Genomic DNA, 72,089 nt, shown 5'->3' on the forward strand with positions numbered 1-72,089 from the left:
GACCATCTTCTGCTCATTTTCCAGGACATTAACAGGGAGCTGGTTCAGAAGTGGAGCAGGTGGGACTCAAACCACTACCCATATAGGATGCCAGCATTGCAGGCTATGGCTCAATGCTGTGTCACAACACTGGCTTCATAATATTATCATTTTTTTAAAAAAGATTTATTTATTGATTTGAAAGTCCGAGTTACACAGAGAGAGAAGGAAAGGCAGAGAGAGAGAGAGGTCTTCCATCTGCTGGTTCACTCCCTAGATGGCCGCAATGGCCGGAGCAGCACCCATCCGAAGCCAGGAGCCAGGAGCGTCTTCCAGGTCTCCCATGCAAGTGCAGGGGCCCAAGGACTTGGACCATCTTCTACTGCTTTCCCAGGCTGTAGCAGAGAGCTGGGTTGGAAGTGGAGCAGCCAGGTCTTGAACCGGCACACATATGGGATGCCGGCACTTCAGGCCAGGGCGATAACCTGCTGTGACACAGCGCCGGCCCCATAAAAATATTATCATCTTAAGAGGAAAAAAATAAAATATCTGTCCTGATTCTATAAAACAATTCATACTTAGTTTTTAAAATTAAGCATTACAGAAAACTAAATAAAAAGAAATAAAAGTCACCATTATTAGTATTTTCATGAAATTCTTTCCAAACATCTCTTCATAAATACATATTCACATATATATATATATACATTGTATAATAAATGAAATTATAACCTACATGTAGTTTTGTAATTTTTTTCTAGTCAGTGTTGTCTAGTACTAATCTGTCTATGTCTCTCATTTTGCCTTTCTGTGTTAACCACAAAATTAAAATTTTCTGTGTTCTATACAAGCCTAGGGAATTATGGCAACCTCTGATAGATCTTTGATACATTGACAGATATTTCTCACAGGGTGTCTGAAAACTCATTTTCATTTTGTAGCATAGTCTTGGAATGATGCATAGATCAGTAGTGTTTTGCTTCACTCAATTATAAATGTAGTAGCTTTATTGCTTTATTAGTAATATTTCCTATAGGTTAAGTGTTAGATAGTATATTTAAGGAAGAAAAATTAAAATCACTAGTAACCTCATTACCCAGAGGTCTGCTAAGATTTTGGCTGATTTCTTTGTCAGATTTCTACCTTAACAATTACAATTCAGTAGATCTTTCATTTATAAGAATTGGAGATTTCCACTGCTGGATTCAGTGAACAGTGGTAATCTGATGGGGTTATTAGTCTGTTCCTTAGTGTTAATGTTGTTTGCTGCTCTGTGGGAGATAGGGAATGTCATCTCTCTTTGACTGAAGCATGTAATCACTGGCCATCTTTTTTCATTTTGTAAATAATGCATGCTTTGTGGACTGATTACATATAATTGTGCTTGCCAGCACCGCGGCTCAATAGGCTAATCCTCCGCCTGCGGCGCCGGCACACCAGGTTCTAGTCCCGGTTGGGGCGCCGGATTCTGTCCCGGTTGCCCCTCTTCCAGGCCAGCTCTCTGCTGTGGCCCAGGAGTACAGTGGAGGATGGCCCAAGTGCTTGGGCCCTGCACCCCATGGGAGACCAGGATAAGCACTTGGCTCCTGCCTTCGGATCAGCGCAGTGCGCCAGCTGCAGCACATCAGCCGCAGCGGCCATTGGAGGGTGAACCAATGGCAAATGGAAGACCTTTCTCTCTGTCTCTCTCTCTTGCTGTCCACTCTGCCTGTCAAAAAAAAAAAAATTGTGCTTATGTGATAGAGCATTTAAAACAGAAATTGCATGAGAATGTATTTTCTCCCCAAAGGGAATAAAGGTAACTGCTAGTAAGTTTGCATTCTTATATGTTTACTTAGATGAAATGTATGTAAGCAATTGGTTTTCACAATGAAACATGAATACAAAATTGAGTCTATGCAATTGCTTTTCTGTACATGATGTTTAAGCTTTGTTCCATTTTGCTGTGTAGGAACCCAAGCCAGACCGTCTCCTTGTGTTGAAGGTTTTGTGGAATGACTTCTTGACATGCTACTCCTCTCGCCCTTTGCTCTGCTGGTCTGTGTGGTGGGCCCTTTCCACTTGTGGCTATTTCCAAGTTGTGAACTACACACAGGGTCTGTGGGAAAAAGTGATGCCTTCTCGCCATGCTGCTATCTATAATGGTGGTGTGGAGGCTGTTTCCACTTTACTGGGTAAGTAGTACAGGGTGGTGGAGGGGTGGGTGTTGAGATTCCTTTGGTAGTTAAGCCAGTCATAATCAGATTTACTTTTCCCAAACTTGAGGTAGCCTTAAAGAAGGATTTACTCATAATGAGCTCTGATTTTATAATTTGGAAGGACAAACTAGAGGTACTCGTGGTAGAGGACTGCGATGGACAAACTTGAATTCTTCATAAATTTTGGGAGAACTGAATAAGATAATTTTCAAAATAGTTTTCTTTGCTTATCCAGGTTTCCAATGTCCATTTTACTAGTTGTGTTTTTCACCTGATATGAAGTTTCAAATAGCAATTTATAATAGTTTATAATAGTAATAGCTAATATCTTTTGAATGTTATATACTAGGTGTCATTTTAAGAACTTTATATTAATTCAGCCTTCAAGAAATTCTTGCAATTATTATCCTCATCTCACACTGGAAATGTGGTAAAGTAGGGTTTAAAACCTGCCCAAGGTCATCAGGCAGAGTGACTTCATTTTATTTGGAAATGTTTATACTAGAACAGTGAAACTAAAGTTTAGAGATAATAGGGTATATTATGTTAAACAGCATTAGTTTATTACAAAAAGAGACATGGAAATTATTTACATGATGAAAGATTTTAGAACTTCAGTGGAATGGGCAGCTTCATGTGATACCATTTCAGTAGAGATTTTGGTGTACGTGTTTTTCAAGAATGTCACCATCTCTAAACAACAAAATGTCCTTGTTGTTTAGAACTACTCTGATGCACCCATATTCTGGAAGAACTTTATCTTCAACTTTCACACTGATTGAATCACTCCACCCATTCTTTTAGAGCCTAAACCAACAACCACTACTGTTGCTTGCAATACTTTTCCTTGGAGCATAATGCTCCTTTGGTTACAGATTCCACAGCACTCCTTTCAACCAATACTCAGAGTGGAAGAAACCTCCTAAATGCTTGTCCTGCTATGGCTCTCTCACTGTAGCTCCTGTTCTGCTCTCCAGTGCCAGTGTCCTTAGCCATTTACTCTGTTTATCCCTGTTTGTTGAGTTACCTCATGTAACCTCATGTTGTCGGAAGGCTTTTATATATCTGTAAAATTTATGATCTGTGCCCGGCACTCAGAGCACTCCATACACCTTAGCTATCATTACTGTTGTGCTTACTTTACTGGAAGACACGGAAACCCTTTGGCCATGTACTGGACTCCTCCTTGGTTTGATGGAAAGCTGATTAATCCTACCCTGTTACCAAACTGAAGCTGTAGTTCTTTTTGACTCTTGCCGCTGCTTAAGCCCCAGTAGTTTTGTCCTTAGCAATGTCTCTATGTCTCTATTCTCCTTTTCTATCTCATTGCCTCCTGACATAATTCAGTCTCTCATAATTTCTTATGTTCCATACTATTTATTCTGTTAAGTCCAAAATTCTCTACCAGGATTTCAGGCCCCCTATAACCTTAAACTATCCTATTTTTAAGTTGAAATATTTTAAGGTGCAAGTGTTTGACATAGCAGTTGAGTTGCTGCTTGGAGCACCCACATCCGATATGACAGTGCCTTGATTTGAGTCCAGTCTCCTCTGTTTCCAATACAGCTCTCTCCTGATGTGTGCCCTGATAGGCAGCAAATGATAACTCAAGTCCTTGGGTCCCTGCCACCCACCTGGGAGGCCTAGATTGAGTTTGGGGCTTTGGGAGTTGAACCAGTAGGTGGAATATCTCTCTGTCTCTCTCCCTCTCATGAAAATCAAGATTTTTTTAAAAATATTTTAAAATTTAATAATCTAAGCTGAATTTTTAATTTATTGAAACAATTTTTGCTTAGCAAAGTAACTAGATTTTTGTTTTGTTTTGTAGGTGCTGTTGCTGTGTTTGCCGTTGGTTATATAAAAATATCCTGGTCAACCTGGGGAGAAATGACATTATCTCTCTTTTCCCTCCTGATTGCTGCTGCGGTATACATCATGGACACTGTGGGTGACATTTGGGTGTGCTATGCATCCTATGTTGTCTTCAGAATCATCTACATGTTACTCATCACAATAGCAACGTATGTATTTGGTCTCAAAAGAATATTAGGAAAACTTACGATAAACTGGTTTTCATTACAAATCAAGTTAAGTTTTCTAGTTAAAAGAGGCAAATAAGGGGAGGTATAGTATTATGTATGCATTATCAGTTTTTCTCCTGAAAAAACATTAAGGCAAAATATATTTATTCCTTTGTTTATATGTTCCTACTGCATGCATATATATGCATGAGACATCATTTAGCAACAAAAAGTTTTTCACATGATTGGGAAGGGAATTAAGGAAGAAAGAAAGGACTATTCATAATTAAAGTAAAAAGTGTAACCACTAAGGAAATAATTCTTGTATATTCAGCTTAACTTTTTTTTTTTTTTTTAAGGTTTCAAATTGCTGCAAACCTCAGCATGGAACGCTATGCTTTAGTGTTTGGTGTAAATACCTTCATTGCCTTGGCACTACAGACTTTGCTCACTCTAATTGTGGTAGATGCCAGCGGCCTTGGCTTGGAAATTACCACTCAGGTGAGATCTCTGAGTGCTGAACATAGTATGATCAGGGTGGTAGAAGTGGATCATGCTTTTCAAAAACAAATTCAAATAATACAAGCAGATTTAAAGTAAAAAGTGAAGGTGTTCCCTCCTTCTTTGGTCATCCCTCTCCTCCATCCTTAGTTCTTTTCTGCCAGGAGGATGTTGGGATCATCTTTCTTTTGATGAGTCCCTAGAGCATTCCTGAGTATAACTAACCAGCCTAATGGGGCTATTTTAGCTGAAAGACAACACTGATTCGTTCTAGGCCAACCCTTTCTGCTTCCTCATCCATTCTTTCCTTCCATGCTTAATTCTATGCCTGGAATTCTGTACCCAATCTTTTGAGATGCTCTTCTTTATCTCACAACTCTGTCTCCTCCCTTCTTTATTTAAAACACCCCTTACCCAGATACCAAGGTAATGACTTGCTGTGGATAAATAGCATTGTGATTCATAACATATGACCTACTAGGAAAACACCTGCACAAACAACAGAGTGAACAGTTGTATTCACTTGGGAATATAGTTATTTATATATATATATATGCCTTCGTCCGTTGTGAGTTTATGCATTGGGCTTGCTCTGTGCTTTGGTAAAATGGGCAACTTCATCAAGAGGTGCCAGCTTTACCTCCATCCCAGCTCAAATCATTCCTGCTCCGTATTCCCCCCATACACACTACCTAATATTCCAAACTTAAGTATTAGTTTTCTTAGAATACAAACCCCAACATGTTAGCAATAATTAACTTTGTTTTTATTTAAAAGATTGATAAAAGAAATAATATGTAATGTGCATGGAGTGCCTTCTGTCTACCAAGCATCAAATGTGGAATTTGTAGTAGTGTTGCCAACATTAGACATAAAGAAAAATCGGAGACATGTTAGGTAGAGCTAGGATCTAAACATCTGTCTAAACCTGAAACCTACTTTGGGATGGAGAGTAGGGGAGAAATTATTCTGCTGTTTGGTAAAGAAGGGTCCTGGACTATCACAGTTGAGGGAAACTTGGCTGACATTTGAAGTGCAAATTTGACAGCACATTCTTGCAGAAACAGTGATTTAAAGATGTGGAATAAAAGGATCTTATGGGCTTTGCAGGAACCCTAACTGCCATGATGATTAACTGGCTTTCTATAGATAGGTTTCCAAATGTGAAAGAACCTGGCTCAGATGTAAGGATATATTCTTATTGTACCTTTAAACCAGTAATACGTATTCAGTAAGTTATTTTAAGAGGAAGCAGATGAAGATATTGAAAAACTACATAGACACGTTTTAAAATGTCTTAGTAATGGAAGTAATCGAAGATGGTTGATTTTCTTCTGCACGCTTCTGGGGAAGAAAAGAAGTGCTTGATCTTCGGAGCTTGGTCGGTTAGTCATGCTCACCTGTCAGTTTGAGCGGGGAGACCACGAATCAGTTATAACAATAATGACAGCAACAGTAAAACAGAAGCATTGCTAATAAGCATTTTCATGCATATTCTTGACCCCTCCCGATACTCCTTCTTAAAGAACTCCATTTTGTGAATAAAGAAGTTGCGGCTCAGAGATTAAGCATTATAGTCAGTGATTCATAACTGGTAAGGAATGAAGTCTGGATTCACACTCAGGCTCTCAGTTTCAGCACCATCGTGCTGTGCTACTGCTTTGTGTCTTTAGTACCTAGTATGTAGTGTAAACCTTCTATGCCTTTTGAAGTTTTATTGCGAAACTCTAAATAATTAGAGAATGTTCACATATATGTAATAAAACAACTCATCTTCTAATGGATAATTTGATAATCACCACTTTTCTTCCTTTTAGTTCCTGATTTATGCCAGTTATTTTGCATTCATTGCTGTGGTTTTCCTGGTGAATGGTGCAGTCAGTATTATGAAGAAATACAGGAAGCAGGAAGATCCAGAATCAAGTTCTCAAGTAATCACTTCATAATACACTGCTGAAGGACTTCTTATAGCAAGGACTCTGCACATAAATTGCCTGGATATATTTAATTTTTTAATGTTTAGACATGTATTTATGAATGTGCATTTCAGTGGCTTCAAAGCAGCCACTCAGCTAACACTTTGTGTTCCTGAAGTAACAATGATACTGTTCAGAGGAGCCAGAAAGTGAAATTTATTTCATGCATTATTTATGAGATCTAATTTAAGGGAGATTGTTTTCTGATTCATAAGTGAACTTGAATTTGAAAAATCAAGTAATCAAGAGCAATCAAGAATATGCAGTGTTGTATACTTGATAAGCAAATGAATTTGATGTTTTATAGGTCACACACATCTGTATTGGCTTTGCCAGGTACTCGGCCTGGTGGGATCAGGGCTCCGCAGAGGCCATAAGATCTTATAAGTTATGATGGAAGTATGTTCTGTTGGCAACTGCCTCTGTTCAACTTAAATATTTCTATGTTACCCATGTGCATTTGTGTTTTTACAGATGAAAGATAACTGGCAATATTTGCTCTGATTTAATGTTTTTCCTATAGGGAGTAAATGTCATTTCTAATTTTATTTTTAAAAATTCATTCTATGAATGTTCTTGGTTCCCATCTTGACCATTATGTATTTGTGTAGATTTTTTTCTTTTTTAGTTTTAAAGATTTATTTATTTCTTAGGCAGAATTATAGAGATACAGAGAGAGAGAAAGATCTTTCTGTTTGCTGGTTGACTCCCCAAATGACCAGAACAGCCAGGGCTGGGTCAGGCTGAATCTAGAAGCCTGGAGCTTTATCCAGGTCTCCCACATGGGTACATGGCCCAAGCACTTGGGCCATCTTCTGCTGCTTTCCCAGGTGCATTAGCAGGGAGCCAGATCAGAAATGGAGCAGCTGGGACTCGAACCTGTGCCCATTTGTGATGCCAGTGTCACAGGTGGCAGCTTAACCTGCTGTACCGCAACACTGGCCCCATGTAGATTTTCTTTAGAAGTACATTTTTGCATTATTCATATGCTTCCCAGAGAAGCTCATTTAGTTAGGAAAAAGGCAAGTTTTGAAGCCTGCTAATAATCTAAATGAAGATTGAATCAGAAAATTTAAGGTAGGATTGGTTTTCTTTAAATCTTCAGTATGAAGAACTATTAATTCCATGATGAAAAATTCATATACGGGCTAAACAACCTGCCCATTTTGTATCTGCATTCCCTTTTGTTTCCAAAATAAAGTGAAAAAGTCTTTTTTAAAATAACTTCATTCCCACTTATAGCTTTTATATTATTTTGTCTTTCTTATCCAAGATAAAGATATCAGTTGGAGTTGGATTACTCTAAGGTCTTTTTCATAAACTGAGCCTCTTTTTAATTATTTCGTAGAACAGGAACTAGGATAGATTTGATTCCTGCATTTTGTACCTTAAATCTGCCTTTATTTCTAAGGGTAGATCATCTTCAAATTTTGCTTAAAATAGAAATTGCTTGTGATTCCATTTCCAAGTTATTTGAAAAAATATTCTTTATGCATACAACTCTGAATCAGTCTACCAAGGGAAAGTGAGACTTGAAAACTATTTTAAAGCCAACTTTGTTGCCTTACCTTGAAAAGAACCTAGATAGGTGCTTTTAACCTTCTTGAGAATGACAAAGCTAACAGTATTAATGATAGTGTCAAAACTGCAAAATTGACATATTCATTTGATTTAAGCAGGAATCCTGGAAGCAAACAGATGGGGATAAGAATAAGTCATTTTTCTGTTCACTTTCCTTTACAATTAAGGGAAAGGAAGATAATACTACCTAAAGAAGAGAAGGGGGAGTGATGTCATAAAAGTAGTAATCCCCATTTTATATTTTGCCTTTTTAAAAAACTTTATTTTACTATATAGGTAATTGTTTTCTCAGAGACAAGCAAAAAGTCACCTTTGAGGGATTTTATTTAATCTTTTTTTAAAAGATTTTTTAAAATTTAAAAATAAATTGACGGTAGTACAATCAGATTGTTCGTGTTACCAAAGCAATGTTTCCCTGGAATTTAATTCAACATTTGTGGTACACAACGTGAGCCTTTACTTCTTTAAGAATATGGTCACATCTTGGTATGTAGCCATATCTATAGAATGCTGAACCCAGCATGCAAGTTGTACTATATGCAATTTTGCAAAGAAGTGAAAATCATTTGTTGTACTTTTTATTCAATTCTGTGTAGATTATAAAATTATTTTACTAAATAAATATTTTATGGTATGTTTTCCCTTCTTAATTAAAATTATTTTAAGTTTCTTTTGCTACAGTAGGAGCTTTACATTACATCTTCAAATCTTTCAGCAATTTCTCCTAGGGCAGAGTTCATATTAAGCCTTCCCTTCATTTACTTCTGAATTACCTTTAGTCATTCCATCAAATCTTCCATTGTTGTGTGATTTCTCCCATTGACTCTCTTCATTTCTATTGTTTTCACATTTTTTTTTTCTGATTCCATATTACACTTGATTTTTCTTGGTCTTCATCTTATCACCTCTCATACTTCTTTTTAAATAATTCTTTCCTCTAGAAACCAAAAAGAGTTGTTCTCCCTTTGATATAACCAAATTTTTCAAATAAAGAAAATTAAAGGAAGGGCAGAAAGTCCCATCTCATTTTGAAACTTCATAGCCTCTTCATTCTACCCTAAAATATTCTGGCAACCCAGGACCTTTTTTCCATCAGGTGAGACTCATGTGTTCTTTATATCCCTGAAATTGAGTAGATTTTTTAAATTAAAAAAAAAATTTAAAAATAGGGACAGAGATTTTCCATCCACTGGTTCACTCCCAGATGGCCAGAGGGCCAGGGCTGGGCCAGGCAGAGTTCAGGAACTCCATTCTGGTCTCCTACATGAGAGGCAGGGGCCCAAGTACTTGGGCCATCTACTGCTGCTTCCCCAAATGCATTTGCTGGGAGCCAGATCTGAAGAAGTGGAGCAGCCAGAACTACCATGTCTCAGATATGGGATATTGTTGTTGCAAAAGGCAACTTAACACACTGTACCACAACACTGGTCCCTCAAGTAAAGTCTTTTCTTGAAGTATATAAATTCATGCTTTTCCTTTACTATCCCATTCCAAAACTTACTTAAGTAAGGCATTTCATTGATTATCAGTAAAGACTTGGACATTTTTCATGCAAAAAAAATTTTTAAACATGGTTTTTCTGCCCCTATAATTCTCTGGTTACCTTTCAGATTATAAAGCTTCTAACCATTTGTTGCAAAACACATCCTACTGCCATATAGAATATTGAATTATGTAACTAGTATGTGATAGATTCAACATAGCCACAGGCGAATACAATACCTAAATGCACATAATTTTTTAAAAATACATCAACATGAAAATTTAAGATTAAAATGGCTATTCATGTCTAGTCCACTGGATGTCTTATTCAGCCATCAAGCTTGAATAATAGAAATTGGATGCCACCTACTTGTTTTACTTATTATAGGGTATTACAATTAATATATTTAACATATTGTGCTTTGGGAAGGGCATTTGTGAAATCTCCTTTAAGATGATGATGGAAAGGATCTTGAAAAAGATCTTGTAGTGGTAGTAATTCCTATTTTTTTTTTTTTAATTTTTTGACAGGCAGAGTGGACAGTGAGAGAGAGAGAGAGAGAGAAAGGTCTTCCTTTGCTGTTGGTTCACCCTCCAATGGCCGCCACGGCTGGCGCGCTGCGGCTGGCGCACCGCGCTGATCTGATGGCAGGAGCCAGGTGCTTTATCCTGGTCTCCCATGGGGTGCAGGGCCCAAGCACTTGGGCCATCCTCCACTGCACTCCCTGGCCACAGCAGACAGCTGGCCTGGAAGAGGGGCAACCGGGACAGAATCCGGTGCCCCGACCGGGACTAGAACCTGGTGTGCCGGCGCCGCAAGGTGGAGGATTAGCCTAGTGAGCCGCGGCGCTGGCCATAATTCCTATTTTTTTTGAGTAATGTTTAACAGGGAATTCAAGATATTAGGTTTGCCACTCAAAGCTGGGATATATTAGGGAAATCACTCTTGAGGTTTAATAGTCTCATCTGTAAATGGGATGATATAGGATAGTTGTGAAGAAATGAGAGAATATATACGAAAGCACCTATTATAGGCACTAAGATTGAGAAATGAATTCCAATTCCCTTTGCTCTCCATTTACAATTTGTAGCTATCAATTTCAAAAGTGTGCTCTCAGGAAAAAAAAAAAAAAACTTTGTTTATGTCACAGGTTTCTAAAATCTCCCCTCCTTATTTTTGAATTCTGTTTTGGAAGGCACCTCTAGAAATAGAAAGATAAAAAAGCCATGGTTCCTGCCCTCTGGGAATTTTTTTATAGTAGTGTGTTTTTTTTATTTTGTTTTAAAGATTTATTTATTTTAAAGTCAGAGTTATACAGAGAGAGAGAGAGGTCTTCCATCCGATGGTTCACTCCCCAATTGGCCGCAACGGCTGGAGCTGCAGCTAGGAGCCAGGAGCTTCTTCCGGGTCTCACACGTGGGTGCAGGGACCCAAGGACTTGGGCCATCTTCTATTGCTTTCCCAGGCCATAGCAGAGAGCTGGATCAGAAGTGGAGCAGCCGGGTCTTGAACCGTCGCCCATATGGGATGCCGGTGCTTCAGGCCAGGGCATTAACCTGCTGCGCCACAGCGCCATCCCCCCTCCAGAAATTTATAATGTGTGATTGGAAAGGGTAAGTATAAAGGAAAGTAGGAATGCATGACTGCAATACAAGGCAATGTGTCAGGTACCATAAAAATTAAAAGATGCAAGGATATTGGGAAAATCAGAAGTAACTTCCTCAGGGAGGAAGGCTGGATAGGATTTTAACAGAAATTTGGAAAGGGAAATAGTGGTGGAGAAAAGACCATATGAAAATATGAGGGCCTGATGATATGGCATAGTGGGTGAAGCCTGTGGCCTGTGATGCTGGTATCCCATGTGGGTGCTGGTTCGAGTCCTGGCTGCTCTGCTTCCGATCCAGCTCCCTGCTAACTGCCTGTGAAAAGCAGCAGAGGATGGCGCTTGTCGCCCACGTGTGAGACAGGGATGAAGCTCTTCACTTCTGTTTGGCCAAGCCCTAGCCACTTAGGCCATCTGGAGGGTAAACCAGTTGATGGAAGAGCTAGGTACCCCTCCCTTTGTAACTGTATAAAATAAACAAATCTCAAGGAAAGAAGGGTACAAAGTGGTGGTGGAGGTGATTTTATAAGTAAAGCCTAAAATGAGATGAAGTTGGAAAAGGCAGCTTGGAGTAATCTTAAAAGTTTTATTAACTGGAGATGGGTACGGATGGTAATCATTAAAATAAGTTTTGCTTTTAAGAAAACTGGCAAGAGTGGATAAGATGGATTTTATGAGTGTTAGTGAAACCGATGACATATCTGAGGAGCCATCTTGGGCTTTGGCCAAGTCGCCATCTTATACGATAAGTTTCAGCCTCTCCAAAATCCAGCCTGGCTTCCTATAAGTTAGGTGACCAAATGGCCCAACCACAAGCGTCAACTTCACCCCCACCCTAACGGGATTTACTGCTCCCACTTCCTTATGCATGCAAGGCCATAACAAGACCTGCCTTCCCAGACTCTCTCGCTCCCTCCCTCCCTTCCTCCCTCCCAATAGCCTGTTGCGCTCCAACCCCCCCCCCCCCCCTAAACTTTTAACTCTGGTGTTTGGTGTGTTTTGTGGTGGCCTTTCAATGGGAAGACAGCTAAAATTTCTAGTGGAAGTGCCGCTACGTTGAGGCAGGCCGCTACGGCTTCGGCCTGTGGAAGTAAATGGAGGCAAGGCTGATTTGAGGCTGCTACATTAACATTCTAGAACGTCTGCCCCTATTTCAAAAGGCAGAGCAAATAACCGGCTCCAGCTCACACATCTGTGGAGTAGAAAGGCTGGCGTTCTGATCCCACCCTAACCCCCGCATTGAGGGTCACTTCCGCCCCTGTTCTCCTAAGTGCGCAAAGCCAGGACTAGGATGGCGGTGGGGCGAGAAAAGACCATATGAGTAGCAGCCTCACCTCCCAGAGGAGGGACGGCTCCGGGTGAGCTAGAAGTCGGACGGAGCGGTGAAGTGGCACAGGAGAGAGGCGCCTCAGGGTCTAATGCGTGGAAAGTCAGGTGGATGCGGGAAAACCAGAGCCCAAGCTTCCCGCCCAGCCCCCCGGAGGGCCGCTGAGACCGGAAGCGCCCTGCGGGCCTGGGCCCTGGCCTGGCCTGGCCTGGCCTGGCCTGGCCTGGCCTGGCCTGCCCTGCCCTGGCCTGCCCTGCCCTGGCCTGGCCTGGCCTGGCCTGCCCTGCCCTGCCCTGCGCTGCCCTGCGCTGGCCGACGGCCGCGGACGGGGGATTGTGTTCACGTTTCCAGGCGCGGGGCTGGCAAGCCCACTCAGCGCCGGAGAGGGGAGTCGCTCTGGGGAGCCTGTTTTAGAGCCCGAGGTGCGTGCTTGGGCTGACCACTTTTGAAACCAAAACCCGCCCCAAGCGCCGGTGTGAAAGAGACCCTCGGTGAAAGTCAGATGTTGGGAAAGGCGTCGGCTGCGTCCCCGATGACGACGACGTCTTGGGGCAACTGTGTGGACCTTAGGAAAAACCGTCTGAGATCATCCCTTATTGCCACATGGTCCTCCCCTACAACAAGTCAAAGGCAGCAACGTTGGACCTTCCATCATAGTCACAGATCAAACAAGCGGGCAGACACAGCTACTTGGAAATCCAAGCCTTTGACCATAAAATGCGTCCAAACTGTGAAATTATCTGAGTAACCGACAACAGCCATAAAGATCTGTTTTTGTTGCAGTTCCTGCTCTTGTACTTAACTCCTAGGTTTTTTCATCCTCTCCTCTCCTCTCCGCCCTCATACTTGCCTTTGCCTGAGACATTTTATACTTAACCAAAGTCATGCCTAAAGGAGAAAGGGTTCTGGCATCAAACCAGGGTTCTGACAGAGCTGAGGTGGACCCAAGTAGGCAGAAACCCTGCTCTGGCTTCTAGCAGAGCAATATGATTCAAAATCATCTCAAGAGAAAAGTATTCTTTTTTGAGACTCTACACTGATCAAATTATGCAGTGTGGAGTAGAAGAGCAGAGGACACACCTTTGTCTTCAGTAACTATGCTCCCAGGAAGGGACTTAAAATCCTGTTTCCTAATGTGCATAAAATTTTACTAATTGAGCAAAATTAGTGTGTGCCAAATATTCTGAGTCCGTGGTTTTATTAATATACAGTTTTGAAAACATTTTTTGTTCATGTTAGGAAATTTGGAATAACAAAGTATACGGACTAATGATTATGCTTGCTGTTGGCCAATTCTGAGACCATATATCCATATTTATTTTCCTGCAACTCCCAGAAAATTGAAATAGAGCATAGCTAATAGGACACTTGATGGACGATCACTCTCAGATCAAATAAATGAGTATATAAAATCTTCACTTAAGAATTAAGAAGTTAGTAGAAATCAAGTGCATTATTTAAAAAGCACCAAAGACAGAAACAAGTGACCACAAGTGAGGATAGAAATAGCAAACAACAGATCAAGCCTTAATGATGTTTGATATTAGAATTATGAAAGAGTACAAAGTAAATGTGTGAACTTTATTTATTTATTTCTAAAGATTTATTTATTTGAAAGAGTTAGTGAGAGAGAGAGAGACAGAGAGAGCTTTTCCATCTGCTGGTGCATTCCTCAAATGGCTGCAACGGCCAGGGATGGGCCAGACAAAAGCCAGGAGCCAGGAGCCAGGAGCTTCTTCCAGATCTCCCATGTGGGATCAGGAGTCCAATCACTTGGGCCAGCTTCTGCTGCTTGCCCAGGCAAATTGGCAGGGAGCTGGATCAGATGGGGAGCAGCCAGCACTCGAACCAGCGCCCACATGGGATGCTGGCATTACAGACTTTACCCTCTATGCCATAGCACTGACCTGAACTTTTATTTATTTTTTAAGTATTTATTTATGTATTTATTTATTTTTATCTACTTGAAAGGCAATGATAGGGAGAGAATCTTCTATCATTGATTGAAGGAATAAGTTTCTAGTGTTACACAGCATAGTGAGATGACTGTAGTTCACAATAACCTAGTAGATATTTTATGAAGAAATAGAAGAAAGGATCGCCAAGACTCTGATCTTGAAGTCACATCAAAGAACAGAAAATATTGATTACCCTGATTTGATTAGTACACATTATAGACATGTATTGATATGTCACACTGAAGCTCATAAATACGTACAATCATTGTTGATTAAATTAAGAAATCCACGCCTAGGCACATAGTAGTAAATTTGCAATTAAGATAGGACAAACAGGGCCGGCGCCGCGGCTCAATAGGCTAATCCTCCGCCTTGCAGCGCTGGCACACTGGGTTCTAGTCCCGGTTGGGGCGCCAGATTCTGTCCCAGTTGCCCCTCTTCCAGGCCAGCTCTCTGCTGTGGCCAGGGAGTGCAGTGGAGCATGGCCCAAGTCCTTGGGCCCTGCACCCCATGGGAGACCAGGATAAGCACCTGGCTCCTGGCTTTGGATCTGCACGGTGCGCTGGCCGCAGCGGGCCAGCCGCAGTGGCCATTGGAGGGTGAACCAACAGCAAAGGAAGATCTTTCTCTCTGTCTCTCTCTCTCTCACTGTCCACTCTGCCTGTCAAAAAAAAAAAAAAAATAGGACAAATAGAAAGTTACAAATGGAGCCAGAGAAAAGAATACAGATCACCTATACAAGAGCAACAGTTAAAAGCTGACAGCCAGTTTCTCAGAGCAATAATGGAAGCCAGAAGAAAATGCTACATAGCCTTCAAATCACTGACATAAAGTAACTTTTTACCTACAGTTGTGTACCCAGTTCAGTGATCATTTATAAACTGGAGTAAAGTAAAAGCATTCACAGTTTAAAAAAAGAGGAGGAGGAACAGAAGGGAAAATGTCTATGGCAACAATACATTATATCAGGAGAAAGCATGTGGGCCTAATAGTCTGGTATATGAGAAGCTAGGATGATTATAAAGAAACTAAAAAGTGGTGGACAATTGGCACAGAGGTTAAGACCCTGTGTGGGACATCCATATCCCTTTGGAATGACTGGTTCAAGTGGATGCTTTGCTTTTTTTTTTTTTTGACAGGCAGAGTGGACAGTGAGAGAGAGACAGAGAGAAAGCTCTTCCTTTTGCCGTTGGTTCACCCTCCAATGGCCGCCACGGTAGGCGCACCATGCCGATCTGAAGCCAGGAGCCAGGTGCTTCTCCTGGTCTCCCATGGGGTGCAGGGCCCAAGGACTTGGGCCATCCTCCACTGCACTCCCTGGCCACAGCAGAGAGCTGGCCTGGAAGAGGGGCAACCGGGACAGGATCGGTGCCCCAACCGGGACTAGAACCCAGTGTGCTGGCGCCGCAAGGTGGAGGATTAGCCTAGTGAGCCGCGGCGCCGGCCGATGCTCTGCTTCTAATTCAAGTATCCTGCTAATGCATACCCTGGAAGACAGTGGTGATGGCCCAAGTACTTGGGTCCCTGCCACCCATATGAGAGACCTGGATTGGATTCCTGACTCCCGGCTTCAGGCCAGTCCAGCCTTAGCTGTTGCAGGCATTTTGAGAGTAAACCAGCTGAGGGAAAATCTGTCTTTTGTCTCTGTCTCTCTCTGTCTCTTGTGTCTCTGTCTCTCTCTGCCTTTAATTTAAAACAAAAACAAAAAGCATTTAGATAAGCCTAAGTAAACATTAACTTTATCAATAATGGTTATCTATTTTGTGGCTTATATTTTAGAATAAAATATCGTACAGGAAAAGTATATCAGTGGAGAGTGGGGGTTTTGAAAGATGCCATGCAACCTGACTTTGTAAAGGGTCACACAGGGCCCATTGTCACCCCGGCACCTGCACTCCCTGCCACAAACCACTGCCGAGAAACACAAGGTGAAGGTCAGTTAGTTGGCGTTACAGTAGAGGCAGAACCCTACAGGAGACTGGCGAGGTTCCAGCCAGCTCCTGCAAAGGGTGAAACTAAAAGAAAAATGAAGAAAGGATAAATCTTTTGCCAAAACAATGGCAATGGAAAAAGAGCAAAAGACAAACAGGTTGAAATGACTACCCATGGAACTAGAGACAACCTTCCTGTAAAAAGTGAAGAAACTGAAAATGAGGAGACTCCAGCTTCTACATAAGCAGAAAATCAAATCTGGTCAGTACAGTTTAATAGCTCTTAGTGGTTCCTGTTTACAGAAAACTTCCTTATTACAATATGGGGGGACATTTCATCACCTAGTTTATAAATTCAAGGTTTTCAATGGAAGTTAAAACAGAATTTTTAGAAAGAAGGACTACCACTTCATCCCATGGAATATACACATGTATTTGTGTAAAAATACTTAAAAAAAAAGAAATCATATATGGGTTTGCATTTTTCTGTCCAGTCAGAAAATGAGTAGAAATCAACATATGGGGGTCTTTAACAGTCTTGAGTGTCAGCTGTGTTAATCTACCATTATATTGGCTTGGGGCTGTTTTCATATCCTATAATACGAATTTGATTTTACATGGTAATTTGATGTCAAGTCGATCACCTAATATGTGTTATTTAAATTACTTAATATCTACCTCCACATCATTTCTGCTGCTGCTGCTTCCTCCTCCTCCTCTTCTCCTCCCTCTCCTTCTCTTCCTCCTCCTCCTCCCTCTTCTTCTTTCTTTCTTCTTCTTCTTACTAGAACTACTCCTAAAGAAAACTCCTAAACCTTGGCTCTCCATATTAGAATTGCTAATATTCTGTTAAAGATTGGAAATTGGGAATGTAGTGTATAATTCTAAATTCTGAATTAGTTGGTCTTTAAGCTTATCAGTTTATCAACATTTAAAGTTATTTATGTTTTCTGTCTTTTTTATAAAATATTTATGTATTTATTTGAAAGGCAGAGTTAGAAAGAGAGAGAGACAGAGACAGAAAGAGAGAGATCTTTCAGCCATCAGTTCACTCCACACAGGGCTGCAATGGCCAGGCCTGAAGCCGGAAATCTGGAACTCCATCTAGGTTTCCCATGTGGGTGGCAGGGGCCCAGGTACTTGAGTTATCTCCTGCTTTCCCAAGTGCATTATAGGGGACTGGATTGGAAGTGGAACAGCCAGGACACAAACTGATGCCCATATGGAATGCTAGTGTCCTAGGTGGCAATAGGTGGCAGCTTAACCTGCTATTTGACAATACCAGCCTCTATGCCTTATATGTTAAGGACAATTTGCCTCTAAATTTTAAGCTGATAGTCACTAGTCTGTTTAACAAAAAATGGAGTAATTCTTTAGAAAAATTAAATTGACTTATTTGCAAATTGCCTATAAAGTCTACAGATGATCAAATAAGATTTTAATTATGAAAGAAATATATGTATTATAAATAAAATGGAAAACATACAAACCATGAAATAACTCAAATGTTCATTGACAGAATGAATAGAAAAATTTTGGTATAATAATGGAATGTTGCATAAGGGCGCTTCAACAAGCTTGTGAAACAATGAGATGAAAATATATATTTATTTTGCCACAAACACTTTGAAATACATGGATAATTTTTTTTGACAGGCAGATAGACAGTGAGAGAGAGAGAGAGAGAGAGAGACAGAGAGAAAGGTCTTCCTTCCGTTGGTTCACCCCCAAAATGGCCACTAAGGCCGGCGCACTGCGCGGATCTAAAGCCAGGAGCCAGGTGCTTCCTCTTGGTCTCCCATGCGGGTGCAGGGCCCAAACACTTGGGCCATCCTCCACTGCCTTCTCGGGCCACAGCAGAGAGCTGGACTGGAAGAGGAGCAACTGGGACAGAACCGGCACCCCAACCGGGACTAGAACCCAGGGTGCCGGCGCCGCAGGCGGAGGATTAGCCTAGTGAGCTGCAGCGCCTGCCTACATGGATAATTTTTCACTAGTGAACATTTTCCATGAACTTTTTAAAGATTCCAAGTACAAGGGCAAAAATAAACAAATAAATTGGCATGCAACAACATATACATTTTAGAAAACAATTATATTATTGAATGAGAAAAAGAAGCAGCTGACATACATATGCTGCATTATACCACTTTAAAAATAAAAGTTGTGGAGCAGCCAGGACTTGAACCTGCATCCACATGAGAAGTTGGCATTGCAGACTTTAATGTATTGGTTAAGGAAAATATGTAGAAGTGATAAGGTTTTTTCTTTAACAGTAATAACACCCAGAATTTGTGATAGTGGTTACTTTTTTTGGTAGGATAGGCAGACAGAATGGGCAGTTCAAGAATATTGGTAATATTTTTGTTAGGTGAATTTTCTTTTTCTTCCTTTGTGTGTGTGTATACTATGTATATATATGTACAAATATTTTTGAAATATGACATTTTTAAAAGAGTGAAGCATTGTGAAGTTACTGTGGATTTTGATAGTATTTTATGGTCCTTCTGCTCTGCTTGCCCAGAATTTGGCCAATTATCATTGAGACTGTGAAGAAACCATTTTTTGTTGAGTAAGAACACTCTATTAGTTGCCTTCCTTTATTGCAAGTTTTTAATGTCTCTAATGTCTGATTAACCCTCAAATATAAACCCCAATTACTGGAGCAGATCTGAAGAATATAGGAACAAACACAGAAATATTAAATTTTTTTACAGTATCTCTTTGGAGTGGGCAAATATTGGTGTGTGGAATTGTTGACAAAGAGTGTCACCTTAATTAAAGAGGCTAAATGAATGAAGGTGTTTTCATTGTATGAAGTAGTGGAGATAAAAAAATCGTTCCTCCTGTGCTATCAATATTGTATTTCGATAGTTGACGTGCAGGTTTTATAGTTTCCTGATTATGAAGTAAAAATACACAGATTAAAGAAGGAGGTTATGTTTTTGTCTGACTACTGAAAGAATGGTTTTATTTTACCAGGAGAACGATGAAAAGATTCTGAAAATGGAAAAAAGTCAGCTGTAGGTTTGAAATTGTTTCAAGAGTGCATCTCTTGGGTTGTAGAAAAGGATACTCAGGCAACAACTTTGAGTGAAGTTTATTGAGATCCACATGCATCATGCAGTTGGTAGAGTCTGCTGTGGCTTTGAAAAAGCAACCCAGCGCTCAAGGTCATGGTGATCTCTGAATTAGTTTAAACTGGGATTCTGCGCTATGCGGATGTCTTACACTCCTGAAGCCCTTGTGGCAGTTGTGATTCCAGGAGCACATTCCTCACTGGTGCCCACTTGCAGCGAGGGGCATTCCCTTTTATGCTGTTTCAAGTGTCTGCTGTTAGTGCTAAAATGGGGGTGGGGGTGGGGATGGGGGTGCACATAAGGAATGAAAAGTGAGAATGTGGAGGGTACATGGGGATGATTAAAGGCAAAGCCCAAAATGAAAGGGGAGAAGTTTGGATGGGGGGCAGGGTGCCATGTTTCTAAGATGAGAAGCCCTGATTTGTGTCTGTAGTCATGGTGTCCTTGCTGGATTGTGACACAAACAACAAAAACATGTCCTTCCCATATAGGGACAGATTCTGCATTGCTCACCTTCTTTTTATTTATTTTATTTTTAAAATTTTATTTTTGGAGCTGGCGCTGTAGCTCAGCAGATTAATTTGTTCACTGCAGTGCTAGCAACTCTGATGGGCAATGGCTGCTTCACTTCTGATCCAGCTCCCTGCTGATGCACCTGGGAAAGCAGCAGAAGATGGCCTAAGTTCTTGGGGTCCCTGTACCCATGAGGGAGACCTAAATGAAGCTCCTGGCTCCTGGCTTCAGCCTGGCCCAGCCCTGGCTGATGTAACCATCTGGGGAGTAAGCTAGCAGATGGAAGATTTCTGTGTGTGTGTGTCTGTCTGTCTGTCTCTCTTTCTTTCCCTCTGTCTTTGTAGCTCTGCCCTTCAAAAAATGTCTTATTTTTAAAATTATTTTTATTCATTCGAAAAGCAGAGTGTCACACAGAGAGAGCAGCCACTAGCCACTGCTTCCCTGGGTGTATTAGCAAGGGTTGCTCACATTTTTTTAGGAGAGACTGAATGATCATGTGTCTGTGTACTAGACAGGGAAAGGGTTGTATGAAAGCAAGCAGAAGCTTCACATTTATTAATATTTAATATAAATCAAGATGTAGCCAGGGATTGGTGTTATGGCACAGTGGATTAAGATGATGCTGGCATCCTGTATCAGAGCACTGCTCTGAGTCCCAACTGCTCTGCTTCCTATCCAGCTTCCTGCTTCTGTGCCTGAGGAGGCAGCAGAAGATGGCCCAAATACTGGGTCCCTGTCACCCACATGAGAGACATGAATGGAATTCCAGGTTCCTGATTTCAGCCTATCCCAGCCCTGGCTGTTGTTACTTGGAGGAGTGAACCAGCAGATGGAAGATCTGAATGTGTGTGTGTGTGTGATTGTGTGTGTGTGTGTGTGTGTGTGAGAGAGAGAGAGAGAGAGAGAGAGAGAGAGACTCTGCTTTTAAAATAAATCTTTTTTTAAAAAGCAATGTAGTTAAATTGTACTGTTCAGACAGTACCATAGTGTTTAATAGAAATACTGGTTTGCTACTGAGTATTTCAAATTAATATTTTAAAAGTTTTTTTTGTTTATATGAAAGGCAAGGTGACAGAGAAGAGGGGAGATAGGGAAAGATCAATCTTGTATCCACTGGTTGGCTCTCCAGATTCCCACAATGGTGGGACTGGGCAATGCTGAAGCCAAGAACTCAGAAATCCATCCAGGTCTCCCAGGTAGGTGTCTGAGATCCAAGTACTTGGTCAATATCTGATGTCCTCCTAGGTGCATTTGTAGAGAGCTGGATCAGCCAGGACTAGAACTGGTACTGAAATAGGATGTGGGTATCCTAAGCAGCAGCTTGTCCCACTCTACCACAACACTGGCTCCTCAAATTAATATTAACTAAATTATGGCTGTCTAGTTCCTTCAGAAAAGTCTAAAGAATTCTGATTGAAATATAAGCTATTGAAAATTCTATTTTATTTTTCTGACATGATCCATTACTATGTTTAATAAATGTTCTTGGATATAGTAAGTATCTACTGTGAAAGCTTGCATATTATCTTGACTCACCTTCCTATCTCATAGCATTTATTTTTTAAAAGTGTCTCAAACTTATCTCTTTAATTTATGTGTTACTTCAAAAGTGAAAATTAGAAATCCAAAGACTGCAGCCAAGAATAATTGTGCTACTTAATAACCTAATGACCTACGTTCCCTCCCTTTGTGTCTTCTTCCTGCCCCAATGGCTTTATGAGCCATCAATACACTGATAATTCTAAAATTCACAGATATCTAGCCTTATGTTCTCTGAATTTCAGACTTACATATCCAGCTGCATAGTTTCATCTTTGATTGTCCAATTAATTATAACATAACTAAAAACAAAATAAAATAAAAATGAATTCCATTTCATTCTTCCATTTGTACAAACCAAAAGTCTTAAGTCAAAGATGGCTCCTCTGTCCTTTCATTTGCTTATCCCCCTATTAGAAAAAGCTGTTGACAATCATCCCACTGCCACCACATCTTTTCATGCTGTCTTTTTTTTTTTTTTTTTTTGACAGGCAGAGTGGATAGTGAGAGAGAGAGACAGAGAGAAAGGTCTTCCTTTTTGCCGTTGGTTCACCCTCCAATGGTCACTGCGGCCAGTGCATCTCGCTGATCCGAAGCCAGGAGCCAGGTGCTTCTCCTGGTCTCCCATGCGGGTGCAGGACCCAAGGACTTGGGCCATCCTCCACTGCACTCCTGGGCCATAGCAGAGAGCTGGCCTGGAAGAGGGGCAACCTGGATAGAATCTGGCGCCCCAACCAGTACTAGAACCTGGTGTGCCGGCGCCGCAAGGCGGAGGATTAGCCTGTTAAGCCACGGCGCCGGCCCATGCTGTCTTTCTTATTGCATTAGTTTGGGTATTGTGTAATTCCTTGTGAAGTCACTCAGTTATCCTTGCTAACTGGGAGTTTCTTTGCCTAGAACCTGGGGATTGGGTAGAATCTGGAACAGAACTGATTGCTATCTGCATTTCCCCTCAGAAGGATAAAAGAAAAAAGGGAGTAGCAACCATTATAATACCTTTTCTAGGTGGACACGTTAGTTGAGTCACTGCCACATTAGGCCAGAAATGTGGCCATTTGGGGAATGAACCAATGGGTGGAAGATCTCTCTCTGTCTGTGTCAGTCTCTATGTCACTCTGCCTTTCAAAAAAAATAAATAAATCTTTAAAATAAAATAAGAGAAAGCAAAAAAAAAAAAAAAAAGAGGTGAAAGCAACAAAGAATACAGTGACTATAAAACAGTTACAAACATGATAGATATAAACCAATTATACAAATAATCATATTAAATGTAAAATGTTTTAAAACATTTAATTAAAAGATAGAGATTGTCAGAGTAAACAAATATCAAAACCCACATGCACATTACTCATAAGGAATCATTTTAAATATAAAGACATATATAGTTTAAAGAGATAGGTATATACCATATACCATGCTAACATGATTCAAAAGAAAGATGAAGTAGTTATACTGATTTTAGACAAAATAGAATTCAGAACAATGAAAACAATCACAACGAAAGGCACTATAATGACAAAAACATCAATTCTGGGGCTGGTGCTGTGGTGCAGCGGGTTAAAGCCCTGGCCTGAAGCACCAGCATCCCATGTGGGCGCCAGTTCGAGTCCCAGCTGCTTCTCTTCTTATCCAGCTCTCTGCTATGGCCTGGGAAAGCAGTAGAGGATGGCCCAAGTCCTTGGGTCCCTGCACCTGAGTGGGAGACCTGGAAGATGCTCCTCGCTCCTGGCTTCGAATCGGGGCAGCTCTGGCCATTGCAGCCATTGCGGCCGTCTGGGGAGTGAACCCCAGGTAGAAGACCTCTCTCTCTGTCTCTACCTCTCTCTGTAACTCTGACTTTCAAATAAATAAAATAAATCTTTAAAAAAAATAAATTCTCCAAGATGATATAATGTTTACAATGTATGCAACTAAGAGCATCAAGAAAAAAACTGGTAGAATTGCAAGAAGAAATAGACAAATTGACTGTTATAAAGACTTTAACATCTTCTTCAGTAACTGATAAATCAAGCAGGCAGAAAGTCAATAAGGACGGGTGGATGTGTGGCACGGTGAGTTAAGCTGCCTCTTGTGATGCCTGCATCCCACACTGGAGTGCCAGTTTAAGTCTCAGCTCTTCTGCTTTCAATCCAGCTCCCTGCTAATGTGCCTGGGAAGGCGGCAGATGATAGCCTATGTATTTAAGTTCCTGCTCCCCACACGGGAGACTTAGATGGAGTTCCTGGCTCCTGGTTACCGCCTGGCCCAGTCCTGGTTCTTGTGGTGTGAGACCTGAGCCTGGATCAAGGTGTAACTATTTTAAATTAGGCCTCCATCTTGTAACTCGGGGCTGACCAGGCCCTGAACCCTGAGCCAGAAGCTCCTAAAAGTAAATAAATGAACTCCCCTTGTAGTAAACTCTCCTAGCAACAGTCAATTAGCAGATAGCAGAGAAATACCTAGAGATCCGGATATCTTCTCAGGGCAATTAAGGTAATGGATAGCTTCCCGAGATCCTACAGTTCGGCACGTACACCCCAGCAACTCGGACCCTATGCTTCAGCCAATCAATTTAAAAGGCATCAACCCCAAAGCCATCCAACCACCTTTACTAGGTCCGTTCCCACCATTGGATGCACTAATCAATTCTAAGAGATGTCCTTTGAATTTCCCGCAGGATGAGATGATTTGCTAATGGTACCATAATATATAGAATGTCTCTGAAAACCCTATAAAAACCTTGTTAACTGAAGGGTCAAGGCTCTCAATTCAGACCTGTTGCATCGGTGTTGATTGAGGTCTAGGCCCGGACCTATAATAAAACTCTTGTGCGCTTTACAGCAGTATCGGCTCCTTGGTGGTCTTTGGGGACAAATGAACTGGGCATAACAGTGGCTATTTGACCAGAGCTATTAGGCAAGAAAAAGAAATTAAAGGAATACAAATTGGGAAGGAAGAACTCAAACTATCCCTCTTTGCAAATGATATGATTCTTTATTTAGGGGATCCAAAGAACTCTACTAAGAGACTATTGGAACTCAGAGAAGAGTTTGGCAAAGTAGCAGGATATAAAATCAATGCACAAAAATCAACAGCCTTTCTATACACAGGCAATGCCACGGCTGAGGAAGAACTGCTAAGATCAATCCCATTCGCAATAGCCACAAAAACAATCAAATACCTTGGAATAAGCTTAACCAAGGACGTTAAAGATCTCTATGATGAGAATTACAAAATCTTAAAGAAAGAAATAGAAGAGGATACCAAAAAATGGAGAAATCTTCCATGCTCATGGATTGGAAGAATCAATATCATCAAAATGTCCATTCTCCCAAAAGCAATTTACAGATTCAATGCGATACCAATCAAAATACCAAAGACATTCTTCTCAGATCTGGAAAAAATTATGCTGAAATTCATATGGAGACACAGAAGACCTCGAATAGCCAAAGCAATCTTGTACAACAAAAACAAAGCCGGAGGCATCACAATACCAGATTTCAGGACATACTACAGGGCAGTTGTTATCAAAACAGCATAGTACTGGTACAGAAACAGATGGATAGACCAATGGAACGGAATAGAAACACCAGAAATCAATCCAAACATCTACAGTCAACTTATATTTGATCAAGGATCCAAAACCAATTCCTGGAGTAAGGACAGTCTATTCAATAAATGGTGCTGGGAAAATTGGATTTCCACATGCAGAAGCATGAAATAAGACCCCTACTTTCACCTTACACAAAAATCCACTCAACATGGATTAAAGACTTAAATCTACGCCCTGACACCATCAAATTATTAGAGAACATTGGAGAAACCCTGCAGGATATAGGTACCAGCAAAGACTTCTTGGAAAAGACCCCGGAAGCACAGCAGTCAAAGCCAAAATGAACATTTGGGGTTTCATCAAATTGAGAAGTTTCTGTACTACAAAAGAAGCAGTCAGGAAAGTGAAGAGGCAACTGACAGAATGGGAAAAAATATTTGCAAACTACACCACAGATAAAGGATTAATAACCAGAATCTACAAAGAAACTCCACAACATCAAGACAAGCAACCCACTTAAGATATGGGCCAAGGAACCTCAATAGACATTTTACAAAGGAGGAAATCCAAATGGCCAAGAGACAGATGAAAAAATGTTCAAGATCACTAGCAATCAGGGAAATGCAAATCAAAACCACAATGAGGTTTCACATCACCCTGGTTAGAATGGCTCACATACAGAAATCACAACAACAGATGCTGGCTAGGATGTGGGGAAAAACGGACACTAACCCACTGTTGGTGGGAATGCAAACTGGTAAAGCCACTATGGAAGTCAGTCTGGAGATTCCTCAGAAACCTGAATATAACCCTATCATACAACCCAGCCATACCACTCCTTGGAATTTACCCAAAGGAAATTAAATTGGCAAACAAAAAAGCAGTCTGCACCTTAATGTTTATTGCAGGTCAATTCACAATATCTAAGACCTGGAATAAACCCAAATGCCCATCAACAGTAGACTGGATAAAGAAATTATGGGATATGTACTCTATAAAATACTACACAGCAGTAAAAAACAATGAAATCTGGTCATTTGCAACAAAATGGAGGAATCTGGAAAACATCATGCTGAGTGAATTAAGCCAGTCCCAAAGAGACAAATATCATATGTTCTCCCTGATCGGTGACAACTAACCAAGCACAAAAAAGGAAACCTGTTGAAGTGAAATGGACACTATGAGAAACAGTGACTTGATCAGCCTTTGTCCTGACTGTTGATGTACAATTTAATACTTTATCCCTTTTAGTATTTTTTTGTTCTACTTAATACTATTGGTTGAACTCTATAATTAATACACAATTATTCTTAGGTGTTTAAATTTAACTGAAAAGTGATCCCTGTTAAATGTAAGAGTGGGAATAAGAGAGGGAGGAGATGTACAATTTGGGACATGCTCAATCAGACTTGCCCCAAATGGTGGAGTTAGAAATGTGCCAGGGGATTCCAATACAATCCCATCAAGGTTGCATGTACCAATGCCATCTCACTAGTCCAAGTGATCAACTTCAGTTCACAATTGATCACACTGATAGGTCTAACAGTCAAAGGGATCACACAAACAAGACTAGTGTCTTCTAATACTAACTGATAGGATAAAAAAGGGAGAGAACAAGCCAACATGGGAAGTGGTATACACAGACTCATAGAATGGCAGATGTCCTAAACAGCACTCTGGCCTCAGAAACAGCCCTTAAGGCATTCGGATCTGGCTGAAGAGCCCATGAGAGTATTTTAGGCATGGAAAGCCAAGACACTCTGGAAAAAAAAAAAAACCTAAATGAATGATCTCTGTGAGTGAGATCCCAGTAGAAAGAACAGACCATCAAAGAAGGAGGTACCTTTCTCTGAAGGGAGGAGAGAACTTCCACTTTGACTATGACCTTGTCTAAATAAGATCGAATCGGAAAACTCAAAAGGCTTCCATAACCTTGACAACTCATGACTAGAGCCTAGGGGGATTACTGACGCCATAAACAAGAGTGTCAAATTGTTAAGTCAAGAACAGGAGTCACTGTGTACTTACTCCTCATGTAGGATCTCTGTCCTTAATGTGTTGTCCAATGTGAATTAATACTATAACTAGTACTGAAACAGTATTTTACACTTTATGTTCTGTGTGGGTGCAAACTGATGAAATCTTTACTTAATATATATTAAATCAGTCTTCTGTATATAAAGATAATTGAAAATGAATCTTTATGTGAATGGAATGGGAGAGGGAGCAGGAGACATGAGTGGTATGAGTGGGAGGGAAGTTATGGGGGGGAAAAGCCATTGTAATTCATAAACTGTACTTTGGAAATTTATATTTACTAAATAAAAGTTTAAAAAAAACCAGTGGGTATTTGAACCAGGAAGTGGAACATCTCTCTATTTGTCTCTCTGCTTTAAAATAAATAAATAAATCTTTAAAAAAAAGAAAGTGAAGAAGGCTATATTTCACCTCAGCAGTACTATCAACTTGATATAGATTGACTTGTTACTGTTAATATTTACAGAATGCTCCATTAAGCAATAGCAGAAGACACATTCTACTCAAACTTGAAAGAACATTTATCAAAATAGGCCACTTTCTGGCTTATAAATACATATTTAAAAATTTGAAAGCAGGGAAACATACCAATTATATTGTTAGAACAAAGTGAAATTAAACTAGAAATAAACACAAGAAATATCTGAAAATAATCTCTAAATATTTAGAGCTATATAGCTATATGTCAAAGAAATCTCAAGAGAACTATGAAAACATGTCAAAATAAATGAAAATACAACTTATTAAACCTTGTAAGATACAGCAAAAGCAATGCTTACATGGAGATTTTTAACATTAAATGCCTCTATTGGAAAAGAAAATATAATCAAAGCCAATAATGTAAACTTCCTGAAGCAGAAGGGCAATTTAAATCTAAAGGAAACAAAAGAAAAGAAACAGTAAAAATTATATATGAAATCAGTAAATTGAAAACAGGAAAACAAGTCTTTGAAACTAAACAACCAGGTGTGAAAAAGTGGCTCAACATTAAAAAAATCAATAAATGCAATTCCTCTTATCAACAAGCAAAAGAAGAAAAGTAATCTGATCATATCAATAGATGTAGAAAAATATTTGATAAAATCCAAAATCCACTCATGATAAAAAAGAAAAAAACCCTCAGCAAACTAGGAATAGAGGGGAACTTCCCCAACTTGATGAAGAATACCTGCAGAAATACATCATACTTTTTAAGAACAGATTTATTTATTTATATATCCATTTTAAAAGGCAGACTGACAGATCTTCTAGCACTCCCCAACTTTAGTTCCTTTTTTCACACTGGTTGTTTCAAAGTTGAAACTCTGTCACAGAAAATGAGGAATCTTGGTCAACCATAATGGTGTTCTTGCCATCATAGTGACAATTCATCTTGACCTAGGATGCTTCTCCAAGAAGCCTCAAATCTGTATGGGACTAGATTGAGGATAAATTTGAACACAGGCAAACTTGAAGACTATAACGTTCAGTAAACCAAAATGCACTTTCAGTCTTTTTGTGAGATCATTTTAACAGTAAAGATCATAAGTGAATATGAATATACAGCAATGATTAATTTAAAAGCATTTTTATAACAGAGTAAATTAAAAGCACTTTTCTTCAGTTATTTTCCCTAACCCAGCACATGACCAGAAAATTTTCATTATCACTAATCATCAATAATATTTATAAACATTAAACAGAATCTTTGTAATTTAATTTTCTAATTTTATCATTTTGCATTTCACATTAAATATTTATATCTAGATATCAAGAAATGAAACTTCTGTTATTAATCTGTGTTAACCAAAAAGCCAGTTACGGGATAGCTTAGTAAATGGCACTGTGTTCAACAATATAGGTAGATTATTTTCCAAGAGTGATATTCATTAGGCACTGAATCACCACTTAAAAACTGAGAGTCAATAATTTAAAAATTAAATTACATTTGCTGTGCAAGGTGTCTGGTGCATAACAAATCTTCCAAGGCAGACAAATCAATTAATTCATAAGCTTTTATTGGGATTCCGCCCCCAGGCAAGGTTCCCCGGTCCCAACAGAGCGGGGACTGGGGAAGTCGCACATCAGAGGTTGGGAGGGCTCCTTTTATAGATACAGGGCGTGGGGGTTAAAGGTTAAGGCAGGTCTGCTCCTCACTGGTTGGCCTTTAGGCACCCATGGAGACCTTGACAAGGACTTTTCTTTCCCGGAAGTGTGAGTAGGCACTCTCCATTCCCGGAAGTATAGGCCTTCTCTCCTTGCGGATCCCAAAGCTACCATGCTGCTTTTTCAAAGGCAAAATTCAGATTCATGCTATTTCTTTTGCAGGATAACATATTGCTACTAAGTCTTTCTGCTAACCACATAGAGTAAGCTGGAGCCTCACAGCAGGAAATCGCTTTAAACTTGTGCCTTATGGGACCTGAGTTTACACTCAACAGTGCTGAGCACGTGAAATACGCTGAACAAATCTAACAAGCAAGTGAAAATAATTACAGTGTAAATATGATTTTACTTGTTTTGAGGAATGTATTGCCGGAACACAAGCTAGAAGTGGATTTTTCCTGCCACTGAGGGTCAGAAGCAAACAGCCCTCCAGCTTGTGCTGTGAGTAAATTATGAAAAGAGTGTCCTGTTTTCTCAGGACAAAATAGGTGCATTTTCATTATAACTATATTTGGATAATACACATAACTACACAGACATGCACATAAGGCTGTTTCAAGAAGTTCATGAGGAGATGGAATTAAGTGTAATTTGGTGCAGAAAAGTTTTTGTAAGCCCATGCATAGTTTTTGAATAATACACATTTTCCAAGTATTTTGAAAATAAATTTTTTGCAACCAAAATAAACTCATAATTTTAATTACATTTTCCATGAACTTTTGGAGGTTGATATATTTTATTTTACATTTTAATTTCTGTTTTATTTGAATATTATAAATATTATTTCAATTTTATTATTTTATTTAAAATTTAATATTAATAAGCAATACTTAAATACTTTGTGAGGCACAGTTAATCTTTCAACACATGTGTATAGTGCAACTTCATCAAATCAGGCAGTCAGCATCTCCATGCATGAGATGTATTTATTGTATTATTGTGAACTATGATTGCCCTATGTGTGGGGAACTGTGGAACTTGTTACTTCTGTCTGTGTTATCCAATCTCCTCTATCCCTTCATCCTCTGTCCTTCCTAGCCTCTAGCAACTACTATTATAAATTCAGACTGGCTTTCTTCCCAACTCCCACATGTGAGAGAGAACATGAGGTACTTGTCCTTCCACGTCATGCTGATTTCACTTAACATAATGATCTCAGTTCCATCCATTTTGCTGCAAATGTCAGGATTTTATTTTTATATGGCTAAATAATATTTCGTTATATAAATATATCATATTCTAATTGATTCATTCAACAGTATATAAGGGTTCCATTTTGTCTGCATCCTTCTTAGCAGTTTTTATTTTATTTTTTTGTCTTTTTGATAATAACCCTTCTAGCTGGACTGAGCTAATATCTCATTGTAGTTATGATTTACATTTTCCTGATGGCTAATGACATTGAACACTTTTTCATAAATTTGTAGGCCATTTGTATTTCTTTTTTTAAGTTTTTATTATTTTATTTTGTCTCATTATTTTTAAACTTTTTTAGGTTTTATTTGAGGTACACAAATTTCATGTATTTTATATTTACAGATTTATATATATATATGTATATACACACACACACACACACACACAGACATCCAACCTTCTCTTCTGCCCAGACCCCCACCTTTCTTCCTCTTCTGTCTCCTATTCCCACTCTTAGTTTTTACGAAGATCAATTTTAAGTTTATTTTAAAGATTAGTCCTACACTAACTAAAGAATTCAAGAAATAGTACGAAGGAGAAAAAAGAACAAAACACTGTTCTTCAAGTGTAGAGACAAGGGCTGTTTTGAAAAACGTCTGTTCAGACCCTTTGCCCATTTCTTAACTGGGTTTTTGTGGTTGAGTTTTTTGAATTCCTTATATATCCTGGATATTAACCCTTTATCAGATGAATCATTTGCACCTGTTTTCTTCCATTCCATTGTTGTTACTTCACTCTGTTGACTGTTTCCTTTGTTGCACAGAAGCTTCTAAGTTTGATATAAGCCCATTTATCTAGTTTTACTTTTGTTGTCTATGCCTTTCAGATCTCATCCAAAAAATCATCATGTGTCAATATATTGAGGTGTTTTTCATATTTTCTGTAGTTCAGTTTCCAGTCTTATATTTAAGTCTTTGATCCACTTTCAGTTGCTTTTTGTACAAGATGAGAGGTTGAAACAAGCTTCAAGTTTCTACATTTGCACACTCAGCAACAGTTATTGTTTTCCCAGCAACAGTTATTAAAGAGACCATCCTTTCTCTAGAGTATGTTTTTCTAAATTTGTCAGGAATCAGTTGTCTGTAGATATGTGAATTATTTTCTGGGATGTATGCTCTATGTGTCTTTATTTTTCTTTTTTCTTTTTTTTAAATTTTTTAAAAAATTATTTGAAAGAGTTACAGAGAGAGGTAGAGCCAGAGAGAGAGTTCTTCCATTCTGCTTATCCACTCCCCAAATGACTGCTACAGCCAAAGCTGAGCTGATCTGAAGCCAGGAGCCAGGAGCTTCTTCTGGGTTTCTCATGCGGGTGCAGGGGCCCAAGGACTTGGGCCATCTTCTACTGCTTTCCCAGGACATAGCAGAGAGCTGAATTGGAAGTAGAACAGCCAGGACTCAAACTGGCACCTATATGGGATGTCAGCACTGCAGGATGAGGCTTTAACCCACTGCACCACAGCACTGGCCCTATGTGTCTTTGTATGCCAGTAATATGCTGTTTTAATTACTATAACTTTATAGTATGTCTTTAAATCAAGTATTTTTATGCCTTCACCTTTGATCTTTTGGCTTGAGATTATTTTGGCTATTCAAGGACTTTTGCACTTCCATATGCACTTTAGTTAATTTCATCTAGCTTTGCAAAGAAATGTTGTTGGTGTTTTAATGAGGATTATGTTGAGTTTGGAAATTGCCTTGGGTTGCTTGAGCATAATATTGATTCTTCCATCCATGAACATGGGAAGTCTTTCAATTTTGGGACTTTCTTTAATTTCTTTTGTTAATGGTTTTTCATTTTAAAAATTTCTTAAAGATTACTAGTATCCATTTTTTTTTTTTAAAGATTTATACATTTATTTGAAAGGCAGAAAGAGAGGTCTCCATCTGATGGTTCACTCCCCAGATGGCTGCTACGGGCCAATCCGAAGCCAGGAGCCTGGAGCTTCCTCCAGGTCTTCCATGTGAATGCAGGAGCCCAAGGACTTGGGCCATCTTCTACTTCTTTCCCAGGCTATAGCAGAGAGCTGAGTCAGAAGTGGAGCAGCTGGGACTCAAACTGGTGCCCATTGAGATGCTAGCACTGCAGGTGGCGACTTTATCCACTATGCCACAGTGCTGGCCCCTGTCATTTTCATCATAGAGGTGTGTCCCATTCTTGGTTAAATTTATTCCTAAGCATTTAATACTTTTTGGTTGCTATTGTGAATAGGACTAATTTTATTATTTCTTTTTCAGAGAATTCAGTATTGGTGTATAAAAATACTATTGATTTTTGTATGTTGATCCTGCAACTTTACTCAATTTGCTTAGCAAATGAAAAGTCTTTTGGAAGAGTCTTCAGGTTTTTCCATTTATAGAGCCATATAATATGAAAACAAAGGTAACAGGACTTCCTCCTTTCCTATTACATGCCTTTTATTTCTTTGTATTTCTTTATTCCTCTGGCAAAGATTTCCAGTACTATACTGAGTAAGGGTAGTGATAGTGTGTATCTCCAGAACTGGAAGGCTATACTACAGAAGTCTACCTAGATTTTCAGGATGAACTAACAACAATTTTCTCAAACTATTCCAAAAAATTGAAAGGGAAGGAACGCTTCCAAACTCATTTTATAAGGCCAGAATTACCTTGATTCCAAAACCAGACAAGGACACAACAGAAGAAATCCATGGACCAATATCCCTGATGAACATTGATGCAAAAATTCTTTTAAGTTTTAGCAAATAAAATCCAATAGCACACAAGAAAGTCATCTACATGAGAAAGTCAGATTTATCCTGGGGATGCAAAAATGGCTCAGCATATGAAAATCAATAAACATTACATATCAGATCAATAGAATGAAGGATAAATTCATATGATCATCTCAATAGGTACAGAGAGGATCCAGCAATGACGCCTCCGCCAGGATGAACCAGCCTGGGTGATGGCAGAGGCAGCCCTCGGTGTGCGTCAGGTACGAAGCTGACTGCCTCCAGCAGGTTTGATATACAATGATTCTGGCCTGAGTTCCAGGATGGTTTGTTCTTGAGACTAGACGTGACCAAAAGTTGACCTCATGAGCACATCAATCTCTCCCGCTGCCATGCTCCTCCGGAGGCTGCGGCGACTCTCCTGGGGCAGCACTGCTGTTCAGCTCTTCATCCTGACAGTGGTGATATTTGGCCTACTGGGCCCCTTGGCCTGTCATCGGCTTCTGCACTCGTATTCCTATCTGCACCATTGGCATCTGAACCAAATAAGCCAGGAGTTTCTGCAGCAGAGCTTGAAAAAAAAAAGATACAGAAAAAGCTTCAATAAAATTCAACTTCATGTATATTAAAACCCTAAAGAAATTAGGTGTATAAGAATCATATCTCAACATAATGAAGGGTATTTATGACAAACCCATAGTCATACTGAATGAGGAAAAACTGAAAACATTTCCTCTAAGATCTGGAACTAGGTAGATTTTATTATATGTGAAATCTTCATAGGCATATGTATTGGAAAAAAATTGTAATGAAATATACTAAGATAACCCACTTATTAACCAGGGAAACTTATTTTGGCTCCTGAGTTTGGAGTGTCACAGTGCAGTATTGAGTAAGACCCATTATTTCAGCCTTTTGATGATGCCACAGTATGGCAATGGTGGAGCACTGTGGAGGAAAGATTATAGGGTGAACCAGGAAGAGAGAGTGGATGGGCTTGAATCATGATTTTATAACCAGCCTTCTCAGCACTACCTTCCAAGAGCACATTCCCCAGTGACTTAAAGACTCCCACAATGCCTACCACCTAAGTATCACAACTGGATTGTTTCCACCCTTCCAACACTATCAATACAAGACTCTGGGGTTTAAACTTCAAGTGTCTATATGAACTTGAGAGTCTCATCTTATTCACAACATAACTAAAATAACTGTAGTTATAGTTATTGTATATAACTATAATTAAATTGTATATAACTATAATTACAGTCTCAAGTGTCACCTCAGTAAACCTTAACCTGACTACATTGTTTAGCATGTAACACAGGATCAGAACCCACTTCCACATTCTGAAAGTCTCTGTTTTTCACGTTATCATCTTCTAATGTACCATATATTTTATTTAGCTCATATGTTTATTGTTTATTGTCTTCTTTTTCTACTAGAAGGTGAATATTGTTGAAGGCAATGGATTTTTGACTCCTTAAGGAAATATTCTCTACATTATCAAATAATTTTTTTTAATTTATAGGAGATCTTATTAATATATCCACTTTAGATACACATATGTTAAATATTACAATTATGAAGTCCTGTGCTTTGTTAATAAATGAGCATTAGAAGTAGAATACATAGATATGAAATTCAGAAAAACAATTGCTTAAAAATCCATCATATCCACCTCTTCTCTTTTCCTTCCTTTCAAAGTCTCATATTGTAAGTTCTAAGCTGAGAACTAAGAGATCCGAGCTCATAAGACTAAAATAATCCAAAGAACTGTGACATAAAAACTCATAATAATACAAACTAGTCAAATTAGGCTACAAATTTTCTAAGAGCTTTGTGTATTTGTTGTCAAGAAGCTTGTTTTTTGTTTGTTTTGTTTTAAATCTGGATTCTAAATGGTCAAATTGACTTCCAGGGAGCATATTAGTTGGCTGATATATTCCAAGTACATGGAATGGTGTCTGCCACATAAATGTTGAATAAGTACAAGTATTTGTTGAGTGATTTAAAATGTTATGACTCAATGTGGAATCTGAATATTTTTATAAAACATTTTACCATGAATATTTTTATAAGCGACATTTATGGTCCTCTCTTCTCAATTCTTGGCACTGAGTTTATTTAATTTTTATTCTTGATTACTCAAGTTAAATAAATATTGGCTTTTCTAAATCAAAGCATTTATCAAAAACATTTGTTAAGAGTTACTCAACTTTCTTTGCTCTCTTCTTAATGTTTACTTACTCATGTTTGTAAACCGTACAATGAACCATGACAGGAAATCATAGGAGTGTTGTCCATTTCTGAGATCTTCTTTTAGAATATACACATTTTTAAAAATATTACTTATTTACTTGAAAGGCAGAGTTACAGAGAGAAGGAGAAACAGAGAGAGGTCTTCCATTCACTAGTTCACTCCCCAAAGAGCCGCAACTGCTGGAGTTGGGCCGGTCCAAAGCTAGGAGTCAGGAGTTTCTTCCATGTCTCCCACGTGGGTGTAGGGGTCCAAGCACTTGGACCATGCTCTGCTACTTTCCAGGTGCATTAGCAGGAAGATGGATCAGAAATGGGGCAATTGTGACTTGAACGGGTGCCCATATGGGATGCTGGCACCACAGGTGGCAGCTTTACCTGCTACGCGACAGTGCTGGCCCCATCTGAACCAATTTTAAGTACACAGGTTAGGGATACTTAACACATTCATATTGTTGTGCAATGGTCACCACAATTTCTTGGAGCAATGCTGTGCCATTTTCATTGTACAACTTTTGTTTTAAAGATTTATTTATTAATTTGAAAGGATTACACAGAAAGAGGAGAGGCAGAGATAGAGAGGTCTTCCATCCTCTGGTTCATTCTCCAACTGGCCGCAATGGCTGGAGCTGCGCTGATCCAAAGCCAGGAGCCAGGAGCCAGGAGCCTCTTATGGGTCTCCCACATGGGTGCAGGGGCCCAAGGACCTGGGCCATCTTCTACTTTTCCCAGGCCATAGCAGAGAGCTGGATTGGAAGTGGAGCAGCCGGGACTCGAAGCAGCACCTATGTGGGATGCTAGCACTGCAGGCGGCAGCCTTACCCACTATGCCACAGTGCCGGCCCCTGTACAACTTTTTTACCTACCTAATTAATTCCTAAATCTTTTATCCTTTTTTGATATATTGTAAGTGGAATTATTTGTTTTATTAATTTACTTTTCAGATTGTTTTAGTGTACAGAAATGCAGGATTTTGAGTGTTGACTGTTTGTACTGGGTTTCTGAATTTATTTATTATTTTGAATAGTTTTTAAATGGAACCATTAGTGTTTTCTACTTATAAGGTCATATAACCTATAAACAGAGATGATTTTACTTCTTCCTTTCTAATTTTAGTGACTTTCATTTCTTTTTCTTACCTAACTGCTCTGGCTAAGACTCCATGTACTATGTTGAACAGAAGTAGCTAAACCAGGTATCCTTGTCTGTTCTTGATCTTAGATGAAAATCTTTCAGTCTTCTATTATTGAGTATGATGTTTTCTATGGGTTTTTGATATTTGGTTTTTATTGTGTTGAGGCAGTCTTCTCCTAGTTTGTTGAGCATTTTGTCATCAAAGGATGCTATCCAATAATTTTTCTGCCTTGAGATGATGATGTGGTTTATTTTTCCTTCATCTTGTTAATGTGATATATAACACTGACACTGATCAACTTTATTTTGTAAGACAATGGCTTATCCATCCAATTTTTATATGAAACACAAGAGAAACCTAGCCAATCTATAAAACTGTCACTATATGGAAAGGTACTTTTATCTAACTTCTGAGTCTAAGAACGTACAAATGTTTCTTTTATTATGTCTATGGTAACTGTGTATGTTTTCCATTTAATTATTTTTAAAAAATTCTATGTATCTCCATTATCTCTTCTGTCCCAGTTACAGAACAATGACAGAGAGGAAAATAGTTGGGTAAAACAACCCTCTGTGCAGTTTTCTGCTGTCCTTTCTTTCCATTAAGAGATCTGAGGATGTCAGGGATCACCACCTACAGCTATGGGAGCCTTGAGAAGGGAAGCCAGTTTTCCATCATCACAGATTGCAAGCTGAAAGTGATGTGGAGTGATGTGCTTTAACTTGACATCCTTGGAAGCATTGCCTGCCAACTCCAGTGCCTCAGCAGTGAGGTTCTCCAGGATTGCAGCACTGTCCACAGCAGCAGTGGCAGCCACCCTTCCGTGGCTCGTGGAGGGAGTCTCGTGGAGAGAGTGTCTATGGATGCGGCCTGAGGGAAACTACAGCCTGCCTCTCTGTGAGACACTGCCTTAGCCTGGGCCTTCCCACTGTCCTTTCCAGATTTGCCTCCATCCATGGTCTCTGCCGACTCTGACTCCACATGGCCAGGTGCCCTGCATTGCTGCCCAAGTCACCGCCCTCATACTGATCAATTTTCATATGCTGAACCCTTTCTGCATTCCAGGAACAAATCCCACTTGATCATTGTGTAAAATATCTTAAATATGCCTCTGAATTTGGGTTGTCAGTATCTTTTATGGATTTTTGAACTCTCTTGTATATGATGGGCTGCTTCTCTTTGTCTTTCAACAATGTAGTTACAAAACGCTTCCGTGGAAGTGTCTTTAAATTCCTACTTGGAGTTCATTGAGCTTCTTAGACCTATACATGTCTTTTATCATACTTGGGAAGTTTTCAGTCACTATTTCTTCAAATTATCTTTCTGCTCCTTTCTCATACTTTCTGTGGGACTCCCACAGGGTGTATTTTCATCTGATTGAGGATGTTCCACAGACACCTTAGGTGCAGGAGTCCAGCTCCAGCAGGTACAGGGGTTCCTGAAGGTGTGGGAGGCATCCGCGTAGGAAGAAGTGAGACACACTCACAGCAAGGCTGATGGCACGGCTCTAGCTCTCGAGCACCAGACTTTATTTTTATATCATGCCACATAATGATTCTTTCTTCTTAAAATAACAAGTCTGTTGTCCATTTTCACCTAGTTACAATTTCTTTGATTTTTTTAAGGGCATGTTCAGAGCATGGGTTACTATCATAGAGAGGTACGAGATAACAGGCTGCCCACACAAGGCAAGGCTTGGAGTGCTGAAATTGGTTACAGAAGATAGAATATTACCTTCCTAATCTAATCTTTACTAGAAGCCCCAAGTTCAAAGCAGGTCCTTTTAAAAAATGTATCCCCTCTTTTGCAGTTCTTACTGTAACTCTTTAATTTCTCTATTGTACTTATCTAAAGGTTCACTTAGATCTATTCCACAGTTTTGGCATCCTAACCACTGTTGTATTTGTAGCACATATTGAATTAAAGCTTTAATAACATTTATCTTTGTTTAGTGGGAAGTATACACCAGGGAGCCTGTTGCCTTTTCCATAAACAGCTCAACCATGCGTAAAGCATCACCCCTTCTTCTACACTAGCATTCGACTTGATTAAAATTCTACAAAGCAATGGACATTTTGGGGATTATGAGACTAAGTGTTCTTCCCTAAAATTAGGAATACAGCAATCATTAGCGGGACCACCAGGAAGCTTCGACTTTCTTATGCAGAGTGTAATTCCCAACCCTAAACCCACTAAGAGGACCACAGCTGTTGTTCTCATGCCTTGCTGAGACAGACCTTCTGCTGTGACCTTGTCAGCCAGCTGAAGTTGCCTTGGCCTTGCCATCATGTGATTGATGATGTTCCACAGACACCTTAGGCTCACTTTTTCTTTTCCTTCTAACTCTCAAATTCAGTAATTTCAATTATCCTACCTTCAAGTTTATTGATTCTTCTGCCTACACAAATCTGTCTTTGAATCTGTCTACTGGATTTTTCATTTCAGCTATTGTACTTTCAAGCTGTATAGTTTCTTTTTAGCCCCTTTTAGGTTTTTCTACTTCATATTTTGATATTTCTAACTTGTGCATACATCAGTTGCTTGACAGTCTCAACAGCTTTAGTTCTTTGAGCATCTGTGAGGCTAAATAATTTAAAGTCTTTTCAGGTCTTTTCTGTCCTTGCTCCTTTTCCTGAGTATGTGCAATAACTTTCGACTTTCCCTTGTAAGTGTAGCCACTTTTCAACGCATTACTCTTAAATATCTGGCTTCCAAAAGGAGGAAGAAAAAAAAAAGAAAATTGATAGAGGAGAGGTGCTGGTCTTTTAATTTCCTGGACTCTGCTTAAGCTAGAAGGAGAGGAGTGGAAGAAGATGCACAAACAATGGCTGGCCCCTCCATCCCTAAATCCCCTCGATCAGAAGCAGCACCTGGTGATCAGAACAGAGTATCCCATTTTGGAAAACAGGATCCTTATTGCCCACCCTGGTTCCCAAACTTTTTATCTTTAAGGATTTATTTATTTATTTATTTGGAAGTAAGAACTAGGGAGAGAGAGAGAGAGAATATCTTTCATCTTCTGGTTCACTCCCCCAAATGGCCACAACAGCTAGGGCTGGACCAGGACAAAGCCAGGAGCCAGAAGCTTCATCTGGGTCTCCCACATGGGTGCAGGGGCCTAAGCACTTGGGCCATCTGGTGCTGCTTTCCTGGGTGCATTAAGAGACAACTGGATCAGAAGTAGAGCAGATGGGACTGGAACCAGTGCTCATATGGAATGCCATCACTATAGATGGTGGCATTACCTGTTGCACCACAGCACCAGCTCTCCCACAAGTTTTGTATAAGGTGCTCTTGCAACTTCTGATGTTGCCTGCTAGAGGAGTGTGGATGTGGAAGTAGGGTAGCTGCTCTCGAGCTGAGCTAAAATGCACTAAAATTGTCTTCTGTTTACTGTCCAAGCTTTCCTCTGTAAAATGCAAGCCTTAAACAGAATTCAGAGTTCCAAAATGACCATCTGAAACAGATTACTGCAGTTACATTGTTTTCCAGGTGGGGAGATAGATTCCTAGTACTTGCTACTTCTCTACATTCTCAGAATTCTCCTCCAATACTTTATTGCTTTTGATTGCTGCTTAATATTCTATTTTGTGGATATATTACACTTATTCATCCATTCATCATTTGATGGATTTTTGAATTGTTTACATTTTGGAGGACTATTATGAATAATACAGCTATACCCCATTAATATTTGCAAAACCAAGGGGCAGGCATGGTGGTGTAGCAGCTTAAGCCTTCGCTTGGGGCTCTTACAAATCATATCTGGGTGCCTGACTCAAGTCTCTGATGCTCCACTTCCAAACCAGCTTCTCGTTAATGCACCTAGGAGGCAATAGATGATGGCTCAAATACATGGGTACCTGCCACCCAGTGTGGGAGACCTGGGAGGAGTTCCTGGCTCCTGGCTCCTGGCTCCTGGCTTTGGCTTGGCCCTTCCCTGGCTGTTGCAGGCTTTAGAGAAGTAAGCCAGCAGCTGGAAGATCATTCTTTCTCTCTGGCTCTTCCTCTCTCTGCATCACTCCATTTTTCAAATAAGTAAATAAATCTTAAAAATATTTACAAGGGGCTGGCGCCATGGCTCACTTGGTTAATCCTCCACCTGCAGTGCCAGCATCCCATATGGGCGCCGGGTTCTAGTCCTGGCTGCTCCTCTTCCAGTCCAGCTCTCTGCTGTGGCCTGGGAGGGCAGTGGAGGATGGCCCAGGTGCTTGGATTCCTGCACCCGCATGGGAGACCAGGAGGAAGCACCTGGCTCCTGGCTCCGTAACAGTGCAGCGCCGTCCGTAGCGGCCACTTGGGGAGCGAACCAACGGAAGGAAGACCTTTCTCTCTGTCTCTCTCTATATAACTCTAGCTGTCAAATAAAAAAAAAATTTACAAACGCATTTATAAATTTGGGAGGCAGTTGTGAGAAGAATAAAAGCTTAAACTGGGAGTTCTGAAACCTTAGAACTACTTCCAGCTGTGCCAGTAACTCTATATTAATCAAAAGAGATTTGACTAAAATTTATTTAACTTTTTACAGTCAAAAATATTGGGGGTGGGAAGGGCCTCTTTTTCAAGTGTTTAACCTAAGACTGAATCCTTAAGCAATAGAAATATCAGTTTCATAACAACTATGAATTCTGCACTATATTTAGGAAGTGCACCCAATATTGGGATTCATTTTAATCCCAAGTCTTTTTCAAAAAAATGGTTTGGTTTACTTTACAGTTTGGAAAGTACATAAAAATTCAATTTTACATAGCCTCTTTAGAGAAAAGGCGCTCTCCATACCAAGTGGCAGAAAATCCATTCATTAATAAACAATTTTAAAAGAATCTGAGCACTCTAGACTGTATTGAGGAAACATTTCCAACTTACCCACTTCTTAATTGTGTCTGGCTCAGATGGGTAGTTTCTGAAATTCTGTCATCTGTAGCCACAATGTAAAATGTGCCTTGCTTTCTCTTTATACATAAAGACATGAAGAGGGATTTGAGAAAATTCTGGTGGTCCATTTTGACATCCTTGAAAGCTGGAGCAAGAATCAACTTCCAGAACTGGCATTTGTCAGCGGTTAAGTTGCCGCTTGGGACATCACCCAGTGCCTGGCTTGGGTCCCAGTTCTTCCGTTTTGCATCCAGCTTCTTGCTAACACGCAGCAGATGATGGCCCAAGTACTTGGTCGCCTGCCACCCACGTGGGAAAACCGGATGGAGTTCCGGGGGCTGGGTTCCCCTGGGCCAGCTCTGGGTGTTTGCAGGACAGGTGGGGAGTAAACCAGAGCACAGCAGCGCGTGCTCGCTCTCTGTTTCAAATAAAATGGGGAGGCGGACGGGGAGAATATCCTGTTTCCTTTGAGTTTTCATGGTTAAATAGATTTGGTTTTTGATTCAAATAAAACAGCCGAGGGTCAAAAACACGGCAATGATTTAACAATCTGCTAATCCAGTAGCGAAAACTGAAACTTCTTTTGGACGTTGACGGGGAAGTAAACAAAATATGCTTCTAGAAGTTGTGCTAACAAATTGCAAACCTGGTGAGTCAGCTGCACCCGGGAAAGAACACAGCCTAGACGGGGATGCTTCCCCAGCTCCCATGGAAAGCCGCGAAAATCCCGTGAGATGTGTGCACGGCTTGGCAGTTGCCTTGGCAACAGCGAGCCCAGGTGTCCTCTGTAAGCGCCGGACGAGCGCCAGGTGGGGCTGGTGCTGTCAGGGCGTCGTCTGCGCCTGCGCGGGCATACTGCGCCCGCGTAGCGAGAGAAGCCCGGATGGAGGACTCGGCGCCGCGCCGTTGCTATGGCAGCCTGCTCCTGGCTGCCGCGGGCGTAGCTGCTGGGGTTTTCCATGCCTCCTTGTCAGAGCTTAGAAAGAGGAGAGGAGCGCTGCCCCGGCCATCTCTGTGACCCCAGGCGCCGCGTCTCACACAGGCAGGAGGGGATGGAGAGGGAAGGGAGCTGCGGAGATGCCTGTGGTGGGAGAGAGGGTGAGGGGAAAGGCGGCGGGAACAGCGGTGGGCAGAGCTGCGAGGAGGAGCCCCGCCGGCCGGGCTCTGCGGGCGGCCTGCCGGAGTGTGGAGGAAACCCGCGCGGGAGGCCCAGACTCTACAGTTTGGTCATGTTCTCAGGGTTCTCGAACGGGAGGTCACAATTTCTGTGGAGAGGCTGCGGCGTCTCCATTTCGTTGTGGTGCCTTGGGGTTCTGAGCACAGATTCCAGGGGTCACCCAGTGTCTGAGACAGCGATCGCCTTACGTTGTGACAGGTTGTGCTTTTAAACTGTGTAGGATCTCAGTCTTGCAGGATACCGCCGGAAGAATGGGCCAGATGGCCGCATGATGTTGAGGATTAATTTTTGCTGAAGTATTTATTTTATATTAAAAGGGTTTTTTTTTTAACATTCAATTCTTAGATTTTAAACATGTTTATAAGAGTGTAAGATAAGAATGAAGCCAATGAGTTAGGTTAAATTAGTTCTGAGTATTCTGAATGAAAGCTGAGTTATGTTTGCATGTGGTCAGGCTTCCACTCACACTGGAAGGTCTGCAGTCGCCTACCACGGGGATTTATCCGACGCTCAGAGGAAGGAATTAACTCTCTCACTACAGATCTGTCGAGAGGGTGGATCTGCCCTCAGCCACTTAACATACATATTCACTCACGATAAATGTTGCAACTTAAATGTGTAAAGCTCACAGTAATAAAATAGGAAATAAGTATTAGGTGATTTGGTTCGTGTGAGATATTTTTGCTCCAGTGAGTTGACTGGATACCATATGGACAGTACTCTGGGGATGAGGATTAACCGAAGTGAAGGTGTTGGATATCCTGTGAGGCATTTGAAAAAGGCTTAGCAACTTGGTAACAAGAATTTATGATTTATGTTTGTTTACTTGAGAACCAGTTACAAGGATTTTTTTTTCTTTCTTTCTTAAGTTACAGGAAAAGAATTACACTTCAAATTTGTTGGAACTTCATCTCCTTCTCAGTTACTTCAACCATGGCTTTTTTTCTCTTTTAAACTATGACATAATGTGGTGAATTAATAACACTTAATATGCTTAACTTATAAATTGTTTTTGTCATATTGAGTCCACGTTTTAGTTTTAAACTTGAGTTCTCACGTGGGTGAAGTTCTTGATAAACAGTAAAGTATATCTACTAAAGACTTCCAGGCAACCTTATGTACAAGTTCAGCAGTATGTTTATTGCAAAATCAAGGGAAGGCACCGAAGTTTCCAAAGAATTCTTCTGACAGTTACATAATTTAAGCATCTTAAAATAATACATTTCAAGTTCCTGGTCTGAAAAGAAAGCAAATAATCCCAATGCTTTTTGGCTGTGAAAAATAATATTGTTTGGGTAATTGTTTTGAAATACAATGAATTTTAGTTGCACCATTCAAGGTGCCCTTACTTTCAGGTGATAGGTGTGTTAGGTAAACACAACAGCCTAAGTGTTTTAGCCCATCTTGTGGCTAGGCAGTGGTAAATAAATTCTCTCTAAAGTATTGATTTGACTTCTCCAGGTCACCTCAATGTATTACTGTCCTCAACCTCTGATTTAGAAATTATTGAGTCCTTACTTTTGAATCCTTTGAAAGTCTATATTGTATTTTTAGTTAAAAGAAATAAATATCTAGAATGAATTATAGTCTAATTAATATTTTAGAAATAGTTATCCAGTTTAATAATTAGATGAATACTTAACAATTTTATTGAAGCAATTTTCTATTCTTCCTTCCATTGATTTTTATGTATACCTTTATTCTACATTTTTATTTATGCTTTTTATTTAGCTTTGCCTTGTCTCACAGACTGTTGCAAATACCTAAGGGTCTACTTCAAAAATCATTTTGGGAATATTATGTATATTTATGTGAATATAGTAGGTGTTTAACAAATATTTGTCAAAATTTTATTTTTATATTTATGTGTATATATTATATATACTCAACATGTACAGTCACATTATAGAAAAAGATGTACATGCTTCAAATATTTGTAAAGTTATGCACACAAAAAAATTAGGGCTGGGAACTGACCTTGATTTTGCCATAATTAGAATGTTATGTACTGAAAAGTTCTCAGATCACAAATTGTAACTTTGCAATCTAAAGCATTGGAAGGACTGTGAAACTGGGAATAGGAATTTTTGTTTGAACCTGGGAAAATTTAATTGGGTGAGATAAACAATTGAGAAAATGTTCTCTAATCTGAAAAAAGAGCTGTAATAGTTGTCAAGGAATGTGAGAAACCCTTCTCTAGATCTTAAATGGTCTTTTTATCCACCTTTTAAAAGTCTCCTTGTAGATAAAATTTTTGGAAATTAGGCTGGGAGGGTGGTGGGAAGGAATGAGAGGATTGTTAGAAATGTCCACCTATGAAAATGTTTTACCACTGCAAGTTTTTCTTTCAGGGTATGTACAGAGATATGGTTATTTTGAACATTGCATGTTTTGTGTTTCTTACCTTTAACATTAGGCTCTACATCCCACCTATAAAGTGGACTTAACATATACCTTATCTTTTAAAATTGTATAGCATTATTCTTTAAGAAACAGAAAATGAATGAAAATAAAGATTTTGATTCAAAAGAAAGTGAAGAATATGAAGATGACTTTGAAAAGGACCTGGAGTGGTTAATTAATGAAAAAGAAAAAAGTGATGTCAACATAATAGAGGTATATATAAATTGCCAATAGCATGTATAATTGATTACATTAACAGTGCTTTGCGGTTCTTGAAGATTTTTATCTATATTATCTCATCTGAATGTCACAAAATTCTTTTAATGTACATTGGACAATTACCATTATATCCATCTTCGAAATGAAAATCCTGAAGCATAGGGCCAGTAAGGGAGAAAACAGATGATTAATTAGCACTTAATAAACCTAAAATGATAATTATAAAGTTGTAATTTAAATGATATAAATAAACCATAACACCATAATTCATTAACATCAAAGATAAAAACAAATACAGTTAGCTTTTAGTTTTTATGAAGTTACATAAAATCAGAAGATTATACTTTTAATATAAATGAAACAAATTCTAAAAAACGTGATCTTTCAGGTAATATTTGAAGCTGCAAGATTGAATTAGCTTTTTAGGGGAATGAAAACAAAAAAATAAAGGGCTGAGGGCTTGAGATAACAGAATTTCTAGGGAAAAATGGATTTATTAAACATGATCACATAGTGTTTATCAGAGATGTAGAAGGCAAATCCAGGACAGTGATTCAGTTCTTGGATTCTTGTAGGTTCTTTCTCTTTTTACATGTACATGATATGTATTTGTGTTTATATTTATGTATAATATGCATGTGTATGTAGGTGTATGTATATGCATATATAAACATATATGTCAGATTGGTGTCAGTAAGTAAGGAAGTAATGAAGAAAAAGACTAAGACTGGGCTATAACTAGATCATTAGGGTTAGTGATCAGAGCAGTTTTCTGGCAGAAGTCAGATTTAAGAGGCTTAAGGAAAGGAAAATGAGGAACTGAAGGCAGGAGACTTGACATCACAAATTTTTCATTGCTGTATCTTGCTTTATTATGCAATAGAGAAGACAAATGGGATGGATAATATTTGAAAAAGGACTCAAAAGTGAGTTTTTTTCTAATGTGGCTTTTAAATGGGAGTTTCATGCATCTGAGAAAATGAATCAGAATTAGTAGAGGCAGAGATATCTAGAGTGGTAATTCTGAACCAAAGTATTATAACTAGAAGGGTATGGGATCCAAAACATAAGGAGATAGAATTTTAAAAGTAACAATATGATTCATTGTTTCACTCTTATTCATTCAATAAATAATAATTGTCACCTACCAGATGTCAGGGGCTGCTTTAGCTTTTTAGAGTACAGCAGGGATCTAAACAATGTGTTCTGTTCAGTTCTGTACACTCCAGTGGATGATTTTAATACTCTTTGATATTGGTGGTAAAAAGGTATGACAGGGCAAGAGGTAAGAGAAGATCAGGGGCAGATTTATTTGTTAAAACGTATTTTAAAAAGAAAAGAAATGAAAGCCAAAGGAGAATTCATAAGCATTTACTGTAGGAATCAATCAGAGAATCAAATCAGGCTATAAAAGACAATTGCAATGCCGAGATCTTAATTAAATCATAGTTATTTGGCAGTAATTTTCATGGGTCAGGCTTATTTGCTTATTGAACATCTAACAGTGTTTTGTAGGTTAGGAAATGAACGCTGTCGGAAAAGATGACTTGTGAGCAATTAAAAGGAAAAAGTAATTGTAAGGTGTTGCAGAGAGCAGTATGCAGTAGCTCCCATTGAACTGAATTGTCTGAGAAGGAAAGAATTCCGTGTTGGAGAGTAAAGTGTCTGATAGGTAGAGTATGCAGGTGGAAGAGATAAAAAATGTCTTTAGTTAAAGCAAGGTTTTATGATGCAATATGGCTTATGTGGAATTACATTTTTTAAAAGATTTATTTATTTGAAAGAGTTACAAAGAAAAGGAGAGGGAGGGAGGGAGAGAGAGAGAGAGAGAGAGAGAGAGAGAGAGAGGTCTTCCACCCACTGGTTCACTCCCCAATTGGCTGCCATGGCTGGAGCTAGGAACCAGGAGCTTCTTCCAGGTCTCCCACGTGGGTGCAGGGACCCAAAGACTTGGGCCATCTTCTACTGCTTTCCCAGGCCATAGCAGATTGGATTGGAAGTGGAGCAGCTGGATTGGAAGTGGAGCAGCTGGGACTCAAACCAGTGCCCATTTGGGATGCTGGCACTGCAGGTGAGGGCTTTACCCCTTACACCAGAGTGTCAGCCCCAGAATTACATTGTTTTTAAAAGAGGAAGGCCGAGTTACCTGATGGTGGTTAGTGTGGATTATTGTTAATCTCTGAATACAATGGAGGAAGGATAATCTGATCTATGGGTTAAAAACTAACCTGGAATTTGGTTATTGGCTTTGCAGATCATAGCAGCAGTAATAGTCTGAGAAGATTAATAGAACCTCAAATGATTACTACTTGACCAAAGGACTCTATGTTGAAATAGTTTTTGGAGAAAGATGATTTTTTAAAAATACAAATATTACAAGAAGAAAGCGTTTTCTTCTGGTGAAGGGAGGAAAATTTCAGAGGGGGAAGAATATTGAAATCATGTGCTATTTGTAGTTACCTTTTGATGTATTAACATTAAAATTTTTAAAAAAGTATAGTGCTTAGCATTATCAGATTCAAATTTAGAGCTAAATTTTCCTTGGACTGTTGTCACATACAGTTCCTTTGGGGTATTCATAAATATGAGCAAAATATGAGTAAGAAGCACTTAAGTTTTCTTATTTTAAATTAAGTTACATTAGTAGGAAAATTCATTCTGTATAGTCCACATACAAATGAACTAAGAGTCTCAGTTTTGTTGAAAAACAGAATTTCATCCTTTTTTTTTGGTAGATGGCTTGTGAGAAGGAAGAAAATGTTATCCAAGAATTAAAAGAGAATGAAACAGAAATAGAACACACTGAACAGGCTTCTGATTATGACAAATCTTTGAAGGTTGAAGCTTCACTAAGAAGAAATGACTTCATTTCTGTACCAAGTAGTCAACCTTTAGATCCAATATCAGATACAGACAGTGAAAACTCTTTCCAAGAATCCAAATTAGAAAGTCAGAAAGATCTGGAGGAGGAAGAGGATGAGGAAGTAAGGAGATATATAATGGAGAAAATTATACAAGCTAACAAAATTCTACAGAGTCAACCTGTGAATGATAAAAGGGAGAGAAAACTTAAGTTCAAAGACAAATTAGTTGATCTGGAAGTTCCCCCACTGGAAGAAACTGATACTTACAAAAATTATTTTGAAAATGAAAGTAATATGTATGGAAAACTATCACAGTTATGTATTTCCAGTGAACTTGGACAGGAAAATGTGCTCCTGTCAATTACTGATGGAAGCTGTGAAGAAAACAAGGATAGGAAGATACTGGTAGAGAGAGATGGAAAATTTGAACTTCTGAATTTACAAGACATTGAGAGTCAGGGATTTTTGCCCCCCATTGATAATGTTATGAATACAGACAATGAACCTCAGCAGTTGTCACTCAGATCCTCCAACTCATCCGTCAGTGGTGCCAAGAAAGAAGAATCTCCAGTGGCCATTCATGCTGTCACTCACTCATCAGCAGAAGAGCCAGTAGCTTATATCCCTCAGCCACCACCCAACCCCAACACTCGCCCAGGCTCTGTTGCCTACTCAGATCGCAGTAAAGGGAGTTGGAGATCTAATAACAGGACACAGTCCGCAAATATATCTCCAGTGACCTCAACATACTGTCTTTCCCCTCGACAGAAAGAACTGCAAAAACAGCTGGAACAAAAGCGAGAAAAGCTAAGGAGAGAGGTAAGAACATAAGTGGGCACTGGTATTGAAAATAGAGTATGTTTTCATGAGAACTAGAGATTCTTGCTTGCTTTATTTTTCTATTGTTGGATTGTTAAGAATGTGTATTTATGGAACAAACACTGTAATTACATAGCCTTTTTGTTAAGGATCACATAGTAGAATGATCTGTAAGAGCTAGAGAAGATGTCAGTGATTATTTCATCTGATCTTTTTAAAGATAAAACTCAGAAAAGTCATGTGACTGCTGATAATGGTCCAACAGTGGGTGAAACTCAAATGTCAGAGGAAAAATGAGAGCACAAGTTGTTAGGATGTAGAAGGTGACAGGTAGACTAATTCTCTTGTGTGTGTGCTTCATCTTTCTTCAATATCTGCAATTCCTTGACTTCAGGGGTTTTTTATGTTAGAATGTAGTCTAATATTCTTAATGGAATATCTCCAAAATTCAATATGAAATCCCAAATTACATTTTCAATTAAATTTCATTTTATAAATGAAAATCTCAGGTACTTAAATGAATGAGTTTTATCTCAATTACCTGTATCAATGCCTCAATTCTCTGTTTTATTGGATTCCTAATGGTATTAAGGTGAATTGAACATAATGCTTAACAATAAATGCCAAAGCTTAGAAGAATCACAGCTTGATAGAACTTTACAATTAGAAGAGACCTTGGGGATCATTTTTGCAGATAAAAATAACTATATTCTTGAAATTTTAACTGAATTTACCAAACTTGGTCAACTTGTTAGTGAGATTTTGGAATCAAAATTTCAGTTTTTGGCATCCACTGAGAAGTGGTATGTTTTCCATTTTAGATGGGAGATTATCAGGGAAATTTCTGACATTTAATTTAAGAGTTCATATTAGCAGAAAAAGATGAAAAATGAAGTTGTAAGACTGTGTAACTGATCACATACTCAGGCAGGAATCTGGCAGTGTTTATGCTTTGTTTAGAGCTCTTCTCACTTAGCCACTAAAATCTAAACTGTCACAGTCAAACTCACTATATTTGGCTCTGGTATAAAACAGTCCTTAAGAGCATCAGAACTTTTTGATTATGCAAAATTTGTGAGAATGACTGAAATATGTTTTTGCAAAATTATTCAGCAGATTTCATATAAATTTTAGTGGCTTTTTATTAGTCTTTAAATAGTGTGAATGATGGACAGTTCTGTTTTTGTCTTGATTCTGTTTTCTTGGTGTCACTTTGTTCTGAATTATATTTTTGTTGTGACAGGATTCTCATAATTAAATATCCTTTGGCTCAAGCCATGGTCTTTTAAGTGCTAAGACTTTTTAACATTTTTTAGTTAATTTAGGGAAAAGCTTTGCTTTTCTGTATAATATACCTAAATGTTCCATTTGGAAAGATAATTACCTTATCATACTGTATATATTTGTGCAAGGCTTCCAAAATATTTTTTTCCAATGAAAAGTAAATATGTAAATAAATGTAAAATTTAATCTTTAATAAACATTTTATATGTGAATAATACATTAGGACTTGGAAATCTGTCTCTATCCTGATAATTCAGGTAACTCATATACTTACTAATATTTCATTAAGATTTTTCATGTTCTTTGCACCAGGAAGAACAACGGAAAATAGAAGAAGAGAAAGAAAGGAAAAAAGAGAATGATGTGGTATTTAAAGCATGGTTGCAAAAGAAAAGAGAGCAGGTTCTAGAAATGAGGAGAATTCAACGAGCAAAACAAATTGAAGACATGAACAATAGAGTAAGTAAAACTTCTTTATGAAAATAACCTCATTCAGATGTTACTTGAACTTATTTACGGGAAGGAGTTTGAATATCAGTAAGAACCTGTAGAAAGAGTGAAGTGGTTCACAGACTACCCCTGTAAAAGACTTAACATGCAGGTGGCTTTACAATTAAGTTCTATACTTGATCCTAGCCAAAACGCTGAGAAGTGATAAAATTAAGTTCTAAGTAAGCTTGTACAAATAAAAGGATTCCTGTCTTCAACTTCATAGCACAGAAAATAGAAAACTACTAATTCAGTTTTCAAGATCAATAACTTTGATATTCAAATAAGATGAAGATACACACACACACAGAGCACATCACAAAACCAATAGACTGATCCACTTAGGAATAGACTTATGGAAGGCTTACGTAAAAGCTAACAAATTAAAGACACCAAATTATTTAGTTTTTTAAAAATTTGAAAAACAGAAAATTCGAGAGTGTGTTAATCTATATCCTCATTACTTAAAAATATATGTATAAAATAAAAATTGAAAATTCAATCCTCAGTTCTTCCAGATTCATCTCCCGTTGATAACCATTTTTAGAAACATGGTACAAATTGTCCCATTTTATTACATAGTTTCCCTCTTCAATTACTTAATCTCAGACATCTTCCTAGGCCATTACATTTAGATCTCTGTCTTCTTACTAGATGGTGTTCCACTGTTCATTTATTAAACCATTTCACATTTGTGGGCATTACCTTACTCCCAAAACATGGCCCCTTTGGGGTTGTAATTGAATATTAAGGCACTCAATGAGGTATCTTCCCTCTAGTTGAGCCAGAACTGTAATGTCTCAGAACTGTGCAACCTCTGCTATCTTCATTGTTTGTAGCAGCTTCTCTTTGCTACTCCCTGTAGTACCTCACTCTACACATGCACAGATCAGCTCTTGCCAAGGCCAAAGGGAAATTCTGTAGAGATTTATAGAGATTCGCTCTGGATGACTCCTTCCTTTCCAGTACCCTATGCTCAGAATCCAGCTAGCCTAACATTCCCAAACTCTTGACTCTGTTTCATGAGCCCAGTGAAACTACTAATTGCTATATGATATGGCTCCCTCTACCTACACTATGGTCAGGAAAGTGCCACCACATAGAGAGAAAGGGTGAGCATCAGGCTTATATCATGTATTTTTATTTCTCTCAGCAAACACAGATGCCATGAATATATATATAAAATTTGGTTAAAATAGCTGATTAGGCAGAAGAAGTTTGATACCAATCATCCATCATGACTGGATGCAAAGTTTCCACTTCAAAGTTTTTTATTCTTTTTTTGTTATAATCCAAGAATTTAATATAATTATTTTTATAATATTTAATCTATATTCTGTATTCACTCCTAACTTCTTTCTATTTTAGTTCTCCCACTTACTATTTGCTATTACCTGTGTAGTGATTTTGATGATACACTTTTAAATTCTGCTTTAACTTACCTTAAATTTTAAAAACTGATACTCTTTAATCTTTATTCAACTAACATAACAGAAAAAGAGATTCTATTCCTCCTTGGGATTATTCTCCTTGGGATAATCTCAGGTTATCATTCCCATAATTTTATTCATTTTTCAATTTTTTAAAATTTTCATTTTATTTGAAAGACAGACAAAGAGAGAGACATAGAGAGATCTTCCATCTGCTGGTTTACTCTTGAAATACCTATCCTCAACAGTCAGGGATGGGCTAGGCTGAAGCCAGGAACCTGAACTCAATCTGGATCTCCTATGTGACAAGGACCAAAGTATTTTAGCTACCAACTGCTGCTTCTCAGGGCATTGGCAAGAAGGTGGATTCTAAATACAGGAGCCAGAAAATGCACTAGGTACTCTCATAAGTGATATGGGACCCTAAGCAGTGTCTTAACTACTGTGCTAAACACCTACCCATTCCCATCATTTTAAATTAAAAAATAATAATCTTTGCAAGTAATATCTTAATAATACAGAGTATCTTTAAATAAATAATACAAACATATGTTCAAAGGTCAGAAGGTTCAAGCAATTCTTCTGCAATCCCTCAGCCAGTAAATCCCTCTATTCCAGTGATAACCAGTTCTATTAGGTTTTTGTGATATTTTTCAGTAATATTATATATACATAGTTTTATATATTTAAATAAACATATGTACACAGAATCATACTGCACACACTAATTCATACTTTTATTTTTTACTGAATGTATCTTAGAGATCATTTAATGTTAGTATGTGGATGGAACTTTTTAATATTTACCTAGTACTCCATCATATGGACAGATCACAGCTCATTTAATCATCCCTCTTTTTATTACATTAGAGTTTTTTTAATGTTTTGGTATTACAAAAAATGCTACAGTAAATATCTTTGCTTATATGTTAGTTTACAAATAGAAAATTTTTAATAGAGGATACATTTGAGGAGATAGAATTGCTGGGTATTCCTTTTTAAGATTTTGATGGATATTGCAAAATTGCTTTCCGTAGATGTGCCACTTAATACTATCAACAGTGTTTGAGAGTTCCTGCACCTGCACCCTCATTAAGAAGTGTCCTTTCAAATGTTTTTGTATCTTTACCAATCCGGTAGGTAGGAAATGCTGTCTGATTATAGTATTGATAAGAGTGAGATTGACATCTATGAGTTGTTTAAATGTTTGTTTTCATGGAAAAATCTGTTGCCAACTTTTTAATTAGGAATATTGGTCCTTATGTTTTCAATATATAGGAGCCCCTTATGCATTGAATAAACTAACTTTTTGAGAGATTAGCTACATTGCTATTTCCTTTTGTCTTTTAGTATTTTTTCTGTGCAGTACAGAAAAGTTTGGTTTTATATGGCTGAATTCCTAAATCCATAAAGAGAAAACCTGGAATAAAAACCAGTCACTTAAAGCACAACATTCACCCTGCTTTCAGACTTTGAAGCAATTCTGTTGGTTCTTCTTTCAAAGCATATCCAAAATTCTGCTATCCTAGTTCAAACCCATTTTTGGTTGCCTGGACTGTTACAAAAGCTAATGAGTAGTCCCCCTTCTGCCTTGAATCTTCTTTATCAAGTCTGTTTTCTACATAGCAGAGTGATCCTTTTAAAGTACAGCATAAATTTTGTCACTTTTACTTAGAAAGCTTTAGAGGATTATTTCACAATGAAACCCCAGATCCCTACCATGGCCCACAAGGTTGTCTGTTACCCAGTCTTCTCTGACTTCATCTCCTGTTACTCATTAGTCACTTTGCCACAGCTTCACTTTGACTTCTTTGCTATTTATTCCAAATGTCAAGTCAGCTCCATTGCCTTTATGGGTAACACTACTTGAAATTCTTTTCTCCAGCTATCCCATCATTTGCTCCTTCACTTTCTGTTTACATGTCACCCTTTCTCCTCAGCTTTCCCTTTTCCTCTCCTTCCTATATTTTTCTTGAGAATACACTGCATGACTCAATCAACCATCAATTTTTTTCCCTGTGTAGGAAAAACTGCTTAATAAATTCCCTGTGGAACTGTTCTGTATTCATGCTCTCCAAAGCAGGTACCGTTAGTCACATATGGTTGTTACACACATGAAGTGTAACTAGGGTGACTGAGATGTACCAAATTTTCTACCTTATGTAATTTAAATAGTCAGTAGCTACTCCACTGTATAGCACAAACCTAGAATGTTCACTGATGCAACCCAATGCCTATGTTCTAGCTGTGAAGTAAATGCTTAATAAATATCTGTTTAGTGAATGAAAGAGCAGGGATACTCACCAATCTGTTTGTCCCTGAATCCTGACTTCCTTTGATCCATAATTCCAGATTGTATGCTTTTCATTCATAGCCAGACATTCCCAGACTTTCTAGATGTTCAACAATGATCTTTCAGATCCAGGGGTCCTCTCCACAAAGTTCATTTATGTAACATAGATCCTGAATTACTTAAATCCCATAAATTAGGCTGGAGCACACTTGGCTAAATGGATTACAGATAAGGGAAATGCAAGATGTCTATCAAAGAACTCTTCTTTAGGGAAAACATTAAGTGAATGTAGCCTTTCCTTTTATGTTCTAGTTAGGTATCTGCATAGTAAATCATACTTCTCCCAAGGCTAAACAGCCCCACCCCTGCCCCTTTCCTCTCCTTATTTCCCATAACATGAGCTTGTTCAGCTTTCCTAAAGGTAGTATCAATAATCATGGTCATGAGATCATGAAATAGCCTTTTTTCTTGTGTCAAAATCCGTATGGCTGTAACCTTTATAAGAAAAGTCTTATGGTTGAAATCCTTATGGCTGTGCTCCATAATAACAGCTAAAATTTTGAAGATAAACTTGGCAGTTAAGTAGCTCCTGACAGATGCTCTTAAACCTAAACACAAAGTTTGAAATTAAGAGAAAGGATAAATAACACAGTGCTGGGATGTTTGCAAACTGTATTCCCTGAGCTTTTTCTTGAACTGCTACAAATTCTCAATTCTGTACTGTCTATCCCCCACCTTCCTTCAGTTTTTTGTTTGATGTGTTTGTGCAAAATTATTTTTAAAGGAATTTATTAATGCATTAGATTCTCTGGGTCACAGAGAATTCTCATCTTTCTAATGTGTTTTCTTTAAAGCTTTATTTATTTATTTTGAAAAGGCAGAGAGAAAGAGAGAGAGAGAGAGAGAATCTTCCATCCCCTGGTTTACTCCCCACATGGCTGCAACAGCCAGGGAAGGACCAGGCCAAAGCTAGAATCCAGGAGCCTCCTCCAGGTCTCCCACATGGGTGCAGGGGCCCAAACACTTGGGCCATCCTCTGCTTTTCCAGGCACATTAGCAAGGAGCTGGATTGGAAGTGGAGCAGCTGGGACCAGGAACAGTGTCCATATTAGAATGCTGGCATTATAGGTGGTAGCTTTACCAGTTATGCCACAATGCTGGCACCCATTCTCATGGTAATGTGATATTAATACAAAGAGAGCAGATTCAATATAGTATATGTATAACATTCTAAGAATGTAATAATACTTCCCCTTTCCCCTCACTTCTTCTCCCTCTCCCTTTCCCTACCCCCTCCCTACCTTCCTTCTTTCCTTCTTTCCTTCCTTCCTTCCTTCCTTCCTCTTAATTTTTGAGATAACATTTTCAACTTAGATTATATTCAAAGGATTAATGCTGCACTAAATAAAGTGTTCAACAAGTAAAAATTAAAAAGACTGTAGTTCAGCAAGAATATAATCAAGGACTATAAGTAATAATCAAATGAAGATACATCCATTTCATTCATATACATTCAATTTTTGAAAACTCACAGATCATCGTAACTATAGTAGTATATCTATCTATCCATCCATCTATAAACTACCACAAATAAGAGAAAATGTGATACTTTCTTTTTGGGTCTGGCTTATTTCACTTAGCATATGATAATCTATGCATGCATTTGTTGCAAAAGTCAGAATTTCATTCTTTGTAAAAGGCTGAGTAGTATTCCTTCCTAATATATACCACATTCTCTTTATCCAGTCATCAGTTGATTCCATATCTTAGCTATTGTGAATTGAGCTGTTAAAAACATGGGACTGCAGGTAACTTTTTCATATTCTGCCTGCTTTCATTTCCTTTGGGTGTATCCCCAGGAGTGGAATAGCTGAGATCTGTCCCGAGCATGCACAGAACTCTAAGATCCACAATCAGACCAACACATGCAGGAACCCACCAATAACTCGTGTCCTTCTCAGGTCTCTGACCTGTGCCCAGCAGTCTCACAGTTGCAGGGTGCAGGGGTTCTGCTCTCCACCCTGCAAGCTGCACTGTTCCAGCACAAGATGCCCACCATTTCCCAGGTCAGAATACAGATGACTGCAGCTCTACCTCAGCAAACGGAGCCTGACACTTTGGGGGGAGGAGGGGAGAGAAGCAATGTGGTCTTCCTTCATGGAGTAATATAGCTGCTCATCATCCCGCCCTCTCCCCACCCCGACCTGTTAACCAGGCTGGACCCAAAGCCAGTGAGGACCATGGAATTCTCCCTCAGTCAAAGCTGCCCGTTGTTGTAGGCTGTGGCAGCCTCCTCTCACCTTGCCTGGGAAGATGGCACTTCCCAGCCAGGTGCCAATTGTGAATATGCATGAGTTGCTGGTGTTGTGTGACAAGCGACCAGTGACCGGTGACTGTGTCAGTTCTCTCTCACTGCTCCTCAGAGTGCTTGTCTTGTTACGTCTGTTCTTCCGTGAAAATCTCTCTCCATCTGTCCCCTAGGAACTTGCATTTCTTTGTTTTTCTGGAATCTGTCCATGGGCTGAAGTCAGTTTGACTTCTCCCTATCTTGTATCTCCCATGCAAAATTACTTTATTTGACAAACAGCTCAACTTTGACGTTTGAAAATCGCTTCTTCAAGACTTTTTCATTTACTAATTATCTCATTAATTAATTAATATTATTAGAAGACTTTTGAAAGAAACCAGATGCCAGTGAGTTCAGTGTTGGATTTTTGGATAGATGTGTAATCAGTATTCCTGACTCAAGAGTGATGCATTTGGTTTGAATACCATGAGTTTAGGTAATGAAGTTGGCAATGTTATGAAAAATTAATGCATGGGACATGTATTCTGTTGGGTCTTATAGGCCCCTACGAGGGCCTTGCAAGTGAGTTTTGGTTTATCTAAGTTAAGCAAAACTTGTTTTCTAATTAGCAGGAGAACAGAGATCCACAACAAGCTTTTCGACTGTGGCTTAAAAAAAAACATGAAGAGCAGATGAAAGAAAGAAAGACAGAAGAGCTGAGAAAGCAAGAGGAATGCTTATTCTTTCTTAAAGGAACAGAAGGCCGTGAGAAGGCCTTTAAACAGTAAGTTAAAAGAAGAGCACTTTTTAAACCCTTCCTTAAAGTCATCTTAGAAAGTTTTATCACCAAAAAGGGTTGGAAAAAATACTAAATATTTTATCTCTTTCAGTACACATTTGTTGAATTTCAAATGCATGCTTTTCAGAAGGTGTAATTCATTTATTTATTTTAATTTATTTGAAAGAGTTATAGAGAGAGAGAGAAGGAGAGACAGAGAGGAAGGTCTTCCATCTGCTGGTTCACTCCCCAAATTGCCACATGGCCAGTTCTGGGCCTGGCTGAAGCCAGGAGCCAGAAGCTTCTTATTTCAGATCTCCCACATGGGTACAGGGGCCCATGCACTTGGGCCATCTTCCTCTGCTTTCCCATGTGTATTAGCAGGAAGCTGGATAGGAAGTGGAGCATCCAAGATTAACACTGGCACCCATATGGGATGCTGGTGTCACAGGCAGCAGCTTTACCCACTAGGCCACAATGCCAGCCCCCAAAATGTTTAATCCTTTAACTTCATAGCTTACATTTCTATCTATACCACTCTTCCATCAAATTAATTTTCAATGTTAAAATTATTTCTTATGACACACATGTGATAGCCTTTGATACCTTATCATTTAATTTGCTGTTTAGTTATTTCTTACAGAAATAGAGCTAAGACCTGTTATGGTTTTTCCTATATATCCCTCAGAAAATCTGAATAAAGAGTTGTATTTACCAATACATGTTTTTCTGTAAGGAAAGGGAGGTGGGCTGGGGAGGAGAATCTGTATAGAAGATGAAAAAGGAATATTGGTGCATACTTTGGTAATTTGATTTAAAATTGAACATTTTTTCCAGTTATCTGGGTAAGACTGCATTGCCTTGCTAACTCCGAGAATTTAGAACTGCTTCATAATTTTGCTAGCAATCCTTGGGGCCAGTGGTCAGAGTAAATACTCAGTCCTGTTGTTTGGAATTCATTCTTCCATTTCTCCCTCCCTCTCTTCCTCTCTTCTTCTCTTTCTCCTTTCCTCCCATTCAGCCTTCTCTTCCTTCTTCCTTCATTTCTTTTCTTTATGTCTCTTAAATAAAGTAAAACCTTTTATAACATAAACAGTAAACGTGCATGATGGAAATTGAAGAGCTTAAGATCACATTTTCATTATCCCAAAATTATGACTGCTAGTACCAGAGAGAATGTTTTCTATATATATTTCTACTTTTATTTATAATTTTAAAGTATAAATTGAGGGGCTACTGTTGTGGTATAGCATATTGGGCTGCTGCCTGCAGTGCTGGTTCGAGACCCAGCTGTTCCATTTCCTATCCAGCTCCCTGCCAATGCACCTGGGAAAGCAGTAAAAGATGGCCCAAGCTCCTGGTTTCTTGCTTCGACCTGGCCCAGCCTTGGCCATTGTGGCCACTTGGGGGGTAAACCAGTGGATGGAAGATCTCTGTGTCTCCCTCTCTCTGTGACTCTGCCTTTCAAATAAATAAGAAATATATATATATATATATATATATAAATTAAGATGATATTGTATGTACTGTACTGCAATCTGATTATTTTCATTAATGTTCTCAATCTAATATACAACCCATTTGCATTTTTATCCCTTACTTACCTATAAATGACTTTATTTAAACTAGTATCTAATTCTAATGAAGTTACTTGTTTATATGTTTGAAGAAATCCTTATATTTATGTGTATAAGTACACACACATATATATATAAATACCAGATATATGGGTGTATTCAATTATTTTTATGTAATTTTAATTAAGAAAGCTTAATTTGTATGACTTTGTAGATTGTGAACTGTTCCTTTGATATTTTCGTGCTTTAGGGCTATTTTTCCATTTTAAGGAAGAACTATTGTATGAACTGAGGAACAAGAGATCTATAATTTCCCTACTGGGAAGAGTAAGGCAGCATCCTAGTTTTCTTTTTCATTTTTTTCATTCTTTATTTTTGAGATAACATGCTCTTAATTTACATTATAGTAAAAGGCTTAATGCTCCACTCAATACATGCTAGCATTCTTAACCTGGGTAACTAAAGTTTTAGAATATAGCTAGTTGCAAAGGATATGTTATTTGGAATGTATAGTTGTTTGTTTTAAAAAGCACATTTCTGAAAAAAGACAGAACCTATAGTACATGTAAAATCCTGCATTTATTACCAAAAAGTCAATTGAATTGGCAATTTCACCATACAGTAAACTTAATTTCAAACATTTGATCCTGGATACAACTATACTTTCTTGGAAAAGCCTGAGATTTCTCACCTGGAAATACTGTCACAATATAAATTATCAAAATATTAACTGAGAAATATGACAGTATTTCCATGTGAGAAATATTATCAACTTCCTTTAATTGTCTATAGACAACTAAACATATAAGTAGCATAAAAAGTATATTCAGGTTGATACTGCATCTGATTATTCTTCTTCCTGCAGATGGCTAAGAAGGAAACGGATAGAAAAAATAGCAGAGCAACAAGCAGTCAAAGAAAGAACTAGACAGCTCCGCCTGGAAGCAAAGCGTTCTAGACAATTACAGAACCACCTGTATAGTATGTCAGAAGCCAAATCTTTTCGTTTTACTGATCATTACAACTGAAGGTATCTATGAAACAGTTCATATGGCAGCTGCTATCATCAGGATTTTGTATATCATTTCTTATGGCCTAAGTGTTTTGGTCATATTCTAAATTATGGAAATGGTATTTATCTTTTGGTGTTGACAGTGAATTTATGGCTTTTAAGAAACTCTGGAACAAAAAATAAACTTGTCTTACAGTGTTGGAATGTGTTGTGCCATCTCTTAGTTTGTACAACCAACTGGACAACAAATGATCTCTCTTCTACTTCTGATTTATTGTATTAAGATTTGTACCTAGAAAGAACATAAGAAAGGGACAGATTTCCATTGATAGTTCCTATTATCACAGCAGTTGCAGCAGAACATTTCATAAGGCAAGAGGAATGACTTCTTAAGCCTGGTTCAAAGCCTTATACAAAGTCCTATTTTTATCAACTTTGAATTCAAATAGATGTGGCAAGCTAACCAATAGAATAGGCATAATTCTACCTGTTAGTATGAAAGAGAGAGAGAGGAGAGAAATATGAACAGGTATACAAATTACTATTTTAGGTATGTTACAAAATTAGCCAAGTCTTATTGAGAGTTTATAATGTGCCTGGTATGATTGTAAATAGTTTGCAAAAATAATATAATCCTATGACTACACTATTAATCTTGGTTTGTACTTGAGGAAACTAGTATATGATTAAAGTGCAAGCAGTTCATTTACATAGACTCTGATCTGTATGGTTGCAGGATCCTTTGTTTTAGTTATATTATAAAGCTTAACTACCTTGGTAGAAATATATGAAATATTTAAGATTATACAGGAATCCAATGTATGTAGGAATACTCCCTTTGTTATGCCTAGCAGCATGCAGTGGGTAGAGATCAAAGATAGACAGTGTGAAGGAGGGTAGAGTCACTGTGAGAGTTCCGTTAAAGCTTCAGAAGAGAAGGTTCTTATCAACTGAGTATTTTTGCTTTAATCACTTGACCTTAAATTAGAAGCACAGGGAAGTACTTATGCTGTCTCAATTTCTTATAGTACTTTGAGCATGCACAAGGCAATTTAGCATCTTCTTATAAATGGTCTTATGTTGTTTTCAGTTATCCTTATGGATAAGAGCCAATTTGTTAAAATACATAGTACAGAACACTTAATGTAGCACTGAATATTTATCTATAGCTATTATAATTTCAGAAAGCACTGAAAGCTGCAGAACTGAGCATAGAGGGACTAAAAAAAATCCAATATTTGATTAATGAGTAAGAATATAAATGAAACAGTTTAAAGTCCACATCTGTCCTTATCTGAAGTGAATTTTGTTTTCCTGAATTTTCTGAGGAAATATTTTGGACTTAGAAACCAGTGTCAGGGGACCAGTGTTGTGGCCTAGTGGGTAAAGCCACTGCCTGCAACACCAGCATCCCATAAGGGTGCCAGTAGCTGTTCGAGCTGCTTCACTTCTGATCCATCTTCCTTCAAAGGCCTGGAAAAGCAGAAGAATATGGCCCAATATTCTGCCACCCATGTGGGAGACCTAAAAGGAGCTCCTGACTCTTGGCTCTTGACTTTGAACTGGCTCAGCACCCTCAGTTGTGACCATCTGAGGAGTGAACCAGCAGATGGAAGATCTCTTTCTCTCTCTGTTTCTTTCTCTCTATGTAAATATGACTTTCAAAATGCATAAATAAATCTCTTTTTTTAAAGGAAGAGGTAGGAAAAACCCAGTCTTAGGCGAACCTTAGGAAGCCTTTTGAATCCACAAACTCTGTCAGTATTTAGACAAGCCATAAGCAAAGTGGAAGTTCTCTCCTCCCTTCAGAGAAGAGTACATCCTTCTTTGATGGCCCCTTCTTTCCACTGTGTTCTTACTCACTGAGATCCTTCGTGTAGGACAGTTTTTGCCTCAGTGTCTTGGCTTTCCATGCCTGAAATGCTTTTGTGGGCTATTCAGCCAGACCAGAATGCCTTGAGGGCTGAAACTGAGGTCAGAGTGCTGTTTAAAGCGATTGTATTTCTTTGAGAGGGAGAGAGGGAAAGGGAGAGGGAGAGGTGTCTTTCATCCACTGGTTCACTCCCCAGTTGGCTGGCCACAATGGCCAGAGCTGCGCTGATCCGAAACCAGGACCAGGAGCTTCTTCCGGGTCTCCCACATGGGTGCAGGGGCCCAAGGACTTGGGCCATCTTCCACTGCTTTCCCAGGCCATAGCAGAGAGCTGGATCAGAAGTGGAGCAGCCGGGACTCGAAGCAGCACCTATGTGGGATGCCAGCACTGCAGGTGACAACTTTACCCACTACACCATAGCACCAGCCCCTCTCATTGTGATTTTGATTTGCATTTCCCTCATGGCTAGTGATCCTGAACATTTTTTCATGTATCTGTTGGCCATTTGGATTTCCTTTTTTGACAAATGTCTGTTTAAGTCCTTTGCCCATCTCCTAACTGGGTTGTTTGTTGTTGTGGAGTTTCTTGATCTCTTTATATATACTGGTTATTGATCCTTTATAAGTCACATAATTTGCAAATAATTTCTCCTATTCTGTCAGTTGCATCTTCACTTTCCTTACTGTTTCTTTAGCAGTACAGAAGCTTCTCAATTTCATGTAATCGCATTTGTAACTTTTGGTTTTGATTGCCTGTGCCTCTGGCGTCTTTTCCAAGAAATCTTTACCTTTGCCAATGTCTTGCAGGGTTTCCCCAATGTTCTCTAATAATTTGATGGTGATGGGTCATAGATTTAGATCTTTAACCCATTTTGAGTGGATTTTTGTGTAAAGTGTAAGGTAGGGGTCTTGCTTCATACTTCTGAATGTAGAAATCCAGTTTTCCCAACACCATTTGTTTAAGAAACTGTCCTTGCTCCAGGGATTGATTTTAGGTCCTATGTCAAATATAAATTGAATGCAGATGCTTGGATTGATTTCTGGCATTTCTATTCTGTTCCGTTGGCTATCTATCTGTTTTTGTAAAAGTACTAGGCTGTTTTGATTATAACTGCCTTGTAGTATGTCTTGAAATCTGGTATTGTGATGCCTCCACCTTTGTTTTTGTTGTATAAGATTTGTTGTATAAGATTGCTTTAGCTATTCGAGGTCTCCTGTGCCTCCATATGAATTTCAGCATCATTTTTATATATCCGAGAAGAATGTATTTTATATATCCGAGAAGAAGGTATTTGATTGGTTTTGTGTTGAATCTGTAAATTGCTTTTGGAAATATGGACATTTTGATGATATTGATTCTTCCAATCCATGAACATGGAAGATTTTTCAAATTTTTGTACCTTCTTCTACTACTTTTTTTAATGTTTTGTAATTCACATCATAGAGATTTTTGACATCCTTAAATTTTTTCCAAGGTATTTGATTTTTTTTGTAGCTATTGTGAATGGGCTTGATCTTTTTTTTTTTTTTAACTTTTATTTAATGAATATAAATTTCCAAGGTACAGCTTATGGGTTACAATGGCTCCCCCCCTTCCCGTAACTTCCCTCCCGCCCGCAACCCTCCCCTCTCCCGCTCCCTCTCCCCTTCCTTTCATGTAAGGATTCATTTTCAATTCTCTTTGTATACAGAAGATCAGCTTAGTATATATTAGGTAAAGTTTTCAACATTTTGCCCATATAGCAATACAAAGTGAAAAAACTACCATTGGATTACTAATTATAGCGTCAAATAGCAATGTACAGCACATTAAAGACAGAGAACCCACATGATTTTTTCTCAGATTAATTAACTTTCTATGCCATTTCCCCTTCAACACCAGGTTGTTATTATTATTTTTTTTTTCATTTCCAATTCTTGATCTTAGAAATTCTTTCTTAGCTGTTACATTGTCTGTGTTTACAAAGGCTGTTGATTTTTGTGCATTGATTTTATATCCTGCTACTTTGCCAAACACTTCTATGAGTTTCAGTGGTCTCTTAGTGGAGTCTTTTGGATCCCGTATATATAGAATCATGTCATCTGCAAATAGGGATAGTTTGACTTCCTGCTTCCTAATTTGTATCCCTTTAATTTCTTTTTCTTGCCTGATGGCTCTGGATAAAACTTTCAGGACTATATTGAATAGCAATGGTGAGAGAAGGCATCTGAGTCTGGTACTGGATCTCAGTGGGGATGCTTCCAACTTTCCCCATTCAATAGGATGCTGGCCGTGGGTTTTTCATAAATTGTCTTGATTGTGTTGAGGAATGTTCCTTCTATAATCATTTGCTTAGGTTTTCATCATGAAGGGATGTTGTATTTTATCAAATGCTTTCTCCGCATCTATTGAGATAATCATATGGTTTTTGTTCTTCTGTTTGTTAATGTTATGTATCACATTGATTGATTTACAAATTTGGAATTATCCCTGCATACCAGGGATAAATCCCAATTGGTCTGGGTGAATTTTCTTTCTGATTCGTTGTTGGATTCAATTGGCTAGAATTTTGTTGAGGATTTTTGTATCTATGTTCATCAGGGAAATTGGTCTGAGTTCTTTTTCTCACTGCATCATTTTCAAGTTTAGGAATTAAGGGATGCTGGCTTCATAGAAAGAACTTGGGAGGATTCCCTCTGTTTTAATTGTTTTGAATAACTTGAGAAGAATTGGAGTTAGTTCTTCTTTAAATATCTGGTAGAATTCAGCCATGAAGCCATCCAGTCCTGGGCTTTTCTTTATTGGGAGGGCCTTTATTACTGATTCAGTTTCTGTCTTGGTTATGAGTCTGTTTAGGTTTTCTGTGTCTTTATGGCTCAGTTTAGGTAGTTTGTATGTGTCCAGGAATCTATCCATTTCTTCTAGGTTTCCCAGTTTGTAAGTATTTCTTTTCTCCTACCAGTTTTGGGTTTGGTTTGCCATTGTTTTTCTAAATCCTTGAGATGCATTGATAGCTCATTTATTTGGTGCTTTCCAATTTCTTGATGTAGGCACCAATTGCTATAAACTTTCCTCTTAACCCCACTTTTGCTGTATCCCGTAAGTTTTGATATGTTGTATTGTCATCTTCATTTGTTTCCACAATTTTTTTTTATTTCTTTTATGACCCACTGTTCATTCAGGAGCATGTTGTTCAGTCTCCATGTTTTTGCATATGTTCTAGAGATTCCTGAGTTGCTGATTTCAAGTTTCATTCCATTGCGGTATTAGAAGATGCATGATATGATGTTCTCTATTTGATCCCTGATGACCACTCTATAACTCATTTAAATGGAATCATACAATAATTTTCTTGTTGTGTGTATTTTGTTTATCGTAATGTTATAAAGCATCATCTGAGATGTAACTTGCTTTAACATTTCATTCATTTTTAAGGCTGAACAATACTCCTTTGCAGGTATATACCATATTTTGCTTATCCATCCTTCCATCAATGGACACTTGGATTATATCCACCTTTTGGCTAGTATATATATTGTTGCTAAGAACACTGGTATAGAACACTGGTATAGAAATATCTATTCATTTTTGCTTCCAGTTCTTTTGGATACCTACCTATGAGTGTATTGCTATACCATACAGTAATTGTATGTTTTTTTTTTTTTGAGGAACTGGCATGCTGTCTTTAATAACTCCTTCTTCATTTTACATTCCTATTGAAAAACACACAGGGGTCCTAATGTCTCCATATCATTGCCAATACTTGTTTTCTTTTTTGATAATGGATGGCTGTGAAGTGATTTTGATTTGCATTTCCCTAATGATTGATGATACTGAGCAACTTCTCAAGTGCTTATTGGCAGTTGACATATTTTTTCCCAAGTTCTTTGCCCACTGTTTAGTGGGTTGTTTAGTTCTTTGGTTGTTGAGTTGTAGGAGTTCATTGTACATTCTGGACACTAGACCCTTATCAGATATATATGAGTTGCAAATATTTTATCCTGTTTTACTGGTTATCTTTTTACAGTGTCCTTTGTTACAGGAAAGTTTTAAATTTTGATGAAGTTCAATGTATGTCCAAGATATTGCTAAATCCAGTGTCAAAAGCTTTTTTTCTTATAGTTTCGTCAGAGGTTTTTTACTAAGTAAACTTAAAAGAAAAGGCTGAAGAGTTAATTGCAAATAGTCTAAGCAAGATGAAAACTGGAATCAAAATAGATCATTCTGTGGGTAAAAGGGCATTCGCTGGGGGTGAGCATTGTAGTGCAGCTGTGAAGCTACTGCTTGGGATGCCCATATCCCATATTTGAGTACTGGTTTGAGTCCCAGCTATTCCACTTGTATTTCAGCTTCATGCTGATGTGCTTGGGAAACAGCAGAAGATGGCTCAAGTGCTTGGGACGCTGCTGTCCATATTGGATAGAGTTCCTAGCTCCTGGCATTGGCCTTGCTCAGCAGTGGTTCTGAGTGAACCAGTGTCTAGCTAGTGAACCAGCAGATGCAATATCTGTTTCCCTCCCCATCTCTATTTCATTTTGACTTTCAAAATAAATAAATACATATTTTAAATAAAAGGATATTTCCCATGGAGAAAGTAGAGAAATTTCCTGCCACTTGAAACTGTAACTCAGATGAGTAAGACAAAAAAGAAATCCTTAAAATATACTATTTGACAAGATTTTATCTTTTGAATATTTTTCTGCTGAATATTATTTGTATAATTAGGGATAAATGGTTTTGAAGATTTATGTACTTATTTGAGAGGCAGAGTTACAGACAGAGAGGAAGAGAGAGACAGAGATTCTTCCATCTACTGGTTTACTCCCCAAATGACCGGACTGGCCTGAGCTGAGCCGATTTGAAGCCAGGAGCTTCTTTTAGGTCTCCCATGTGGGCTCAGGGGTCCAAGGGCTTGAGCCATCCTCCACTGCTTTCGAAGGCCATAGCAGAGAGCTGGATCAGAAGAGGAGCAGCTGAGACAAGAACTGGCGCCCATACGGGATGCCAGCACCACAAGCAGAGGCTTAATCTGCTAAGCCTCAGCGCCAGTGATAAATATTTTTAAAATATGTCAAATGTCAATATAAAAGGCATTAACTATGGTTATCGTAAACATACAATAATATGTATTTGAGGCATTGCATTTTTTCTTGAAGTTTATTGTTCTAGAATGTTCCATCTTCACCATATTTTATAAATATCAAGTTTGATATCCCTTCTTGTTGTAATTCCTAAAATAAATCAAAAGTTGACAATATGGAATTCCCTCAGATAAAACCTACATGAGAACATGTTTTGTTGAAGTACTTGTTAATTTGGCTCCAAAATATTTTTTATTTTTCTAATATGATAGCACTTAATTGTAAAAAAATCTTCCCTTTCACCTATAGTATTTCCCAAAAAATTATCATGAAATAAATTTCCCCCATTTCTCATAGCACTATTACTGCTCTATAGTAGGAGTCAGTAAACTTTTTCTATAAAGGATCTGATGGTAAATATTTTAGTCTTTGCAGGCCACACAGGCCCTCCTGCATCTGCTGAACTCACAATGTAGTGCAAAAGTGGCATAGACAATAGTAAATGAATGGGTATGGCTGTATTTGAACCATGATTGTGGTTTTCCGATCCTTGCTTTAGTGCACCAAAATGAACTGTTCTCATGTAAGATGTCCAGAAGATAATAATTTAAGGCCTTGGGGAAAGGCATTTGACCTAATGGTTAATATATTAATGTTCCACATCAGAGTATATATTTCTGTATTTATATTTCTAGATTCTTTGTCTCCCTTATACTACATATATACCTTTGATTGGATATTCTCATGCTACATGGTGGCTATAGATAAGAGGTTGCACATGTGCACATAGTTGCTGATAATATTTACTAGTTTCCCTCAGTACACCTAATATTTCCTCCCCACACATACAGAGCTGTATGCTGGCTAACATATCTATATCTATGTGTGTGTGTGTGTGTGTATCTATATATATATATATATATATATATATATATATATATATATATTTTCCATGTGGCTATAAACCAAGCCTTTTATAATAAGAATGCCAGCCATCATCATGAAAATAATAAAGTGCTTCCAGTGAACACTGAAAAAATAAAATCAGAAAACTAAAACTATATATGACAGAGAACATTTGGTGTGACTTTTTATTCAATATTTCTGGATTAATTTCTAACATTTTAACTTGAAACTATTTGAGCCAAAGAAGTAGTCTAGGGTATGTAAAATAATGCTCTTTTCATTGTTATTGAAAAGAGCAAAACATTAAAACAAATATCTAGTAACAGGTATTGGCATACAATGCACCCATTGCAGAACAACTACTATTAATAATGAAATTTAAATGGAATATTCTGTGATGTGGGAAGATTTTAATAACTGAAGAAGTGGGTTCTAAGATAAAATGAAAATATTCCAATAAATATGCAAGTTTAAAAAATATTTATTTGAAAGCCAGAGTTACAGAGAGGGAGGGAGGGAGACAGAGAGACCTTTCAATAGCTGATTCACTCCTGAAATGGATGCAATGGTCAGAGCTGGACCAGGTCAAAGCCAGGAACCAGGAACTCCTTCTGGGTCTCCTATGTGGATGGCAGGGGCCCAAGCACTTGGGAGATCCTCAGCTGCCTTTCTAGGCACATTACTAAGGAAATGGATAGTGGAGCAACTGGGACTTGAACCAGCACTCATATGGGATACCAGCATCGCAGTTGGTAACTTAACCCACTGTGCCCAATGGCAGCCCTAATAAGTACTATTTTTGTAATTAGATGTTATTTCTTTTAAAATATATTAAAGTAGAACTGGGGCAGGATGTTGGCTGAATAAGATGCTCTCCAGTGGTCATCACAAAGAGACACAAACTTGAACAGCCTTCCCTGTACCAATTACATTTACAAGAGCTAAGGAGAGGCCGGTGTTGTGGCATAGTGGGTAAATTTACCACCTGCAATGCTGGTATCCCACATGGACACTGGCTTCAAGTCCCAGCTGTGCCACTTCTGATCCAGCTCTCTGCTATCGCCTGGGAAAGCAGTGGAGGATGGCCCAAGTCATTGGGCTCCTGCACTCGCATGGGAGACCCAGAAGAAGCTCCTGGCTCCTGGCTCCGGATCAGCTCTGCTCTGGCAGCAGATGGAAGACTCTCTCTCTCTCTCTCTCTCTCTCTCTCTCTCTCTCTGGCTCTACCTCTGTCTGTAACTCTTTCAAATAAATAAAAATAAATCTTTAAAAAAAGTGTATATTCAACTTAAAAAAAAAGAGCTAAGGAAGCAGGTGAGAGACTACAGTGTCTAGTTTTAGTGTAATAAGGAAAGACATATTGAAGGCAGGAAGGAGGCAGTTGTCTTCCCGAACTCCAAGTAGCACAACATAGAGATCCTCTTTGGGGGAGGGAGATGGAATTAAATCCAGATCTTAGCCTTGAAATTCAAGACCAGGCCTGCCACAGTGACGACAATGTTGGACAGTGTCTCATATCCCCTGCCCCCAAGCACATACCTGAAAACTGAGTTGCTGGAACCTTCTTAGGTAGACGACCAAGGATCTGCCTCCATTCCACCTCCCTAACCTTGGTCAGACAGGAATACATCTTGGAACTCATGCTGGTCTGGTAGAACACTAGGCAGACCTTACCAGTCCCTGTTTCTGGTGAGTGCCTATGGATGAGGCCTCTGCACCCACCCCAGTGTCAGGTGGATCTGTAGCCCCAACTAATCAGACTTAGATCTTAGCCAGCAACACCTGTAGCCAAGTGCAGGGGGTCTTGGGCTGAGAGTACCACCCCTCTCCAGCATGGACCATGCTCTTACTCCCACATTGTAATTATTTTGCCAGCCTAGGCTATCTTAATGTGATCAAGTATTGGTGGCCTCAGGACTGCCCACCCCATTCCTAACTCAATCAAGGCAACACACATGGACAGAGTTGTTTCCTTAGGAGTCGAAAACATAGCTGGATGCTGACTGAATGCGTGGGGAACTTGGACTGGGCCCCTCCACGGCGGGTCCAGAGCTGGGCAGAACCTTGCATTGCCTGATCACGAGGTAGTGACAGTGGATAACACATCTGGGCTTACTCCAGTCCTGTGTAGAAGCTTGAGAAGGGACACTGCCCTCTTGAATTCACACAAGAGCAGAGCAGATTTGGGACGAATACGACTTTAGGATGCCATCTAGTGTTGGAACAATGGAAATGCCCGCAGGTTCAGAGAAAATAAGCAGACTGCTTTGAATAAAAGTGGAAGGGCAGACACAAATCCAGCTTACAAAGACTGGAATAAATACCCAATCCTTCAATGCACAGAAAATATGAAAACAAGCATCAGGATCTTTCAGGGAAAAATGACCTCAACTAGTGAAAAACTAAGGCACCAGAAACTGACCATATAGCAACTGAAATCAACAAACTGTCAGAGAATTCAAAGTAGCTGTTTTATGGTAACTCAGTAAGCTTCAAACAAACACAGAGAAATAACTCCTTACACTACCACAGAAATAGTTTTCTTTAAAGCTCTTGTATTACAAATAGAATCACTCAGGATCAAATATTAAATTACACAGGAAATTAGAATCAAACAATATATCAAAATACCAAAACTTATGGGAGGAAACTAACAGTGGATAGAGGGAACTTTATAGTTTTAATGGGTTATTTTGGAAAAGAAAAAAGACCTCAGCAGCATCATTTTTGAAAAGTTGCTCCTTTTTCCAATCTACATTCTTAGTATCTTCACTGAAGATTTATCAGTTGACTGTGCACATGTAGGTTTACATCTAGGATCCCTGTCCTGTCTCATTGATCCGTGTCATTTTTGGCAGTACTGTGTATTATAATTATCACATCTTTGTAGACTATTTTTAATCTTTTTTTAAGATTTATTTTATTTATATGAAAGAGTTACAGAGAGAGGGAAAGACACACAGAGAGAGGTCTTCCATCCTCTGGTTCACTCCCCAGATGGCCTCAACGGTCAGAGCTGTGCCAATCTGAAGTCAGGAGGCAGGAGCTTCTTCCAGGTCTCCCACACGGGTGCAGGGGCCCAAGGACTTGGGCCATCTTCCACTGCTTTCCCAGGCCATAGCAGAGAGCTGGATTGGAAGAGGAGCAGCCAGGACTAGAACTGGTGCCCATATGGGATGCCGGCGCTTCAGGCCAGGGCGTTAACCCGCTGCACCATAGTGCCGGCCCCTGTAGACTATTTTGAAGGCAGGTAGTGTAATACTTTTTGCTTTACTCTTTTTGTTGGGATTGCTTTGGGGTTGTCTCGGGATTCTGAATTAATTTGGGAGATTCCTTTTTTCTATTTCTTTGAGACTGTCATTGATATTTTGATAGAGATGTTGTTGCAGCTGTAGATGGCTTTTGGTTGAATGGACAATTTAAAAACTTTGCTTTTTTCCAAATCCATGAACATCTATCAGTTACTTTCGTCAATGCCTTATAATTTTCATTGTGGAGATCTTTCACCTCTGTGATTAATTTCATTCCTAAGTATTGTTCTGTTTTGTTTTTGTAGTTATTGAAAATAAGGTTGCTTTCTTGGATTTTCTATATTAATTCACAAATGAAATATAGCAACAGTACCAACTTTTGCATCTTCCAACTTTTCCATTTATTTGTTATAACTGCTTTTGTGCACTGTTTGATGTTTGCTACGTCTAAGATCCTGTCATCTGCAAATTGAGAATCGTTTGACTTATACATTTCCAATTTGGATGTCTTTTCTTTCTTCTGCTTAATTGCTCTGGCTAAGACTTTCAGCACACTGTGTGAAACTATATGTCCTTGTATTGTTCCAAATATTATAAAGTCAGTTTTTCCCTCTTCAGTATAATGTTCGCTGTTGGCTTATTGTACATAGCATGTATTGCAATGAGGTATATTCCCTCTATGCTAAACATTTTAATCATGAAGAGCTGTTGAATTTTATCCAATGCCTTTTCTGCATCTACTGAGTTATCAGATGGTTTTTGTCCATCTGTTGACATGCTGTATCACATTTATTGATTTATGTA

At 38.7% G+C, this 72,089-nt stretch overlaps 2 protein-coding genes and 1 pseudogene across 5 annotated transcripts in view; 2 read left to right on the forward strand and 1 right to left on the reverse strand.

Moving 5' to 3' along the window:
- The window catches only part of SLC19A2 (solute carrier family 19 member 2), a 22,467-nt gene extending 13,572 nt beyond the window's left edge, over positions 1-8,895 (forward strand). Inside the window, exons 3-6 of the mRNA XM_062192757.1 lie at positions 1,931-2,153; positions 4,006-4,198; positions 4,558-4,699; positions 6,517-8,895. Coding sequence (XP_062048741.1) covers positions 1,931-2,153; positions 4,006-4,198; positions 4,558-4,699; positions 6,517-6,645 — 687 coding nt within the window. The 3' untranslated portion in view covers positions 6,646-8,895. The remainder of the gene's footprint in view (positions 1-1,930; positions 2,154-4,005; positions 4,199-4,557; positions 4,700-6,516) is intronic.
- Positions 8,896-37,171: 28,276 nt separating this feature from the next.
- LOC133759268 (histone H2A.V-like) lies at positions 37,172-37,645 on the reverse strand (annotated as a pseudogene).
- Positions 37,646-42,440: 4,795 nt separating this feature from the next.
- CCDC181 (coiled-coil domain containing 181) lies at positions 42,441-60,393 on the forward strand. 4 transcript variants are annotated; one of them, XM_062192758.1, is made up of 6 exons: positions 42,441-42,605; positions 45,217-45,356; positions 48,098-49,045; positions 50,642-50,788; positions 57,458-57,612; positions 60,049-60,393. In XM_062192758.1, exons 2-6 carry the CDS (start codon positions 45,240-45,242, stop codon positions 60,209-60,211), a joined length of 1,530 nt encoding a protein of 509 aa, XP_062048742.1. In that variant the 5' UTR covers positions 42,441-42,605; positions 45,217-45,239; the 3' UTR covers positions 60,212-60,393. The 4 variants fall into 4 exon arrangements, with proteins under 4 accessions (XP_062048742.1, XP_062048744.1, XP_062048743.1 ...); XM_062192760.1 differs by having other exon boundaries at positions 57,461-57,612; XM_062192759.1 differs by lacking the exon at positions 42,441-42,605 and adding an exon at positions 42,653-43,534.
- Positions 60,394-72,089: the final 11,696 nt, after the last annotated feature.

The sequence above is a fragment of the Lepus europaeus genome, chromosome 5, assembly GCF_033115175.1.
Source record: "Lepus europaeus isolate LE1 chromosome 5, mLepTim1.pri, whole genome shotgun sequence".
Classification (NCBI taxonomy): Eukaryota; Metazoa; Chordata; class Mammalia; order Lagomorpha; family Leporidae; genus Lepus; species Lepus europaeus.

Excerpts from the sequence above, each read along its gene's own strand:
- CCDC181 (XM_062192758.1), top strand. The coding sequence starts at position 45,240 with ATGAATGAAAATAAAGATTTTGATTCAAAAGAAAGTGAAGAATATGAA. Across the intron at positions 45,357-48,097 it reads GTGATGTCAACATAATAGAG|ATGGCTTGTGAGAAGGAAGA; the intron begins GTATATATAAAT and ends TTTTTTTGGTAG. Across the intron at positions 50,789-57,457 it reads TTGAAGACATGAACAATAGA|CAGGAGAACAGAGATCCACA; the intron begins GTAAGTAAAACT and ends TTTTCTAATTAG.